Raw genomic sequence first — 72,089 nt, forward strand, 5'->3', positions numbered from 1 at the left:
GAATTTCATTTGAGTTCTGGCTTTAGGCTCACGGTTGGGTTTCCATGAAGTTTTCCCATGTATTCCATTATTGGGTTTTGTTTCGGGATTTATGCCAGAGGAAGGCCAAATGGTTGGGTTACCCGCACTCGCCATTCCTTTCATTTGTAAACTAATTCTTTTAATGAATAGTCGGTTCACGCTTTAAGCGATTGTTGTAACAGAACGTGTTATAAAACACAATGAACCCAGAGATGCTCTTAACGTGGGGATAGCCACCAGAGGTTGGAGGCAACACCTAAATGCTTCAGTGAAGTATCAGACAGCAAAGAGATCGAAGGATCAAGCTGTTGCTGGTGTCTATTGTGTAGAAGACAGAAGAAGGAACTCCAGAGATAGTGCAGAATTCTGAGGGAGTCAGAGAAGCCAAAAGCTCGAGAAGCTCAGAGCACTGACTGAAAGAATTATTCCATAGAAGCCTACATCTGTCTGCAGCTAAAGGACAGCCAGGGGTAAGATGGCATTCTAAGCCCATTGGTTCAGTTGTAAACCTATGGAGTTGAGTCAAAGACTTGTAAAAGAATTCAAGCCATAATCCCAAAGAGGCTAGTCAAGTTGACAAGAGCTCACGAAGACGTAGCCCACGAGAGTTGGGTGAACTCCTAATTATATTGTTGTTATATGTGTTGGTTATTATTTGCATTATTTGTTGTTATACGTTTTTATATCAATTTAAGCAATTCAACTTAAAGCACTTAACAGTTAAAGGCAAACACAAGCATACACATATTTCTAGTTCTTTTAATTCCGCAAATTATCAATCATAAGTATAGATCTTGGAAATGTTTTAAGCTTTGGAGTGGGAGAGGTTCTTGTAAGTTGACAAGAAGCCTTTAGTGCCCCATTTCAGATCAAGGACTTCCAAAAATTGAATATAAGGGTAAAATATATTTCAGAGGAGCATAGGATTGATGTGTTCATAGGGACTTTAAAGGATAACATCCAACATGAGGATCACCTTTTGGAACCTGATTCATTGGAGAAGGCATTCAGGTCTGCACGAAAAATTGAAAGCAAAATTATGGCAACAAGGAAGCCTACCACTCACAACTATAAATATGGAAGTGTTGTTTCCCCTAGCCTTCCACAACCTACAAGGTTGACACCATAATAATTGGAAGAAAAAATAGAAAATTGGATTTGCTATAGTTGTGATAGAAAATACATTAAAGGTCATAAGTGTGCTGAGAAGAAATTATTTTACATAGATTGTGAAGAGGAGGAAGAAAAGGAAGAAGAAACGTCAAAAGAAGATTATATACACCAGGAACACACCCTAGAGAAAGAAGAAATGAATCCAACCATATCTTGTAATATATTGGCAGGAATTACCACTCTTCAAACTCTCAAGATAGAAGGACATACCAAGAAGAAAAACGTAATAGTGTTAATTGATTTAGGTAGTACCCATAATTTTATTCATTGTAAGATAGCCAAGGAATTGAATTGCTACCTATATCCAGCACCAAAGTGTCAAGTGATTGTTGCAAATGGGGGAACCAAAAATTACTCTGGAAAGTGCCATAATATCAAGCGTTCCATGGGAGAATATGTATTGAATAGTCCAATTCTTTCCATTCCAATGGGTGGTGTTGATGTTGTACTAGGAGTCCAATGGCTACAATCTTTTGGGTGCGATAACTTTTAATTTTCAATAAATTTTCTTGAATCTTTTTTGGGAAGTAAAGGGAGTTGAATTAAGGGGTATCATAGGGAAACAGGGAAAGATAATAAGCTCTAATGGCATGACAAAGCTTCTAAAGAAAGAACAAAGGGGTGTAATTGCACAAATATGTTCACTAGAGTTTCCCAAATCGAAATCATCTATTTCTCCAGATCTCAGAAAAGTCTTGGACAATCATTCCAAGGTATTTGAGACTCCCAAAGGCCTCCCACCTATTCGTGATTATGATCATGTTATTCATTTGATCCTAGAAATTGTTCCTCCAAACATCAAGCCTTACAGATATCCATATGCCAAAAAGAGTGAAATTGAACGTATGGTTGCAGAAAAGTTAGAGGGTGGTATAATTCAAACTAGTCAAAGTTCTTTCTCTATCCAATAGTATTGGTGCACAAGAAGGATGGATCATGGTGCATGTGTCTGGATTATAGGGAACTCAATAAGCTCATTATTAAAAATAAATTTCCCATTCCTGTCATTGATGAATTATTGGATGAATTACATGGATAAATTTACTTCACCAAGTTGGATGTTCATTCAGGATATCATCAAACAGAATGAAGATTAAACACACTCTGAAAACAACATTTAGAACTCATGAAGGTCGTTATGAATTTTTGGCCATGCCTTTTTTCCTTACCAATGCAGCTTCTACATTTCAAGCCTTGATGAATTTTTCAAACCCTTCCTTAGAAAATTTGTTTTAGTATTTTTTTATGATATAGTAATCTACAGCAAGTCTTGGAAGGATCATGTTCAAAAAGTTGACAGGGTGCTCAACTATTGGAGGAGAAAAAATTATATGCAAAAACCTCCAAATGTTTCTTTGGAGTACAGGAGATAGAATATCTATGTCATATTGTATCTCATGAAGGTGTTAAGGTAGACCCTAGCAAAATTAAAGCCATTAAGGAATGGAAAATTCCCACATCCATAAAGCATCTGCGAGGATTTCTTGGGTTGACAGGGTATTATCGCAAGTTTGTTAAGAATTATGGGAGAATAACAGTGATGGGCCTCTCAATTAGACATAAATTAAGGCCCATGCCTATAAATTAAACATAAATTAAGGTCCATCTAACCATCCTTTAGCATATTAAACCTCTCTTCTTGCATTAGATAATTTATTTTTAAATTTAATATATTCATTAGGAAGGTTTATGAATAATTGGATATTTGTGCCTAATATTATTTATTTTTATGGAATATTATGAGAATATTGGGCAGATTATGAAGATTTGGAGGAGATAATTTAGGGACTTGTTCTCTACTATAGGAGGATCAATAATAAATAATAAATCAACAAGATATTATGGAATTATGGCACAGATTGTGGAACTCCAATGATTGAGAAAATCTAGGAAAGTGTTCCACTAATCAAGGGACTAGATCCACTAATGAAGGGATTTTGGTGGGGAAAGATTCCTCCATTCATGGGGAATGATTACTAATCATTTTTTATAAGTACCAAGTCGAATTTGTCTCTACGGAGAGATTTTCAGTAGTGTTATTGTGGAGAGAGCTTGTATTTTTGCATCTCCATTGTATTTTCTTGCAGGGATGTAATTGTATTGATGGAATAATGAAGATTTGTGTCATGTTCAGCTTCTAAATATTGTTCTCCTCCATAGGTCTTTGATTTTCCTTGGGCTTGGCCATCCTAGGAACCTCAAAGCCCTGTTGTATCATTTTCTTTCCTTCTTTTCACTGCTTATTCACATGCATCTTTAGTTTTTATTTCTTTCTATTTCTGCATTTAGTATTAATGATTTCTTGTTGTAGGATTGAGTTAAATGGTTGATGTAAGTACTTTTACAGGATCACAAGAATTATTTCATCCTTTGAAAAGCTTTGGAAGTTCATAATAATCAATGAGTTGCTTGGATTAGTCTTCTTATTCCCAAATCTAGATTGTTGGACCTCCTTTTTAGCAAAGAACAGTAAATTTATGCTATTTTTAGAGCATGCTGACAAGCTTCAATCGAGTTGGTTCCACTTTCATTAGATCACAAAAACATTCTATTTCATAACAAAAATTTTCCCATTGCATTTTCACTTGATTTGGTTAGGCATTTTTTAGATTTACTAACTCACTAGTTCTCAAATTTCTAGATTTTCGACTAGTAATGTTTTTTATTTATTTTTACATGGGTTAACAGAGGCCTTTTTTAGTGATTCCACTTGGAATAGGGACCTAAGACATCCTAGTTAATAACAAAATTTGTCCCATCCAATTTGGATTTGATTTTCTTGGTCATTAAACCCTCACCAATTTCATCATTTCACAAGGAAAATTCTCCAAACTTTTTGAGCAAATCCATCCATATCCCAACTTTGGTTTTGAGTTCTGAGTGATCCTAGGCATTTTCTCACTCCATTCCATCTACCAACCACCTTCCCTAAGCTTTCCATCACCTTCAACATCCATCATTTTTCTCTCAGCTGTATCCTCTAGGAAGCTAACAAAGGGTCCCTACTTGTCTCCCAAGCCTTCCAACCATCCACCATCATCTCCAAGCCACCTGCCACATCACCAAAAAGAGATTAGCTTTCACACTCTCACTTGAAAAGAGACAAAAAGAAAAACAAATTTATTTTATTCATTTACATGCATAGCAGTAGATGGTTTGATGGTTTGAATCTGCATTCTTAGGACAATAGGATTGCATACATGTTAACTTAGCATTCTTTTGAAGTAAATCCTCTTAGCAGTTAGTTAGAAAATGGTGTGTTTTAGCATTTGATTTTAGTCTCTTTCCTTGTACTTTCTTTCTTGAAATAGGTTAAGGTTCCATTTCGAACATTTCATTCTTTGCAATTAGTTTAGGATTTGACTTCAATACATGCACTCCATTACATCATGACAACAAAGGAATGACACATTGTATGTCACACATATAGTGTCGATACCTCTTAAGTTTGTACAAACCCCGGGTTGATAAGTAAATTCGGTAGCCTTGGGAGTTGCAGCATTGTTATTGCAATACTGAGGCCCACCAACTTTTGGTGCCGTTTCTAGGGAGGTCTCAAAGTATGCATTGTTTTCTTCCCTAGTTGATTCATTTCTTTTTAATTTTTGCAAAAACAAAAAAATAATTGCTTTAGGCATATTTCATTTCAAAAATAGAAAAGTGCATTACATTAGTGTTTTCATTCAATCATAACAACAACAACAACAAAAATCTCCAACACCAACCCACCCCCCCAGTTGATCACATGGTGCAGTAAGAGCCACATCACCATTCACTTTTGCAGGTAGAAGAAGAAGATGACAAAGAATGTAGAAGATATGGATGGTGATGATGAAAATGAGGAAGATCCTTTCGGATTTCCCATTCAAGATACTGATGGTAGTGTGCACATGAAGAACATCCCTCCCTTCTTTCTTCCAAAATTTCATGGTCTAAGGTCAAAGGATCTGAAAACCTTTCTCTTTGAATTTGAGATTGTTTGTAGATCTTATGGTCACTTATTAAAAACTCAAAAAATGAGATTTCTTCTGACTACTTTGAAGGATAGAGCTCTTAAATGGTTCATGAGTTTAGGGACTAATTCAATAAGATCATGGAATGATATGCAAAAGATATTTATAGAAAAATATAAAGATCATGATCTTAAAGAAGAAATCCTTAGAATGAATCAAAGAGAAGATGGGAGCCTTGAGGTTCTAATAGAGAGGTTCATGTACAATGTTAAGAGAGGAAAACTACATCATTTAGGATCTAACACACTAAAACCTTCTTACTTAGAGCAATTAGGGATGAGTGGATTGATCTCCTTAATCTCATGAGTAGAGGTGATGTATATCAATTATCATTTGAGGAAATTTGTGAAACATGCAAACACATATCAAGAGGGAAAAAAAGAGTAGGTAAATCAGCATCAAGATTGGTAAGTCAAGCCAAACTTAGAAAGTTGTTTGATGATTTTAAAACAGAAATTCTTAGAAATCTAACAAAATGAGTAGAAATTTTAAGAATGAAAGATGAAGGAAAAGAAAACGCTGATATTTGTGTTGCAGAATCACATGATGTTAAACATTGTCCATCATTACCAAGGTTGAAGGAAGTTTACCAAGAGGAAAATGGAGCAAGTCAATTGCCAATGTAGCTATGTTATGTAGCTCCAAGAGGATCATGGTAGCCTATTCAGCCATATATGATGCAAGAGCCTAATTCACAATTTCAAGCTTATGCACATCCACCTCAAAATAATTGGAACACACTCTTTCCTTGGCAACATTGGCCATCTCAACCCCAAAACCAATCTTGGCAACAAGGTTGATGAGGAACTTATGGGAGCCGTCCACAATATTTTCCTCAATATCCTCCATACCCAACTCTATGCTATCCCTGCCATTCACCTCCACCACAACCACAACCCCATCACATCCATATCAAATATACACTCCCACTCAACTACCTGTACCACCATTTCCAAACCCACACATTGAAGTAGCTCAACCCACTTACAATGCTGAAGTACAAAACTTACAAACATCTCCTCTTGAGCTCAATGGTATTCACCATAAATCAGGAAGAGTATTGCAAAAAAGAGATTATCTTGATATCATTTAAGGACCACATCCAAAAGAAGAAGATTCAAATAATAAGACCACAGAACCATGGGCTACGATTGATGAAGAGCAGGCATCAAAATCAGAGATCGAGAGAACTCCCTCATGGTTACCATCAAATACTCCATGTATTCAAGAGAAAAATCAACAAAAAGAGGAATATTTGAAGGTAATGGTAGAAGAAGACATGAAGAATGATCCAGATTAGCAAAAGGACCAAGGACATTACCACTATATTAAAATATGGTTCCAGATAATCACTAAGTTGTAGCATCACTCTCTTCCTCAACTATGCTTGATCCTTTCAAAGTCAAATCATTTGGTCTCTGAAATCCAGGTACATGTCAAAGCATACATTTCAAGCCTCCACATCATTTTGTTTGTCATCTTGATGTGCACATGGCACCATTGGAAGTATTCTTATACTTGAAAGTGATTTTGTTTTTCAAGTAGGGTAGGATAGAAAAAGATAAATAAATGAAAAATAAGAGAAAGAAAATAAAAATCTAAGGTGAAAAACTCCTTGGAGGCGCCTTAGATTGGCTGATTGATTGAAAACCTCCATGAGGCGGTCAATGGGTTAAAAAAGAGAGAAAAAAAAAAAAAGATCCTAGGTGAAAACCTCCTTTGAGGCACCTAGGTATACCTACTAGTTGAAAACCTCATTGAGGTGGCTAGTAGGCCTAGAAGAAAAAAAAAAGAGAAAAAATAAAAGAATCCTTGCTCCATGCATGCATGTACTCTCCAACATCTGCAAGAAACAAGAACAAGTTGGTACCAAAAGGAAAATTGGTCAATCCTAGTCAAAAGAAAACAATTTTGACTTTCTCCTACTTCGCTCAAATGCTCCAACAAGGCCAAAGCCATGCCAATCCATCACCCTCATATATTTTCACCATCCACCCATCATTCTCAAGCTTCTACCAATTATTTTCCTTGTTGTCCTAAAAAACTACAAGATGCTCTATTTTACTACAGGATACAAAAATACATAGAGCAGAATTTTTTTTTTGCCATAACTTGAAAACCATGCATCCATTTGCCAAGCTGCTTCAGGGGGAGATGCATATGGATGATGGTAACATGCTCAAGCAATTTCAACAAATTCCGTTGCACGGTTTCCAATAAATTGGCTTCCATCACCTTCAACCATTTTTGCATTTTCTCAATATCCGTGCATCCATTTAAAACATTGTTTCATGGGGAGATGCATATGGATGATGGTAACATGCCCAAGCAATTTCAGTAAATTCTAGTGCCCGGTTTCCAAGGAATCGACCTCCATCACCTTCAACCATTTTTTTCTCGAGATCTGTGCATCCATTGACCAAAATGTTTCTATGGGGAGGTGCATAATGATGATGGCAACATGCTCAAAAAGTTTAAGGTCAATCCAGTCTACTGTTTGGGAGATATGGACAAAACAAGTCGTTGTCCTGTAAACCTACAAGATTCCCTGAAATCCTACATGATACAGAACATCACCTACAAGGTTCGCAGTGAGCAGTTTTAAAGGGAAAAAAAACAGAGGTTGGCTTCATCAGAGTGTGATAAGGAGGTAGGAGCTGAACTTTCCCTCATTTTTCCAAGTGAAAAGGATAGAAAAAAACCTTCTAGCTTGTTGAAAAAAATTGCAGCATAAAGAAATTGTATACACATAATTTTCATTTAAAATTCCTCATTCATTAAATTTGGTAAGAAGACCTATATGACCCTCCATCCATCAGAGAAAATGACAAGGGGATTTGATAAAATGGAACCCATTAGCACGGTGAGGATTCATCAGCATCACCATCTAGTACCTGCACATCAAGGAACAACATCAGAGAAGAAAGAGGAAAACACATGCAGCAAATACAAGCAAGGATTTCACTCTCCAACAAACAACATCTACAGGAAGGCCATCAAGTAGGTACAGGTATGAAATATTCTTGACTTCTTCTCTTGAGCATATTATAGTTATAAATTTGTTGTCAATGCATGAGAGATGAGGTTTTATAAGCTAAGGATGGGTCAGCAGTCTCAGCCGCCTTCAACTAGTTGATTGCAGCTCACTCCTTCACTCATGCAATGTTGAAAAGTCAAATTATGAAGGGTGATGATTTCAAGGAATGAGGACAATAGTTAAAAGAAGAAATTTTTGCAAAGGCCAAGTCACCACAACACTCCAAGCCCTCCATCCACTTCATATTCACTATCTATTCATCATTCATCCATCCCATTTCATTCTTTAAAAAAAAAACAAATAGAGTATCCTCTCCATTTTCACAAACCTACACTACTCCCTTTGAGCCCTAGCATCATCATACAATCCCTCTTCATCATTTCTCATCACTCTCATACAGTTAGAAGACCCTGAAAGAGGAGGAATGACTAGTATAAGAAGGCAAAATGTTGCTACAAGAAGGAAGAAATGAACAAATTATGATAAACCCCAAGATGGAAAAACTTTTTCAGAGAACTCCAAGGCGATTAAGAACTCACCTAGGACACAAAAGAGAAGAAGAAGGCAACAAAAATAAATAAGGCATCCACCATCAAAATAGAACTCAAATTGAAATTATGAAAAGAGGTGTTCCAAGAGGTCTCCAATCTCTTTCTAGCTTTTGTCCAGGGCCTAAAAATGGGAGAAATGCATGGGAGTCAAGTTGAGGGCCTGCCCTAACCTCAGACTGTCATTTATGCTCAAAACTAGTTTCATGAAGTTTTAACAGGGTTTCCTGTAGTTTTGACAAGAATTACTACAGGATGTCCTAGTTCTCATCTAAAGGTAGTTTGAAGATTTTAGAGGTGACCAAATGGTGGAACAAGGTAGCAGAAGGTTGATAAGAATGTGGAAGACCTTGCCAAACTGAAAAATATTCAAAAACCCATCTTGAATAAAGGGGAGGAAGCAAGTTAATGGTCTCTCAAGAAACAATGATTTTTCTTTGCACAAATATTTTTTGGGCTTGTCCTTGCAGAACATACAACCAATATTCTTAATGCACAAGAGTGAATCCACTAGGGCCATGGATGAGGCACAATGAGGTCACTAAGTTGCTCAGAGGATGAGCAACACTTTCAATAGGGGGTATGATGGGCCTCTAAATTATACATAAATTAAGGCCCATGCCTATAAATTAAACATAAATTAAGGTCCATCTAACCATCCTTCAGCATATTAAACCTCTCTTATTGCATTAGATAATTTATTTTTAACTTTAATATATTCATTAGGAAGGTTTATGAATAATTGGATATTTGTGCCTAATATTATTTATTTTTGTGGAATATTATGAGAATATTGGGTAGATTATGAAGATTTGGAGGAGGAGATAATTTAGGGACTTGTTCCCTACTATAGGAGGATCAATAATAAATAATAAATCAACAAGATATTATGGAATTATGGCACAGATTGTGGAACTCCAATGATTGAGAAAATCTAGGAATGTGTTCCACTAATCAAGGGACTAGATCCACTAATCAAGGGATTTTGGTGGGGAAAGCTTCCTCCATTCATGGGGAATGATTCCTAATCATTTTTTATAAGTACCAAGTCGAATTTTCCTCTAGGGATAGATTTTCATTAGTGTTATTGTGGAGAGAGCTTGTATTTCTGCAGCTCCATTGTATTTTCTTGCAGGGATGTAATCGTATTGATGGAATAATGAAGATTGGTGTCATGTTTAGCTTCTAAATCTTGTTCTCCTCCATAGGTCTCTGAGTTTCCTTGGGCTTGGCCATCCCAGGAACCTTAGAGCCCTTTTGTATCATTTTCTTTCCTTCTTTTCACTGCTTATTCACATGCATCTCTAGTTTTTACTTCTTTCTATTTCTGCATTTAGTATTAATGATTTATTGTTGTAGGATTGAGTTAAATGGCTGATGTAAGCTATTTTGCAGGATCACACGCATCATTTCATCCTTGGAAAATCTTTGGAAGTTCATAATAATCATTGAATTGCTTGGATTAATCTTCTTATTCCCAAATCTAGATTGTTGGACCTCCTTTTTAGCAAAGATCAGTAAATTTCTGCTATTTTTTAGAACATGCTAGCAAGCCTCAATCAAGTTGGTTCCACTTTCATTAGATCAAAAAAACATTCTAGTTCATAAAAAAAAAAAAAAATTCCCCATTGCATTTGCACTTGATTTCGTTAAGCATTTTTTGGATTTACTAGCTCACTAGTTCTCGAATTTCTAGATTTTTGACTAGTAAGGTTTTTTATTTTTTTTAACATGGGTTAACAGAGATCTTTCTGAGTGATTCCAGTTGGAATAGGGACCTAAGACATCTTAGTTAATAACAAAATTTGTCCCATCCAATTTGGATTTGATTTTCTTTGTCATTAAACCCTCACTAATTTCATCATTTCACAAGGAAAATTCTCCAAGCTTTTTGAGCAAATCCATCCATCTCCCAACTTTGATTTTGAGTTCTGAGTGATCCTAGGCATTTTCTCACTCCATTCCATCCCCCAACCACCTTCCCTAAGCTTTCCATCACCTTCAACATCCATCCTTTTGCTCTTGACTGTATCCTGTAGGTTTTTAGTACATCCTGTAGGAAATCACTGTAGCATCCTATAGGAAAGCCTGTTTTGAGGTTGAATTGAGGAAAACTCCTCTAGGAAGCTAGTAAAGGGTCCCTACTTGTCTCCCAAGCCTTCCAACCATCCACCATCATCTCCAAGCCACCTGCCACATCACCAAAAATAGATTAGCTTTCACACTCTCACTTGAAAAAAGACAAAAAGAAAAACAAATTTATTTTATTCATTTACATGCACAGTAGAAGAAGGTTTGATCATTCGAATCTGCATGCTTAGGATAGTAGGATTGCATACATGTTAACTTGGCATTCTTTTGAAGAAAGCCTCTTAGCAGTTAGTTAGAAAATGGCGTGTTTTAGCATTTGATTTCAGTCTCTTTCCTTGTACTTTCTTTCTTGCAATAATAGGTTAAGGTTCCATTTTGAACATTTCATTCTCTGCAACTAGTTTAGGATTTGACTTCAATACATGCACTCCATTACATCATGACAGCAAAGGAGGAACACCTTGTATGTCACACATATAGTGTCGATACCTCTTATGTTTGTACGAACCCCGGGTTGATAAGTAAAGTCGGTAGCCCTGGGAGTTGCAACATTCTTGTTCCAATACGAAGGCTCATCAAGTAGCACCTCTTACAAGATTACTAAAGAAAGATGCATTTTCTTGGACTCCAGAAGCAATGTGCCAAGCACTAGTCCTAGCTATGCCAGACTTCACAAAAACCTTTATCGTGGAATGTAATGCCTTAGGAAATGTAATTGGTGTTGTTTTAATGCAAGAAAGAAGACACATTTCTTTTGAAAGTCATCCAATCAAAGGAAAGTATTTACACAAAGCTATTTATAAGAAGGAAATGTTGGAAATACTACATGCACTTACGAAATGGCAACCTTACCTAATGGGAAGACACTTCAAGGTAAAAATGGATCATGATAGTGTTAAATACTTTTTAGAACAAATATTATCCTTAGAAGAGTAGAAAAAATGGGTCACAAAGATGTTGGGTTATGAGTTTGAATTCATCTACAAAAAATGGAACAAAATGTTGTTGCAGATGCACTCTTAAGAAAGGATGAGGATGTGGAGGCATTGATTTGTGCCATTTCTATTATCTAGTCAGATTGGATAAACGAAGCAAGGGATGAATGGAAGAATGAAGAAGAACTGTGGGCACTCATTCAAAAGCGGCTGCAAGATCCCAATACATCTAATACATTTAGCTGGAAAAATGATTCGTTATGGTACAAATATTTCTTATACCTTTGTAAGAATTCCCAAGTCAAATAAAAGATTCTTCTGGAATTGCACACCTCTCCCTTAGGAGGGAACTTTGGATTTTTATAAACTTACCACAAGGTTAAGAAGGAATTTTTTGTGATGTCCTTAAATCTGGTATTCAAAAATTTGTGGCGGAATGGTGGTTTGCCATCAATATAAAGTTTAGACAATTAAGACCCCAGGTCTGTTACAACCGGCCGTCGGCAATCCCTCCACCCTCCACCACCCTCCCCTAGCTCCACCACCCTCCTTCTCCGCCACCCTCCCCTGGCAATCCTAACATTCGCTAACGAAAAATCCGATCGCAGCTGGAAATCCTGACATCCCCTAACAGATCGGGGACGAGCTGGAATGGCAGCCGCGGAGAGTTATTGTCAGTTCCAATTCGAATTGAGGAATTGCGATCTCACGGGCTGCTCACTCACCTTCCTCCTCGACTCGGCGCCTCCTGCTCTGCAGCTCGCCACCCAGGTACAATTCGGACATGCACCAGATTGTTTGCCTATTGCTTCAACACGATGCATCACCTTGGAATGAGAAACATATGCTATCTCAGTTTGTGATCCAATTCTTGCGTAAATTGGAATAACTTGTGATTTCCTTTGTGAAAAGAAGATGGTAGCCCAAGCTTTTGACAAATTGCATGACAAGATGTGATTATTATGCAAATCAGAGTACATCATGTGTTAAAGGAAGTCCTACTTTCCTGTGTTTTAAATTTTGACCCAGAAACAAACATCTTTTAATCATCTTGAGACCTGTAAACCTTGGTGGATAGCAGTTTCAGGCTTGTAAATCCAAACATACACTTCTGTTGGTATGGAATTCTCACATCCTCTATAGGTCTGTATATCCTGAAAGGGGCAACAATAGATTTCTTTAAGATATTTTTATGCCCGGGACTTGCATCTGGTGTCAATTACTAACCAGCACAAGCATGTCATGTCACTGGTAGGACATAGAACCCTGGTAAAACCATATTAACTACCCCTTCCACCCACCAAGAAAGCCGCACTGGATAATATAATAGAAACGGATACTACATACCTAAAATAGTTGGAAACATCCTCCTTCGTGAAGGTGCTTTCAGCAGGAAATGTCATGTAAATTTGATGGGATCCAGAGTTGACACCACTCAAATAGTAGGGATCTCGTTCACTTGGACTATAAGTTGTGAACCTGTTAGCATCCTCTGCTAAAACAATGGCGTGCTGACCATGAGGCCTATCAATGAGGCTTACTGTATTCTTCAAGCATGCTAGTAGATTTGTCAAGCTGTATCCTGCTTTCCCATGCCTCTGGCTCTCAGTCAAGTATCCCTCGGCTTGTAGGGTTTTCCCAAATCTCTCGTAATAGAGTTGAGGTAGGGAAGCAATGGAAACAGGGGCCCGTCTTCCTCTCAATAATTCTTGAAGTTCTAACTCTAATCTCTCCAATGATTCCACAGAGAAAGCTTCTTCGAAGCGGGGATCCAAGGGAATTGAACTCCAGACGTTGTCAGAGCGTGAATAACTATGAGTAAAACAGCATCTGGAGCCATGCTTGCAATATCCCCTGGCAAAATACAGCCATGGTTTCCAATAAACTGGCTCACAGCTTACAGAAACGTCTGTCATGGAATAAGATCGCCTGTGTTTCAATCCTGTCTTACTTCCATTCAAGAAAGAGAGCATCTCTGTATAGACATGACTATCATTTGGTAGGCTGTAGGAATCAAGATTCTCAGTGGGATAGAAGAGATGATCTTGGAGCTGACAATCATCCCTGAGGTTCAGTAACTAGTCATGATAGTCTGAAAATTTGTGATCACTCGGTAAGCTTTGCTGGCGACTCAAATTGATAAAGTCGCTATGCTCATCAGTTACAAAATGGTTTGGATTCAAGACTTCATGATGGGCGAACAATGTTGAATCCTGCTATTGCTCATGTGGAATGTGAGTTCCCCCATGAAAGCCATTCGGTGCTGGAGAAGAGAATGAGCGAGACAACAAATTAGAAAACTGAGTGTAGCGCAGAGGTGACTGAAGAGGGGACGGAAATGATAAACCAAGCTCTGTCTTGGCCTTGGAAATCATGGACTGTAAGAGTGTATTAGGCCCAAATGCAAGAAAGTGTAAGAGTGTATTAGGCCCATATTACAAATTTGAAATTTTCATAGAACCTGCAACTTTACCAGACACTGCGTTACCAATGTCAAGATTATTGTATTAGGGATTACAGAGCACTATTGCTTCATCAAACAATCAATCCCCTTGCAATTTCTTTATTGGTCTCCAAATGAGTAGTCTCATAAACAGGAAGCTCTTTTTGGTACATGCTCATGTTCATGTCAATTTCTGCCAAATTCTCTAGCTCAAACAGGTCAGAACTTGAACAACTGACATCATCATCGTCTTCCTCCTCTTCGTCTTGTTTTTCAAGACCCTTAATTACCAAAGCTTCCATAATGCTCTTTGCTTTCTGATACTTAATAATTATGTCCTTTGCTTCTGCTGCATGCCAGTCCTCCTCAAGAATATGAAATTGCAATTCTTTGCTGAGTAGTGAAAGCTTGTAGGCATCTATAGATGGATATGTATGTAGATTATTAATAGGATTCGGCTTATGGAGATACTTGTCCCCAGAGGAGTTAGAGTCCTCATCCAAAGTTCCACTTGTTGGATAGAAAGTCACAGATCTTTGACTCATCCCACTACTGTTCTTCATATCCTCTGGATGTTTTACTCAAACATGGCCTAGATTGTACTGAAGAAGAAGATGAGTCAATAGAGGTGGGTTTTTTCTTAGAAGAATCATATGAATTGGAGTCACTTACAGACGAAAATAATGAAATCTTTGGATTCTTGGTATTGCCAGCCATAAACAACGAATTGAGAAAATTTGCGAGCTTCTTGCCTAGAGAAGTTGGCTTCTTGGGCTTCTTGGAATCCTTCCGAGCTTGAGAGTTTGACTTTAAATTAGCCTGATAATCTACAGGGATGAAAGGCTTCTCCGTAGAACAAAAATCCCCATCTCTAACAGATGATTTTCCATGTAAAGCTCGAGTGCATTTTCCACCAACAGCCCATTTCCCTGCTCTGTCTTCAAAACCCACATGATGTAAATTTCTTTCTATTTTAGCAGTAGCAATAGATGAAGTTTTTCTGCAGAGAGATTCCGCATCTGAAGATAAATATGGGTAGCTGGAGGTGGAATCACTTGTATATGTGTTTCTTCTCTATATGCGCATATATTCCATATATATGTGCCTCTTCCGTATAGGTGCATATACAAAAGATATGCACATATACAAAAGTTGTGCATATATGGAAGATATGCAATACATAAGATGCACATATAGAAAATTTATGTGACTTCCGTATATGCACATCTTTCGTACATGCACAAGTTCTATATATGAACATATCTTATGTATACCCATAGACATTTTGACAATAGTATTGAACCTTGTTGCTAATGGGCTCTCTTCTCTTGAAAGTGAGATGAAGTTCTTTGCATAGTGAAATGCCTCCCAGGAGGCTTGCTAGTGATTAGTTTTTGAGAGCAAGATCTGCCTATGAGGCTGAAGAAACCACTGGAAGCTTCTGGTTGATGAACCTATTTGATTTGGGAAGAATCACTCAGGTTCTTATGAGGAATCTTGAACCACCAGGAGGTGCCTTAGAACTCTGGTCCTTCAACAACGATGCCTAGGCATCTCTCCCAATCAACAATAACAAATTTCTTAATGGTATTCTAATCCCTCTATTCTCCTTGGCACTAGTCCCACCTTGATGTTAGAGGTTGGGGTCTAGGCGGGCTTGGAGGTCGGCCCCTTTAATGTTACGAATGTATAAAACATAATCAACATGTTTTTCTTCAATATATTTTTTCTAGACAAACTAATACAACATGTTACAAATATTCATAATTGGTGAAATTGCAAGCATACATATATGTGTTTATATAAATAACAAATTTGTAATTTGTAAAAGAGATATTAATTTATATTTTATTTTTCTTGCCATAAAATTATTAATGTAAAAATCCAGTGATGAATGTTTCTCTTATAAATTTAACGAAAAATTATGTTTTGAGCTACTAGATAGTTACCTTGAGAGATTATATTTTAACTTACTTCATAGTGAGCTTTACATGGTAAAAAATACAAATATTCATTATGTTAATAGTTTTAAATGTTGCACCAATTCTTTACATATAAAGTTTGGTTTTTTCTAATTTTATTATTTTAAAAATAAAAAACAATCAATTTTCTTTGTGAAATTAGCCTCACAATTGTATTCCTTGTCCACAATTTTTGCGTATTTATCCCTCATTTAAATGGAAATATTGTAGCAATACCAACAATTATCTTATACTTTCTTCTTAAAAAATATCATTTAAAAAGAATTCAAATTCCATATAATTATTGAAAAATTAATATATATGTGTACAATTTCCTACATTCCATATTTAATATAGATTTGTTTTATAGATATTTTAAAATATAAAAAATATGAAAAAAAATTAATATGTGAAACAACATACCATGAAATTTTATTAATTTAGATGTAAAATATAAAATCCATCCAATTTTACAAAATATAATATTATAAATTTTCTAAAAACATTATCATTACATTTATTTTAATTCATAATTTATATAATAATAAAAATTATAAAGAAATATAATAAACATAACCATTCCATTTGTCAAAATAAATGCATTTCTCAATTAAAAGAAAAAAGAAAGAAAATGATATATATATATGTGTGTGTGTGTGTGTGTGTGTGTGTGTGTGTGTGTGTGTGTGAGAAAGAGGTGTCCATATCTAATATAATTAAATCTACACCTTTACTTACTTTAATTCATAACTCAGTTGCCTTAAATACTAAGTAAATTATTTATTGATTATTTATAATAAGACATTAAAAAAAGAGAGTAGAAATTGGTTGTCTATGAGCTTCCAAGAAATAATCCACAACTATATTAGCTCAAGGGTGCTTTTTCAAAATCAAGTCATTACAACAATATTCATCAAAATAACAATAATAATAGTTCTAGTGAAGCATGTAAGATAATCCCAATTGAATATTTATTTCTAATAAAATATTAAAAGATATAACATAATTATTATAGGTATTCATGGAATATATCCATTAATTATCATTCCTTATTCCTTATTTTGAACATAATTAAAAATAACGAAATATCTCATTAATCTAAATACAATTTTAAACTATGCTCCTTATTTAAAAATAAATAAAAAACTTTAAATAAATTTTTACATTAATTTTAATTCTTTATATTAAATGTAATTAAAAATAAAAATAACTAAATAACTCTTAACCTCAATATAATTTTATACCATGTTATTTTTTGAAAAAAAAAGGAAAACATGGCCAGAAATTTCATTTAACAAGAAAATAGAATAACTTAATTTTATACCATGCTTTTATTTGAAAAAAAGAAAGGAATAACATGGCCAGAAATTTCATTTAACAAGAAAATGGAATAACTTTTCCAAATCTGTTGCATTAAATCCCTTTGTATATTATAATTCCTTTTTAAATGAGAAAGGCAAAAGGATGGGCAGAGAAAATAATTTTTCAAAAATCACAAATTGGAAATGACTTAAAATGTGTTGACACTTTGTTTTTTCTAAATCAGAATATATATTAATAATCATTGTAGACTTCAAATCAGAAATCACAAATTGGAAATGACTTGGAAATGTGTCTACCCTTTTCTTTTTCTAATTTAGAATATATATAATAATCATTGTATACATTAACTCGACCCTCGGGCTATCCCTAATTTCTAAACGGAACGATCTTCCTCACGCTACGGATTAAAATGACGTAGAAGAACGAAACGAGATGTGTCCACTCTTTTCCGTGAGGTTAGAAGATGCTCACTTCAAATTAGAAATCTTCTTAACATTCTCCCTCGTCAATTAAGATTGAAAGCTTTCAGAAATTCAATTCTCCATCCATTATTCATTCCAAACGTGAAACCATCTGAAAGCTTTAAATTTTAAAATGAAATGAAATTAAAGGTGAATTCAAAATTAAAATTGAAAGCTTTTTAGAAATTAAATTTGTTGGCTCTTATTCCAAACGTGAAACCAAAGAATCAGAAAATACATAGAAAATTTGCACTGTTATTCCTTGAAAGACCAAAATAATATAAATAATTACTGACTTGATCTGCTTTGTGATTTGTGTGTTAGACGTTATTTTCCAAAGCCTCCACAAAGGCAATGGGAATTGGCTCTAAACAGTGTTTGCGATTGCTTGCTCTGGGCAACGAGGACGTCTTTATCTACAACTAATTCCTACTCAAATTTAATTTATATATAAATCTCATTGTAAATATTACTCCTAATTTATAAATTGAATAACTTTTCAAAATCAATATCTCTCATGCTGAGGATCAAAATGATTTTAAAAAGAAAGAAAAAACAAAACTAGATGTGCCCAAGTGCTGCTAGATGCTAACTTCAAATTAAAAAGCTTCTTAACTTTATTGGTGTGGGTATCGATAAAGTAATCCAACAGATCATGGATCGAATAGACATTGCAGTTCGCTACAGGAAATAATTGGTGCCTCTAAAAGATGTCGTAATGAAAATAAAGCCTATTGTTAAGCAGATCTAGAGAGACCGCCAAGCAATAAAGAAGAACAAGAATGATAAGGGCTCTGCTGTGAGTATATGGCTTAAATATTTGGATGCCCTTCTCCAAGAAGCATCATAGGTGGCACGACATAGCACAATACCAGTCATGTGTAATGTTATAAAACCAGCATGAAGATCTATGATTTGATGACGTTGCACAATACCAATCATGTGTAACTTTATCAAACCAGCAGGAAGATCTATGATTTGATTTTACACATCAAAGAGCATCTCAAATTGTCTCGTTCGGTTGAGTTTGCCCAACTTCCAGAGCTATTAGAGGAACAAACTTAGAACCTCCAACAGGAACTTCATCAAATTAAGGAAACATTAGAAGCACAACCTTCGTTCTGCAAGCAGTTCCCATGGTGGTCCTGCTCTAACCAGCTGTGTAGAGATGAAGCTTATTGACGAACCTTTTATAGTGGGACAACATGAAGCCTTTTCATTTCTTGAATATTTGGTTATGGAATATGCAGAGGCTAAGAATATTGGTGTGCTTGGCAAGGGTTGATTTCAGCACCACGTTGGCATCCCCAATAAGTAAACTATTGGTAATATCAAGCTGCACAGGATCCTCTGCAACAATGGCGGTATAATCCAAATAACAACCAATGCTCCTCGTCTGAGTCAATCCACAGAGCTTTAGTTTGATTCCAACTCCTCTGAAGCCCGTTGTAAGGACATGCAGTCCAAGGCATGACCGCCACACGACATATGACTTGTTTGGCAAAGGAGCGAGTTGGAAAACATAAGGAAATGCGAGCTTAACTAAAGGTGCGATGGACTTAGGTGATAATGCACACAAGGGAAGGCTGAACGAAGATGTTTTATAGCGTGGGAGCATGGTTGGTGAGCCCACGGGCCGACCTACGAGTTATGCAAAGGCCAACACACATAATGGACAGAATTGCGATGAGTAGGGGTGTTTTACTACGTGATGGATGAGTCAGCTGGGCAGCCAACTCGCCCAACCATCCATATAAGTAAACAAAGGCGTGGAGCGTTTGGGAATCATTCGATCAAGCTACGAACAAGCTCTTGGGTGATGCAAAGAGACAAGGTGCGAGGTGCAGATTGAGAAGAAGGCACAAATTTGGAGATGCGCCCATTCTTGGGCAGGGCACACAGCACGAGTTCAGTTATTGATTGAGGATGCGGTGAAGGCACCGGGCACCCAGTTGTGCGAAGGTGTGCACAAGATCTTGGGCAGCTTGGGTGAGCTCCCGTCCAGTTGTGCGAAGGCTTAACATGGATGTCTCGGGTAGCTCGGGTGAGCGCCTGCCCGTTGTGCAAGGATAAACGGTGGAGGTTTGGTGGAGTCATCCACCGGTGCAAAGTTGGTGAACGAACCGAGGTGCTGAACAAGTGACCCGAGCAGGGCGTGCCGTGCACGGAGGTGAGTTGGTCGACACGGTAAGGTTGTGCAGACGGGCAGCCGGGTGAGGTTGCGCCGTGCATGACGAAACGATGGAAATAGTGAAGTGTTGAGATTGTGAACGAAGGTGTGACTCATGCAGAGGCGCCCGTGTGTGGCGACTTGGTTATGACGAGGCGTGCCCAAGTTGGGCAAACAACACGATCATGCAATGAGGTGAACGAAGGGTTGGTGAGTCGTGCGATGACTGTGCGGAGGCGCCAACGAGCTGGGCAACCGAGTTTGCTGAAGTTGAAAATTGGCTAAGTGTAAATTTGAGACTTCCCAAGATTTAACTTGTACTTTTAAAAGAAGATTACATATATTGATTCAGGTAGACTCATATTGCATGGAGTTGCCCCTCCCTTTATATTGTTGTGCATTTCTCTTGTATAATGTTGTTTATGTGAATGTTATGGGCTTTCACTTGTATAAAGGAAACATAATAATACTTGGTAACGAAAATAAAACTAAGTATGGAATGGTATGGAATGTTAAGCGTAGTCTACAATCATAAGTATTGGTGAAAAGAAAACGATTGGTAGTACCGCACCTCGCTATAAGCGGTTGAAAGACTACCGCAGGTGTAGGGGCATGACAGTTGGTATCAGAGCTAGTACCGGGGAGCTGGTGTTGGTGTTGAAGCGTTGAAGCTGATACACACCTGCACTTCGTGACAGTTGGTATCAGAGCTGGTGAACTGAATCAAGGAGCTAATTCTATGAAGACCGAAGACTTGGCAGGGAGTTCAAGTTTTGCAGGTGACAGGTGGAATATTAGGGTGATTCAGGTGAATGGTGAAATAGGTTTAGCAGAGGTGAAGCTTAGTGCTTGGGCCAAGCTGAACGACAAGGCATGGCAGGTTTGGAAGAATGTGAAGGGAAGCTCTTGCTTACCTTATACAGGTTGAAGCGGATGAAAGAAGAGAACCCTCGGATTCGAGATAAACTTGAAGTCTTGGAAAGGAATGTTGAAGACGAACTTCTTCAACTTGGTTGGACAATGGAGCAGGATGAAGTTGCAGATTGTGCTAACAAGGAAGAGGAAGCCGTGATGATTGAGGATGTTGCAGATGTGACAATGATGGAGGATGAACTTGAAGTCATTCAAGTTGGACCAGGATCGTGCAGTTTGCAGACATGGATGGATGAGGATACTCATATGGAGGAGCCTCATGATGATGATGTAAGTACAGTTGATACTTGTGTTTCACTTGAGCATTTGGTAGATGAACCGTATGCAGGGAAGGGAAAAATCAGTTTGCCGATGCTAGGGAGGATCTTACCATGGATGACTATGATGAGACCTTGTATGGAGAAGCAAGGATTGTTGACTATTGCAGGACTTGTTGGGGTTGTTTGTGACCTTATGGGAGAAGGTACAAAGGCCCGTGAAAAGGGAGGAACATGATGATCATTGCGGAGGATTGGGTCATGCTTTAGCCACATGGAGAATTGGCTAAGTGCCCAGACTGACTCATGGACAGATTGGAGGAGGGCACACACTTGAGGTATGATGATACTTGGGTGGACTTCTCATGGCCGAGACCAAGAGCAAGTCTTGGTGGAACCTTTAGTGGGGGAGCTATGACGGAAGGGACTCGTGATGATGATGATATGGTTGGGTGACCGAGCTCACTAGACCGAAGATTGTAGACTTGGATGAGGATGACCAATTGTTGTGATGGGTCTACTTGGTTGGACTACATGGGCAACTTAGTCATGGACATCAGGTTGGAGACATGGAGCATTGAATTCTTATGCAGGGACATGATGCAGGAGCAGTTGTAGAGGTGTCGCTTATGGGCATCCAATGAGGAGTGCCAAGGCAAGGATGTTGTGCAGGTGGATTTGTTGATGTGACATGGAGATGTTTTGGTTATGAGCCAATGGAGAGGTTGTGCACTCTTGTACAACAAGGCCATGGGCTTGGATAGAGTTGTGAGCAGACTATGGAGCATTCCTACTACATGGAGAGCTGAGGCATCTTGCAAAGACCTTTGGGCCGAGACTTGTATGCTTGCTAGGATGTTGGTTGGGGATGGGTTATGGAGCTCATGATGACATGAGGTTGTGACTTTTGGGGACTTCATATATGGTGGACTTGGAGGATTTGATGCATTGAGGAGCTGAGGTCAGAGACTTTGATGCAGAATGGGGTGCATACTTTCAAGTACATGTATGGGTGTGGCTTGGAAGAGTGACTTGATGTGGAGGATCGATATGAGACACTTTGGAGTGATAGAGTTACAATGATGATGATGCCTTGGTGGCAACACTTGGGCATGGGTTGAGCCGAGACTTAACCACTTTTGACACATGGGAGCTGATTGATCTATGATCATGGGCAGCACATGGATAGATGAGACAAGTTACTATAACAGACTTGAGGGATGGCACATCGAAGATATGATGGAGGTAGCTTCATGGACCTGGATGTGGCACATCGAGAGTCGAAGTTTGATGAGATGATCTCTTCACTTTGAGGAGATGGATGTTTTGCAAATGGATGATGATGTTGGGGTAGATGTGGCTAATTTCATACAACACATTAGTACCAAACATCATGGACAACATGTTGCAGATGAGATGAGGACTACTTCATGGACCTGAGCATGGCTTACACTTATATGGAGATGGATTCTTAATCGAGTTGAGGATGTGATGGGATGTTTTGAGAAATGACTGATGATGGCATGAGGATGTTCACTCTCATGGTTTGAGCATGACGGTTGGATTAGCTACCCAACCAGTTCAAACATGGGGTCGCGAAGTGTGCAGAGATGTGTTAGCATTATGTTGGAGTATCATGGCAGCAGTTCACACAAGGATGACACATGATGAGGTCAACACGAGAGGTTGCAGGAAGCATGTAGCTTGAGATGGAGGGACCAGCCTTCCACGATGGGGAGCAGCATGTGGAGTTTGCGATGAGATGTTCGATGGTCATGGATTGAGATGATTTCCGATGTATGACATACCGATGGGGTGTATACTTTGGTATGGTAATCTTGGTGACAGATGGTTGCCGGGACGAGATATTGTCAAGGACGACAATGATTTCAAGTGGGGGAGGATGTAAGGACCTGCGATCCAAGGCATGATCGCCACGCGACATACGATTCATTTGGCAAAGGAGCGAGTTGGAAAACATAAGGAAATGCGAGCTTAGTCGAAGGTGCGATGGACTTAGGTGATAATGTGCATAAGGGAAGGCTGAACGAAGATGTTTTATAGCGTGGGAGCATGGTTGGTGAGCCCACGGGCTGACCTATCAATTATGCAAAGGCCGACACACACAATGGATGGAATTGCGATGAGTAGGGGCATTTTACTACGTGGTGGACAAGTCGGCTGGGCAGCCAACTCGCCCAACCATCCATATAAGTAAACAAAGGCGTGGAGAATTTGGGAATCATTTAATCAAGCTACGAACAAGCTCTTGGGTGATGCAAAGAGACAAGGTGCGATGTGCAGATTGAGAAGAAGGCACAGATTTGGAGATGCGCCCATTCTTGGGAAAGGCACATGGCACGAGTTCGATTATTGATTGAGGATGCGGTGAAGGCACCGGGTGCCCAGTTGTGCGAAGGTGTGCACGAGATCTTGGGCAGCTTGGGTGAGCGCCTGTCCGGTTGTGTGAAGGCTTGACACAGGTGTCTCAGGTAGCTCGGGTGAGCGCCCGCCCGTTGTGTAAGGATAAACGGATGAGGTTTGGTGGAGTTGTCCGCTGGTGCAAAGTTGGTGAACAAACTGAGGTGCTGAACAGGTGACCCGGGCAGGGCGCGTCGTGGGTGAGGTCAGGCCGTGCATGACGAAACGGTGGAAATGGTGAAGTTTTGAGATTGTGAACGAAGGTGTGACTCGTGCGGAGGCGCCCGTGTGTGGCGACTTCGTTACGACGAGGTGCACCCAAGTTGGGCAAACAACACGATCGTGCGACGAGGTGAACGAAGGGTTGGTGAGTCGTGCGACGACCATGCAGAGGCGCCAACGAGCTGGGCAATCGAGTTTGCTGAAGTTGAAAATTGGCTAAGTGTAAATTTGGGGTTTCCTAAGATTTAACTTGTACTTGTAAAAGAAGATTACATGTATTGATTCGGGCAGACTCATATTGCAGGGAGTTGCCCCTCCCTTTATACTGTTGTGCATTTCTCTTGTATAATGTTGTTTATGTGAATGTTATGGGCTTTCACTTGTATAAAGGAAACATAATAATACTTGTTAATGAAAATAAAACTAAGTATGGAATGTTAGGCGTAGTCTACAATCGTAAGTATTGGTGAAAAGAAAACGATTGGTAGTGCCGTACCTCGCTATAAGCGGTTGAAAGACTACCACAGGTCTAGGGGCGTGACACCCATGGCCTTGTTATAACAGTGAACTCCTATGAGGATATTGGCTTGACCTGTCACTACAATCCCCACAGCAGCTGAAAATATGACAACGTCCGTTACAACATTGTCATTGCCCATGAGGCTTATGCCCACACCACTGAATTTCTTCTCGTCAGGGCTTCCACCAGCGGTAATGCACTGCCCCAGGAAGGAATTCCGGATATATGTCTCGGGCCCGCCCTGAACCATGATGCCAGATGACTTGAAATGTGAGATATAGCAATTATCGATGTTCAAATTTTGAATTTGGGCGGGGTGGGTTCACCAGTTCAAATTTCGAATTTGAATTTGAATTGTTCGGTTAACATGGAGTAACATGCATGCTCATCGTCACATCTCAGATGCGCGTCCAGATGCATAGCATAGCATGGTAAGGTTTCATGTATTGTACATGGCGGTTATCCATGGTATGGTTTTACCAGAAAGTGCTTATCTAGAAATATTCAGGTGTGTCAGCATGATTGTACTACCGTTTATGCCCATGGAATGATAGTAATGTAAGGGAGCATTTATGGATCAATAGAGGTGGAAATAGCTCTTGCTATCATCAATGGCAAAGTCGCGAAAACCATCGTAATCGCGACCATAACCATCGTAATCACCATTATTATAAATGACACTTGTGTTGATGTCATTGTCATCAATGGCAAAGTCATGAAAACCATCGTAAGGGCCGTTATCATAAATGGCACAGCCGGCGTGTTCGAAGCTTCTCGTGTTGAGTCTTTCAGATGGCACGCGGAATTAAAGTTCCTCCTCCTCATCGTGAGATGACTCACACTTTTAAAATGGCGCGCGAATTAAAAGTTAAATATAAATTAAATATTTCGATGTCGAATATAAACAAAAATTTTTAATGGTAATTTATGTAAAAAAAAGTTAATTGAAAACACAGATTTCTTATTAAGTTGATAAAATATTTTTACAATACAATAGGATGGGATTACTAGTTCCTTTGATGCTTAACATGATAGTTATTATTTAAAATGTAAATTAACAATAAATCATATATATATATATATATATATATATATATATATATATATATTAATTAAATGTTTATATGGGGTAGTTGAAGTGGCTATGGTTGTGGAATGAAATTTCACAAACCAAAGATCTTGGGTTGTGCTACCCTCCCTAGTAGGGGATAAATAATAGACATGGCAACTCAAAAATCGATGAATCCTACCCAACTTTTATATATATATATATATATATATATATATATATATATATATATTGTTTATATATGTTTTTTTTTGTGTTAATTGGGTTTAATTCAAATGATTTTGATTGAGATAAATTTTGTTATCTTTCTCATTATTGCTCAATTCAATTTAATTGTTGCTTATAATATGATAGATATTTTTTATATGTATTTTTTTTGTATTTTTTTTTTTTTAATTTAACTATAAATCTTAAAGATATGATTTTCTAGATACTTGAAAGATATAGATTTAAGATAAATTTATACATCTATAAGTAAAAATAAATAAAAAATATATATGAATAAGCTAGTGTGAATTTATTTTAACCATATATTTAATAAAATTTCATACATGTAAACATATAGTTTTCCAAAATATTTGAAGATTCTAATAGTCTAACCATATAAATTAAACAATTGGTAAACAATGATAGCTATCAATCCATGATAAACATCAAAACACTTACTTCATCATACATCTCACATTGTCAAGATAAAAAAAAAAAAACATAAAAATTAAATAAATTATAACTATACTTTAATTTATTATTATTAATAGTAAAAAAAATTAATATATAAGTTAAAAATATATACTTAAAAGAAATAAATAAATAAATTAGTCATGGAGATTCATCTCCATTTTCCCTATAAATAGAATTTGTTAAATACCATGGATCAATATCATGGCTTATCAATACCACACTTCTTAAAAAACATAATATGACATTTTTTTAATTAATTAATTTAATTCAAGGGGAAGAAAAGACATAACAACAATCTCAACTTTTCTATGGATATTAAATCCCTACCATCACGCTAATAACTATTCCTAACTAAAATAAAACTCTTGAATCCTTATTCCAAATTATACACACTTGCCAATGTCATAAAATAATTACACATTAATATTTTTTACATTTAATAAATTAAAATTTTAAATAAATTTTAATAGTTATTTATTTTATTTAAAAAAATTATAATAAAAATATATTTTGATAATAAAATGAAAATATTTATAATTATAATAATTAATCATGTGAATGGTGACTTTATTTTTTATTTTTAATTAAATTATTATTTATGATAACCACTCTCAATTCCAATTTATGAATAAACTATTGGAACAAAATGCTTCTTCTTCACACCATTTTTTGTGAAGTGATCAAGATATTTTCCCATTAATATAAAAGATTGTACATTGATATCTAGTATATAAGCATTGAAAGAGATAGTGGCATGAAGCCCATAAAGATCATCAACATGCAGGGCATAAGATCATCAACATGCAAGGCATAGAGCATTGGCTCTTCCGCAAACTAGATCATAATAACTTAAGTGTCGAACACAACATAGGTCAGGCATGTAATTGAGAACCAAAAAGACCAACACCACAAGTTAGTAATTCCAAAAAAAAAAAACAAGAAACTTGTAGATGAGAGTACCATCAATGAGCCAACTAGACTTTACATGAAACCGAAAAAAAGAAGAAGGGATAAAGCAGTTTTTCCAAGTCGTTTCCCATAACCAGCGAGTGTCACGCAATAACCATGAATCAAAACCATTGTGAGAAGAGAGGCGATGAGGACCAACTAGAAAAATCCACGAGCAAGAGGCATTGAAGGCCAACCAGGTATTAGCCCATAGTACAATCACTGTAATTCTTGAACATAAACATTAAGAACAACTAATACTATAAATACTCCTAAAGAGAAGACAAAAAACTTCAAAAGCATTCATCATGGTTTATCTAAAGAGATAACTGTAAAATTTTTAGGATTAACAATAGGAGGATCGATAGTGCCTCCAGAAGGGTTTGATAGGTCCCCTGAAGCCGAGTCCAATACTGCATAACCTTCCACCCTACTAAGACAAGCATCAATATCGTTAAGGCAATAATGGATATTTCTTATAAGTCGTTTAATATCCTCTAGCTCAACAAAGAGTTTATAATTGTCCACTTCCTTGTCTCATAAAACCATGTGAATAAGAGTATCCAATTGCTAGTGAACTAAGAGGGAATGTAGAAAATACAATATCCTCTTCCTGAATATTCCTGAGTCTGGGAGCCATTGTAAACCCTTGCCTCCAATTTCCAAATCAGAAAAGGAAGGATGTTCTCTAAACTCCTGCGATTCTAGTTGACGAATTTTCTTTCGTATTTCTGGAGGGACAGAGTCAAAATATGATGCAATAAATTCCCAAGTGAAGGGTCCCCAATTTTGAGCACCAACATGGCTAGCTCGCCCTCATCAATTTGTATGCCTTTGATGAGGAGGCATGGTAGCTGACGCTAGAGGGTAATTCCAACCACCCAAAACAGGCCCGAGGACAATTAAAAGAAGATAGAGATTACACATTAAATCAGGAGTGACAATGTAGAATACTAACAAGTTATCCCCCCAACACCCCAAATAGAGTTTAATATTAAATGAAATGGATACTTCACAATATAGTAAGAGCATAACCACGATGACATTTTTAAAACCACACTCACGATGCACAATGCTTAAATTTCACAGACTCCACCTATATAGTAAACAACGGTAAAAGAAAATAACCAACATAAGTTGTGGCCTAGTATATCGAAATGAAAACAAATGGAAGGAAGTCCTAATTGAGATTGCAAAAACCCAATTCCTCAGAACAATAAATAACCTAGACTTATAGAAGGGAACGTAGCTCAATACCTAGAACTAATTGAACACCTCAGAGCATAACAGTAAAACCCTCAAACTAGTATGTTACGGTCTGATTCTAAGCCCTTTATTAATGTGATAAGCCCATGAGGCATCATAAGGGTCATGATTAGTTAGTTTAACAAATAAACTCCATAAGCATTGTAAGTGATCGACCTGCATTATAATAAAATGACCACAATTAGTTATAACAAGCCATAGTTAATAAATAAATTGCTTGGCCCACAATATGTAAAGGACCATGAGTAGTTAGAGTTTTGGGTCTCAAGAAACTATATAATGTCGAAGATAGTAAGGAAAGTCTTGTCTTGTGTTGTGTAATTGAGTTATGCTCTACTAGAGGTTGCCCCCTCGAAGAGGCAAGTGAACAATATTTTTGCAGATCTTAATAAAATATTTATGTTGTTCTCATCTCATTATGTTATTTTTCTATGGTATCACTGGCATATTCTCTCTTTTGATATTTTCTACAAAGAAAGCATATTACAAGTGGTATCAGAGTACTTTCTCGAGCCACCCACACAACGAATTTTAACAAAGAAAAACTTAGGCTAGAAACTTGTTCTGGTGTCTTTAAACTATAGAGATCTATTGTTATGCGCATCAACCCACGGTTGGGGAGTCATACACGCAGGAACTACAAGAGGTATTCAAGTCTATTGGACTCTCGTGTAACCCTTGTTAGTACCCTTTTGAGTAACAATGCATCATAAAACACCTATACATGGACTACACTTCCACGTACCTCTGGTATATCAGAATCCCCCAAGGTTACCCTAAAAACAAACCCTAGATAAGGTGTTGATTGTCCTGTTGCTACACTACACCAAGAACAACACTCAGGGATATTACTCGCATGTACTTGGGGTAGTTAGGTAATACGACTAAGGAAAGGGTCGATACTCATTAGTTAGCACCATGAAAGATTGGGTTGTGTACTATTGTTGGACCCCTGGTGTATATCACAATCTATAGCACCTCAAACTCCTTTGTTTCTCTATTTCCCTCTATTTTGCTGATTGGAAATCCCATCTTATAGTATCTAGAAGTTGGGGTTTCTGTTGTAGCGATACAGATTAGATCTTGTTGTATCCTGTCATTGGGGTTTATGTCATCACAATACCAATCATACCTTGTCGTATCCAGCATTTAGGGTTTATTTCGTGCAATTTTTGCAATTTTTAGACATTGGGGTTTCCACTGTCATAGTACAGACAAGTGGGACGATAAAAATTGTTTGATTATATGACAATTGTTGTGTGAGTGTGTAGAGAGGCAAAAATATTAAGCATCAACTAAATAATTGATTTATTATTTTTAATTCTTAGTGTCAATCTATAAAAAAATGTTTTTAAATCTTAGTTTCAATAAAATAAAAGATAATCATTTAAAAATAATTGAAAATAATTATATTTTATTAACAATAATCAATACAATATATGAATGAATTTAAATGTTGTTGGAATAAGATAATAAATTCTCATCCATATTTTTTAGGTAACAATATGTACATAAAGTGGGGTGGCAGGGAGGGGAGAGGTTCTCATTAATCCCGAAGGAATCATTGAATTCAGATATGCTTGGGGGCTTGGTCGGAAGACAAATAAACAAGAAAAAGTGTATGGTATGCTCCTAGGACTAATCCTGGCACAAAGAAATGTTATAAAAAAGATTCAGGTGTTAGGCAATTCCATGATCATTATAAGGCATATGATCAACACTTCAAAGGAAAAGATCACTAACCTGAACCAAATCATTAAGAGAGCTTAGAACTTTCTCCCTGCTTTCGAATCGGTGTCCTTCTACCATGTCTTGAGGGGAAATAACCAAGAAGCTGATAGGCAAGCTAATAAGGCATGCCATCTGGAGGAGGAAAAATGTGTATTAAACGATGTTGTGGGCACGACAAATATTCCTTAAGAAAATGAAGAGAGAAATTTGTAGGTTGTTGTTAAAGTCTCGAAGGAATGCTAAGAAAGTTGAAAAGCCTAAATTATCATATCATATAGTTATGATATCCCTCCATAATCCCCCTATCTCTCCCCTTGCCGCTTCCTCCCACCCCCTCTCCTCTGCTTTCCCTCACCCCCTCCCCCCCACTTTCCTACCATTATATCCCATTCCCCCTCCCCTTCCTCTTTGCACTCCCCTCCCCCCTCACCTGTGGCCCCATTTCCTACACCACTCCACGAAATATTCATCACCCTGGTATCCTACTCCCCCTGTCGCATCATCCTCTGCAAGTTACAAACATTTATGAAGACTCGTGGCAAGCCAGACAATCTCACTTAAATGAGGCATGGCGTCATATGTCATTTTAGTACCACACCTGTTCCTGTTTGAAGTCACAGTGTGCCGATTCATTGTTCTTGCCCTGGTTCTTGAAGAATTGGTCTACGCATCACCTCGTGCATCTGTAGAGAATTGAGAATTACGGAGAAGAAATTAATTCAGGCTCTCAATGAAGGCGGGCTCGGTCATGGGAGAATAGTTGGGATGGCTGAAAGCGATCAGGAGCTTGGTGGGAATTTAATGGAGGATGGTAGAGTTATTATGGAGTACTCTTGGGATCTTGATTACATCATTCTCCTTGCTCATCTCTGCATCACCTCTTGGTCAGGCAACAATTATAAAAGGAAAAATGGTATGTGGAATTTGTATGTTTTAACATTTGGGTTTGAGATGGTGGCCTCTGCAAAAGTTTGGTGGCTAGAGCTGAGGCTGCTGATTATTAGTTCCTGTGTCACAGAGGCAGGGATTTATGTTGTTAAATGTCAACACGAGAGGCTGATGGTCTATCCATCTAAGGTTTTAAAGGAAATTAATGAGATTTTGAGAATAATTGAGGGGTATTGGGCTTTGGAAGGTCTGGGTGTGTCTGAGTGTTTGTAAGCATTTTGGCTCTGGGACATTGGGTGGTTTCTTAAAACTCTCTTGAAGTGGGAGGAGAATTGGAGTTGGAGTGAGGTTGGGCGGCACATATTAGTCAAGGATCAGGGCATTCTCCGGAGGATTAGCAAGGGTGCCTGGCTGCAGGAGAACATGGAAAACAGTGACAAAAACTACTGGAACATGTTAAAAAGTGAAATTCTGGAAGCCAACATGCAGGGTACAAACACCAGTCCTTGGTCAGGCATGTGAGGAAGCCACAGGCTGAGGTCTGGAGGGAGGAGGGTCAATTTCTCGGGTCAGGATGGTAGAAATGGACCTTCCTGTATCACTTGTGTGTAGGATCATTGGGATCTGAGAGAGGCTTTGACCGAACTCCAACTTAGCATGCACCAACAAATTCACGAGAACATGGCTATGCAGGAACGGGAGCTCGAGAAACAGGAACACAATAGGAAATTGGAGGACAAGGTGGATGCACTGCGACATCACCTGGAACATCTGAAGATTAAAGTGGAAACCATGGAGGAAGGCATGGAGGAAAACATGGAGGGCATGACAGATCAATCTTAATTTCAAAGGCTCAGAAGATGCTTCTCCTGGCCCGGATCTATATTACCCAGCTCCAATGGACATATGATCCCCTCTGTTTTGTTTTTATCTTTTTATCATCGGGACGAATTGTAAATGTATATACCTTCTATCTCAATTTTTTCAAAGCTATAGCTGTAAATACCCTAGAATGGAAAACTTTTGTAGGAGGGATAGCCATATCTACTGCAATAGACTAGATCGACAAAGAAATCATTACCATCGTGTAGAAGCATGGATAAATTGTTGTAAATCCCCGATTTTGTTGGGAAAGGGCGTGACTTTTTTATACATAGCTATACACATTCTACTTAAAAAAAAAAATATGTACATAAATATTATATTAATGACTATATTAATTGAGATTATATCCAAATTAAATACTCTGTAAATGATGATCCTCACATTTAAAATTACCGCAATGGATTTTATCTTATTTCCTATTTTTTATCATACTTTGCTTCACCTGCCCATGGGAAAGGTGAATAATTTGTTGAAATTAATGTAGAAATGTATTCTTGGAAAGAGTTTGTTCATTAGTTGAGTGTGAGCCTTAGATTAGGATTTAGTTCCTACATATTAGGAGTTTGTTCTAACTCTCCTACTTGCTTGTAAACTTTATATTCCTGATTGTTAATGAGAAGAGGGTGGAGTGTTCTGCCAGAGCAGTCTCGAGGTGAAGCCCTCACCTGAGCGCTGCTCAGTTTGTTGAATATATTCTTTGTCTTCAGTTTCTAACATGGCATCAAAGCTTCATGGTTGAGTGTGGTAAAGCCAGAGTGCTTTGGTGATTGGGTGAGTGCCTAGAGCGGGATTGTGGCCCTAAGTGGTGCAAAGAAGGCCTGGTGAGGAGGCGTATCAAGGAGAAAGTTTGGAGAAAAAGTTTTTATCTGCTTGATTAGCGCCCATTTTGGCTCAAAAAGAGCGCTGGTCAAACTCAGTCAGAAGAGGAGGCAACGCGCCTGTGACCCAAGGAAAAACACATTGTTCGATCATTTCTTTGAGCGTTTTCTCTCAGCACGGGCCATCAACACTGATTTTCATTGAAAAAACACGTTGTTGGAGTTTGACCAGATTTGTTGTGTTATGCGGGGGTCAGAAGTCGTGGATCTCGCACCGGAAGTGTGGCCCGAAGGCTGCAGGGTAGCTACTGGTGATCGAAGAAGCCAGTCGGAGAGAAGCAACTTGAATGTTAGCATTGTGAGTGGCGATTGATGGACCGATTATGCCCGATCTTGGTAGATCTAGGTGTTGTGTGCTGAGATCTGCTGCAGTGGTGGATCATCAATGTCGATCAATGAGCGTGGAGGTTGCATCTCTACCAATGGTGAAATTCATTGCTACCTCAATTTAAATCGGTGTTGTCCAGGTAGAATTCATGCTGGATGTGGAGAGCTTTCAGCCTGTGTGTTGGGTCGAGTGTGACTGTTTTCACGCAACCCATTTCCATGTCAGCAAAATTGATCTGTGACAGCGGTGTAAGGTTTATTGTGTGTACTTTCCTTGTAGCCGTTGAGATACAGTAAAGAGACATCGGAGGGAGACATGAGGGTCTTAAAAGGGACAACGTCTTGGCACAAATTTCATCAAAAGAAGTTGCCAACCTCCAGCAGGTTGATGGTGGTTCCCTTGTCCCCACTGTCTCGCTTCAAGGCACCTGTGGGGAGGAGCGACTGCAAGTGGTAATATTTCTCCTTTGAATATTGTTAAAGGGGTTTTAATATTATTCTTGAGAATAAAAGTATTTGTGGCGGATTCAAAAAGGGGTCACATTTTTTAAAGCAAGTTCTAGGGTTGTATTTTAAAAAAGAGGGAGAGGGGTTGTATTTTTTTTAATTATATTTTTCAATAGAGGGCGCCCATATATTTTTTTGAGAGATCCCTTCTCTAGAGATAGATCCATTTTTTTAAGTCAATTGCTAGAGGACAAAGTTTCCTTTGAGGTAGACTTGTCAAGATGAATAACCGGATTGTAGAGGCATATCTGAACGAGAGAAATAAGCTTGACGGATCCAATTACTCTAATTGGAAATTTAAGTTGCAGAACCTGTTGGAGGGGCAAAATGCATGGGCGATTGCAAGCGGTGATGAGTTGAAGTCAACCCTAGCTACAGGCGGAACATCAACAGCAATCCAAGACTGGGAAAAAAAGGAGAAGAAAGAAAAAATGTTGTTAAAATTGTCAATGAAAGATTGTATTATCCCTCACATCCGTGAATGTAAATCAACGAACAACATCTAGAAAACCCTTAAGGACCTATACGAGATCAAAAACACAAATCGCCTGTTGTTTTTGAAAAGAAAGATTCTCTCCATTAAAATGGAGGAGAATAAATCAATAACTGCATTCATCTATAGAATCAGAAAACTCATAAATAAGTTGGGCAACATAAAAAAGACAGTGATAAATTAAACATTTGAAAACAAATTATGACACACTAAATTTATAAAGTAAATAACTTAAAATTATGATTTTTAAAAATTTATTAACTAAAATTCTCACACAAAAAAAATTACATATAAACAACTATTTCACTAATAATTTAAAAACTTATTTTTTTTATAATAATATATAGCTATATATATAATGATTTCTAATCATTTTGATACCAATTCCAATATATGAATGAACTACCCTAAACTAAATACTTTTCTTTGCAACATGAGAGCCACTCAAAGTACAATTTTTGGTTTTTCACATGTAGATTTCAATAATGGAATATTTTCTAATAATAATTCAAACATCTTTTCTAATTATAACATGCATAAAGCAGAGTCCTTCGCGCTACAGGCTACGTCGACCTTTCCAGTGTTGGCTTTTCTCAACCCCGCGTACTGGCAGTCCTGTCAGCTGTGACTCAGAGAACCTTCCACGCAACCCGACGAAAATCTGTAACATCCCTGTGAAAATGTATGCTCACCTCACCGGAAAATGCATGGGGTGATTGACTTGTTGATGATTGAATGTTTGACACGGCACCTTTTGCATGTTTGTATGAAGTTCATGGTCTATAATGTTACTGGCTGAAGTTACAACCGTTTATTTTATCGTTACCGTTGAATTTTTTTATCAAAATTTTTAAAAATTAAATAAATGTTAATAAAAATATATTTAAACATTAAATACATAATAACTAAACGATGAAAAATAAATATTTATTAAATTAAAAAAATTATTATTATTATTTGAAAATAATAACATCATTTATAATAGATATTAATTATATTTAAACAAATATTTTTTTCTAAATGTTAGAAGTTCAAATCCAAAAGGTTTTTTTTCAGCAAGAAATTTTTTTTTATGATTATATTATATGCGTTCATCAAAATATACAACATTCATATGGTGACCATGAATCATGGCTAAGTATAGTGGTTCATAAGCACATGGAGAGAAACAGGATTTATGAAGTCATATCAGATCATGAAAAGATAGGACGTATAGAGATAATACTACTAGCTTCTATGTCCAAAATGACCGTTTCTTGGTGGTCCCATAAGCCAAGATATTTATAGATCAAAATCAATCAAAGGAGTCAAAAGTTGTGGAAAAAAGAAAGAACATACCAGATGAGGATCTCATTTGCAAAATTATGTACCTGGAATAGAGAAGTCTTGGATCTGATGAGAAATATTGTCCACTGTTATTTGCATCCTCCATATTCCCTGTGGAGATGATAGACCCTATTTCGATAGAGCATCTGCCCTCCCATTTTTATCACTGGTGATGTGAGAAATGGTGTAGTCCTTCCTGGTACTCCACATGGCTTCCACCTTGTTCAGCCATCCTGTGAGGTGTATGTTCCTTATGGTATGTTTAGACAGAACATGCTCAATGATCACTTTCGAGTTCCCAAATATATGAAGCTTTTGTAAACCAAGGAAGTTACTTATCGATAGGAGTCCAACCAGAGCCATGATTTCTGCTTTATTGTTTGTTCCAGCTCCTCCATTCCAATGGATATCATAAACTTGACCTTCCTCAATGATAATGAAAACTCCACAAGCACATGTGCCGTGTTGAGCAGCACCGTCGAAATAGGCACAAGGATAAACAGTGTCGTCCTTGGTCTGCGTCAGTCTACCGTGCCTGACTTTGGATTGACATGGTCGTCCAATCTCTTTATACAAGCGGAGGATATATTCAAAAACTGTTGATTGCGCCACTTCCATATGGCCCAGATAGTTAAAAGTGGAACATGCCTCTTCTCGATTTGCAAATTACTCCATCCTGTGAATGCTTCAGTGATTGAGGGAGCATTGACGAATGCAAAACCAAAATGATTAGCAATGTTCTGCCAAATTAACTGAGTTTGTGGACATTGCAAAAAAATGTGCAAATTGTTTTCAGAATTCGATCTACATATGGGGAATATGGCTAGACCATGCCATTTCCGCTTTTGGGGATTCTCCCAGGTTGTAAGAATTTACAGGGTAAGTTCCGCAGAAAGAATACCAAAAGGACACCACTCACAACCAGATCTCAAATCAATACACCAGTATTTTTGACGTGGTTAAAACCCTCAGAGTGCAAGGAGGGAAACAGTCCACGGCCTGTCCCAACGTGGGTACTACAGGCAATTTATTAATCAAAGAATGAAAATTTACATAAGCTTCTCTCATGCACGGATTTCTCGAACAATGACCCTCCATGCGCTTTAAATAGAACTCATGGACCAATCGGGTGTCAAGCCACGGATCAAGTGTCGGTAATACCGAGGTGAGAGTGAACCGTCGGATCACTACATATCGTGACCGTCGGATTGTAAGTTACAAAATGTACAATGGTAAAGAAACACACTTTACCTAACTCTAACCTAACTCTATACTAGACCAAGTTGAACTTAACTATATCCTATGTGTCGGAATATCCTAACATCCCCCCTTAAGAACAACTTGGGATAGGATTGAAGGATTTACAAATATGACACAATAGGAGAAGGAAGGAGGCACTAAAGCCTATCCCCCCTTAGTGACAACTTCCTGAACTCCAAGCATATATCGAAGTTTAGTGAACTTCGCCTCTGTGAGAGCCTTTGTGAAGATGTCTGCAACATGATCATCTGTTGGACAATATTGCACTTCAAGAACATGGTCATGAATGAGCTTTCTGATGAAGTGCATGTGTAGTTCAATGTGTTTGCTGCGCTGATGCTGGACTGGATCTTTGCATAGCTGAATGGCACTTTGATTATCACACCAAAGTGTGGTTGGATGCTGCTGCTCAAAGCCAAACTCTGATAGGATCTGACGAAGCCACAAGGCTTCCTTACTAGCTTCCACGGCACCACGATACTCTGCTTCTGCTGACGAAAGAGAAATGGCAGCCTGTTTCTTACAATCCCATGTAATAGGTCCTGAACCAAGAGTGAAGACATAACCGGCAGTAGACTTCCGATCATCAAGGTCACCAGCCCAATCAGAATCAGTGAAACCAACTAACAGAGGAGCTGCTTTGGCACTGTAATGAATCCCAAACTGTATTGTACCTCGAACATAACGAAGTATTCTTTTAGCTGCTTTCCAATGACTTTCACGGGGGTTTTGCATAAAACGAGCAACAAGGCCAACAGCAAAGGAAAGATCAGGACGAGTATGGGTTAAATACAAGAGTTTTCCAACAAGTTGACGGTATAAGGTAGCATCAACTTCAGGAGAAGTACAAGAGACTGAAAGTTTGACTCCAGACTGAAAGGGAGAAGGGGCTGGCTTACAGTCTTCCATGTGAAAATGACGAAGAATATCACAAGCATACTTGGACTGGGAAAGGAAAATACCCTCTTGGGATTGCAAGACTTGAAGACCGAGAAAATAGTGTAAGTGTCCTAAGTCTGTCATTTCAAATTTCTTTTTAAGGCTAGACTTCACATGGTTTATAAGGTTGGGATCACTACCAGTAAGAATAAGATCATCAACATAAAGAACAAGGATGATAAGAGAGTTGCCCACTTTCTTGGTGTAGACAGTATTGTCAGAATGACACCTAGAAAAGCCAGATTCTAAAAGAAAGCTATCCATTTTGGCATACCAAGCCCGAGGAGCTTGCTTGAGGCCATAAAGGGATTTCTTAAGTCGACAAACGAGGCTGGAGTCTGTTTGTATGAAGCCAATGGGTTGTTCCATATAGATTTCTTCCTGCAAGTCCCCATGCAAGAAGGCAGATTTAACATCCATTTGATGGACTTCCCATTTTAAAGAGGAAGCAAGGGAAAGAACAAGGCGGATAGAGTTCATTTTGGCAACTGGAGAGAAGGTTTCAGTGTAGTCAATGCCTTCAACCTGTGAAAAGCCCTTAGCAACTAGACGAGCTTTATGTTTATCAACTTTCCCATCTGGTCCATACTTGGTTCTGTAAACCCATTTGCATCTAACAAGTTTGCGTCCCTTTGGTAGAGGAACAAGATCCCATGTATCATTTGTCATCAATGAATGATATTCTTCATTCATAGCTGCTTCCCAATGTGGATGGCCTGAAGCTTCTGCAAAAGTGTCAGGATCATGATTTACTGGAGCTTGAGCCAGTAAAGAAGAGGCTCTTTCAAACTGAGAACGTGTACGTCGCTGATCTGTAGGATCACCGGCAAGATCACCTGCTGCATCCCGAGTAGCACGGACCCATCTTGGAAGTTGAGGATCCTGAGAAGGTGGGGGAGGATTATCATCCTCGCTTTCATCATCAGAAGAAGAAATGTTTTCAAAGATAGAAGAGATAGGAAGAGGTGGCACATCCGCCGGACTAGGCTCGCAGGCCGATTTATTTTCATCAAATTTTACATCTCTTCTAATGATAACATTTTTGGACTTAAATGGAATAAGTCTATAACCTTTTACATCTTCAGAATATCCAACAAAAGTACATTTCTCACTCTTAGGTTCTAAAGCTTTATGCTTTTCATCTGGAATATGGGCCCATGCTTCACTTCCAAACACACGAAAGTGACTTACATCTGGTTTAATGGAACTCCAAGCTTCTTCTGGAGTGATATTCTCTAGAACCTTAGTAGGAGTGCGATTGATTATATAATTTGCACAATTAATTGCTTCGGCCCAAAAACTAAGACTGAGTCCTTTAGATTGCAGCATACAATTAGCCATTTCCTTTAAGGTGCGATTTTTCCTTTCAGCTACACCATTTTGTTGTGGAGTGTATGGAACAGTATGTTGCATTTGAATTCCATTTTCGGTGCAAAAGTTGATGAATGCGTTTTTAACATATTCTCCACCATTATCAGTTCTTAGCTTAAGAATTTGATGTCCAGATTGTTTTTCAACAAATGCTTTGAAGGCCAAAAAAGTGCTAAATACTTCGCTCTTGAGTTTTAAGAAGTATACCCAAGTGCGTCTAGAGAAATCATCAATGAAAGTTAAGAAGTACTTGCAGCCAGAGAATGAAGCAACAGGAAGAGGACCACATAAATCACTGTGCACAAGCTGTAAAGGGGCTGAGGCGTGCCAAGAGGCACGTTTTTCAAAACTGTCCCGATGATGTTTTCCGAGTACACATCCGGAACAAACACCATCTTTGCAAGATACCATAGGAAGACCTGTCACCATATTTTCTTTACATAGATGCTGAAGGGAGCGATAGTTTAAGTGACCATACCGCTCATGCCAAAGTTTGCTCACTTCATCATTATGAGCAACAAATACTGAGGGAAGATGGGATGACCCAAAGTTGTGAAACTTATACAACCTTTTGGAATCATCAGCAAGACCAGTAGCTAGAATCTGTTTAGGATCTTTTAGATCCTTGATTACAACATCATGAGGTGAAAATTCAACAATTTTACCTTCACCTGAATGAGTTATCTGATAGACAGATAGAAGGTTGCAGGATAAGTTTGGAACACATAATACATCATTGAACTGACCATTGTCTAGATGAACAGTTCCAGTCCCTACAACATTAAGAGATCTATCATCACCAATATATATATTTTTGGTGTTACAATCATTTAAAGAAGAAAACATGGCTTGGTTTTTGGCCATGTGACAAGAGGCTCCAGAATCAATGAGCCACTCATGAGAATGAGAAGAAGAAGAAGATACATTTAATGCATAACCAGACTGAGATGATTGACGATGACATGCAGAAAGTGCCGTTCCGGATGTTGAATTTGAAGTAGGCTCCAGATGAATGTTATGTTTCTTCATTGCGGCTTCCAAGGCTTCCATCTTCTTAAAGCATTTAGATTCTAAGTGGCCATCTCGATTACAAAAGTTACAATGTCTATCAGTCTTCTTCCATTTGTTTTTATTGGGCTTATCATTTTGCTGAAATGATCTTTCATTTTGAGGCTGAAATGGTTTAGGACCATTCTTTTGAGGATATGACTTCTTAGGATTCTTTGAATTTGGTTGCTGCTGGGCGGCTAACGCTTTTGTGGAAGAGTTTCCAAGATTAAGAAGACCAAGGTGTAAGAGTTTTTCTTGTTCTCTTATTAAGGAATCACAAAAGGAGTCAAAGGAAGGGGCCTTGTATTCTTGTCCTTGACAAATGAAAGCTTCCCTTGTAGAATGGAAAGTGGAAACAAATACAGAGTAGGCTGGTCCTAACTTAGTAAGGATGGAATAAATAAGGTTACCATCTTCTTTCTTAACTTTAACACCTTCCAAGAGATATCTAAGGGTCTTGAATTTGGACAAGAAATCTTCAATGCAAGAAAAATTATTAGGATCCAAAGTAAGCAGCTCATTTTCAAGTTGATGGGATCTAATTTCATTTTTAATCCCAAAAACTTTAGCAAGTTTTTCTAATGCTTCATGAGGAGTCTCAAGTCCTGCAATGTGGAATCTAAGATCAGGAGAAATAGACATCCCTATCAAACCACGTGCTTGATCTTGTCTATTTTCCCATTTTGCCGCCTTGTCTTCATCTGTTGGTTTCTTCTCTTGGTTTGTGGCTATTCTGAAGAGACCTTTACTTCTAAGTAAATCTTCCATGTATTCTACCCATTGGAAGTAGTTAGTGCTATCAAGAATGACTTGGCATGGACTTTCCATTTTAAAAAAAAAAACTGAAGCTGAAGATGCTGAAATTAAGTGTACCAACGGATAGATCTCGAAAAAATAGGCGGTTTAAAAAAAACGGCTCTGAAAAAGGCTTCCGGATGAAGAATTTATGGCTTTTTGAAAAAAAAAACTTGTTGACGTTGCCGGCAAAGTGCGCGAATGTGCGGGAATGAAAAAATCCGCCCCCACAAAATGGAGACTTGAACCCAAGACCTCTACTCTCTAAAAATAGCTTTGAACCAATTGATCTATACAAAATATTTGAGAGAGAGAGAGAGAGAGAGAGAGAGAGAGAGAGGGGGGGGGGGGGGGCTCGATTTGCGTGCTTGCCTTGAGAAAGCTCTTTTTCCCTACAAAATACAAAACACAAAACCCAACACGAATATGCAAAGAAAAACGAACCTTGCGGCTCGAAGTTAGCTTTAGCCAAAAACTAGAAATTTAAAAAAAAAAATCTCAAGGTTAGCTTTAGCCGAAAAACTAAATATTTTTCTCAATGTTTCTGATTTTCCAAGATCACACTAAGGTGCAAGGAAAAGAGCATACGCATGAGAAAAATCCTTCCTTTCTGTTTCTGATTTGCCCAGATCGCACAGAGTCGCAGGGCAAAGAGCATACGCAGAAATGAAAGGTATAGATCCGGTTAAAAAAAAAGGCTAAATAAACTAAGACTGAAATAAGCAGAGAGAAATTAACAGTAAACTGCAAAAAAAACACTGTATACCTTCCGATCTGAAAAATGACGCAGCTAGGGCTACCGAAAACCTTTTCGCATGAAACGAAAGGGGTTCCTCACTGGAACAGATGCTCCGAACGCAACAGAGCAGTCCTCTCGGCCTGAAAGCAGTCAGATACAACAGATCTAGGAAATGACAGCCGCATGCAGTTCTACCGGCTTCAGATTTGGATCACCAACGGACGCGGCCCTCAAATAGCTCTGATACCATGTAAGAATTTACAGGGTAAGTTCCACAGAAAGAATACCAAAAGGACACCGCTCACAACCAGATCTCAAATCAATACACCAGTATTTTTGACGTGGTTAAAACCCTCAGAGTGCAAGGAGGGAAACAGTCCACGGCCTGTCCCAACGTGGGTACTACAGGCAATTTATTAATCAAAGAATGAAAATTTACATAAGCTTCTCTCATGCACGGATTTCTCGAACAATGACCCTCCATGCGCTTTAAATAGAACTCATGGACCAATCGGGTGTCAAGCCACGGATCAAGTGTCGGTAATACCGAGGTGAGAGTGAACCGTCGGATCACTACATATCGTGACCGTCGGATTGTAAGTTACAAAATGTACAACGGTAAAGAAACACACTTTACCTAACTCTAACCTAACTCTATACTAGACCAAGTTGAACTTAACTATATCCTATGTGTCGGAATATCCTAACACAGGTGAGGTTCCTGTCATAAAAAACCAGCCATGCAAAAATAATGATTTTTATGGAACATCGTGTTTTCCAAAAAACAGCTGGAAATATATTATCAGGTGGATCAGATGTTGTATAAAGTATTTGTAAATATATTTTCTTTGCTTGAACAGCTATTGTGCCACCGAGACCTTTCCATATGAGGAAATTCCTGTCCGTTGAACAAAATATGCCCCTCGCTTGCATAGACGTAATGATGGAATTCCATTGAGATGCCAGTGCGCCATTGAAGAAGAAGAAGAAGGTGGTTTTAATCTTACAAAGGAACCAATCGTATATACTAATTTGATGCGACAAGTTTATCCATTAACAATTTTTTCCTCCTTAACCAAAAATACGATATTTACAATTATAATATTTAACAAAATTAACAACAATAATTATAACCAAATATCTTTAATGTTTATTGAAAATTTAGTTCCATGAAATATATCAAAAAAACATATGCTAATAAAAAATTAAAAGAGAGTTGTATATTATAATTCAAAATCGAAATCAATCATTAGTGGAGTTACCAATATCTTACATGACAAAACACTTAATTTTTAATACATGGCATAATGCTAAAATTAAAAAATCATAAAAATTAACTAAATTATTATTATTATTTAAAAAGAAAATTGATATACAAAGTTAAACATATCTACATTTCAAAAAAACATGTAAAATGATTTTTAATCATGAAGATTCATCCCCACTTTACCATGGAAATTGTTAGTTGTTAATTTGTAAATCATAACTTATCAATACCACATTCTGAAAAACACTTATTCATATAATTTTCTTTTTAATTAATGAGCTAAATTAAAAAAAAAAAAAAAAGAACATAACTACTTCGAAAATATATCTAAATCTTTAATCCATGAATATTATTATGAATATTGTATAATATTTCATAAAGCTTAAATCCAAACCATTTACATTATAATGGTTAATAATAAATTAAAATTCTATAAGACCTATTCCAAAATAAAGATACATGATTGCTTTTTATAATAAAGATAGAAAATTGTTAGTTGTTAATTTATAAATCATAACTTATCAATACGACATTTTAAAAACAATAGTTCATATAATTTTCTTTTTAATTAATTAACTAAATTAAAAGGAAAAAAAAAAGAACATAACTACTTTGAAAATATATCTAAATTTTTAATCCATAAATATTCTAATGAATATTGTATAATATTCCATACAACTTAAATCCCAACCATTTACATTATAATAGTTAATAATAAGATTAAAATTCTATAAAACCTATTCCGAAATAAAAACACATGATTTGCTATTTATGATAGATTATAATTAAATATTCAAAAATATAATTATTCCACAATACACACATCATTCTTATTTATAATATACTATAATTAACTATTCAAAAATATCATTACAATACAACATATATGCAAAACCTATTTTTTTTGCTGTTCATTTTTCTATATAAACTGCTTTTCTTTTTTCTATATAAGTTGTGCATCACTGCTGTTAAAATAAATCTTTTTTTCTTTTTTCTTTCTTTCTCTTTGTTGTTTTTCTTTTTTATATAACCCTACTTCTTTCCTTTTTTAATACAAACTGAGCCTAGGTCAAGACCAGCACTAATATTGCATGAAAGAACAATGTGTCCATCAAGACAATACTTCAGCCCTAATATTAAATGAAAAAACATATATCCACCAATAAAATCCTCTCACCAAATTTGTGCTAAAATATCGAAAGCCTACCTCTTTTCAGTGATTATGACTTCAGTGTAGCAAACATTGTAATCGAAGAATTTTCAGTGATTACGACTTCAATTATTTACTCAATTAAACTCAGCAGGATGTAAAATTCAGAGAAGCTGGGAGATCCATGGCTTTTCCGGCAGATTTCCGAACCTGGTAGCTGACAAACTAAGGACGAATAGATAAGGCAGTTGTCTATAACGCGACTTTTTGAAAGCTTTTCCAGCGGGTTTTTCCGGTGGGCAGGAATTTATTAGAATGGTAAGTTTGATAGCTAGTTTCTGCACAATGAAAGCGTCCCAGGGGTTTTCGAGGGTGCTGAATCCAAATATGCAGCTAAAAAACCATTTTAACTGCAACAAATCTTGATTTAACCTCAATTTCTTCCGCCGGACTCCGTCACCAGAATCTCCAAAAAGTCGCATTATAGACAACTCCATAAAATAGACAACTCCATAAAGCAGTATGTACGGCAAGGAGGAGTGTGGGAAATATACGTACTGGAATAGAGATATCCTTCTTATAGGCACCGTAGGCAAAGCGAGATGAAACTTTACAAGCATGCGTGTTCGAAGCTGCTCGTGTTGAGTCTTTCAGATGGCACGCGGATTCAAAGTTCCTCGTCCTCGTCGTGAGACGACCCATACTTTTAAAATGGCACGCGGATTCAAAGTCTAATGTGGGAGAAGTGTACCCTATAATTTTTTTTATTTTTTTTTAATCAATATAAATAAAACTAGCAATTGCACCAAATGTTGCAATGGAAACGCCGTAAGGCAATAGCATATAACATTAATTAATGTTTCTCTGACAATTTTTGAAAGGCAGAAAAATATCTAGAAAAGGCAAGGACCATGCTATAGTAAAAACTTACATCTTGCTACCTTAGAGTAGGACCAAGCTCTAATCCTTGAACTCTATTGGAAAATTTCAGTGAGCACAGAGTTTCTCCCATGTCATTTTCATGGGGACTAATTTGTACAAATAAAGTCTTTGTGCATCCTCCTGAGTGAACATGCATCAAATTGGTGTTAGATGTTGTGCAAAGACTCTGAGACAAGACAATATCATACCATCTCTATATGAGCTCATTCCTTCTACCATCAGCTGCCAAAACATGGCTCCTCCACCTACTCTTCCCATGCTAGCAGAAGAATATATACAGTGAAAACTTACATCTTGCTACCTCCGAGTAGGACCAAGCTCTAATCCTTGAACTCTATTGGAAAATTTCAGTGAGCACAAAGTTTTTCCCATGTCATTTTCATGGGGACTAATTTGTACAAATAAAGTCTTTGTGCATCCTCCTGAGTGAACATGCATCATATTGGTGTTAGATGTTGTGGAAGGACTCTGAGACAAGACAATATCATACCATCTTTATACATTCCTTCTGCCATTAGCTGCCAAAACATGGCTCCTCCACCTGCTCTTTCCATGCTAGAAGAAGCATATATTTGTTTATAAACCATATCAAATAAATTGTCACTCTAGTCAATGCCGAATCTTGGGTATTTAGAGGATTTCTCAAAATCTACAAACAGAACTAGTTTCTTCAATATTCTACTTCCATCTTCTAGATGGTTCTTTATCCAACCTAACCGAATAGTTAATAAATAAGGGCAAACTTCTCTTTGTATTCAGACTGATGCCCTTCCAAACGAACTTTATTTATGTACAGACATATGCAGTGAATAATTAGGAATATGTTAATAAACCCCAATTATTCTCCAGAGTGATAAGAAAATAAGGGAAAACTCATTTCAAAAATTCTTAATGCTACCGTTCCATCTTCACTTAGATTGTGGTGGAAATAGGAAGCTTTCCCGAAGGATTACAGGAAGAAAATGAGACAACATTAAGAAATTCAGTTGAATTTGGAGGAGATGAATGTGATGGCAAGGCAAATCTATTAAACTTTAATAATCAAATATGTTGAATAAATCTGCCACCATTGGAAGAGGAACATTTAATCCCATGAAGCCACTGATGCGTTGGGCTGAAGGTCCCTCACCAATTTGAAGAATATACGGCTCTCTAATGATATTTCTCAAAGGAAAACAAGAAAACAATGTTCTGACACCATAGGGCGTTTATTATTAGCTCCATATTTGCTAAAATTTGCATTTTCTGTCTTACAAACATTCTAAAGCTAAGTTGTCTTCTTGCATAGACGCAGACGAACAATGATGAGGAGAATTAGGGATTTAAAAATATAAATTTGCATGCCTGCTAGTTCCTAAAGAATATCCCAATAACTCTAGCACATATAAAGAGAAAATTATTTCTAGGAAAAGAAAAGGCAAATCTGTTAAACTTAAATGATCAAACATGTTGCATAAATCTGCCACCAACGACGTTGAAACAGTACATTTACATTAGTCTCACGAAGAAGCATGAACATGCCAAGTTCCAACACTAAAATATTTTTTAAAACATATATATGGAAATGTGTTCATCTCTTCATTGGATGCATTGTGCATTTGATATTCATAAGTTTTCTTCCTGGGCGCACTTACTCTTTCTTGGCACACACTTGTGTTTGATTCTTGGTGACATGCTTGGTTTTTCAACACATGGATATTTGCTTGTTGGCACTCTCAGTCTGCTGCTGAGATTTGAAAAGTGGAATGACAAAAACCAAAAGTGGAATTGCGTGGGGGTGGTTCCCTAGTGGTGAGCTTCACCAATTCAAATATGCACCTAGTTGACTTAAAACCCAAATAAACCATACGCCAAATTGACTTGAACAAAATTTCATATTTCTTGCACACTTATGATCCTCTTAGGTTAGCCATTTTCTTGGCTATTTTCGAACTTAGTTTTTACTTGTCTCTTCCAGTTTTATCTGCAAACCATTGCACAAACCACTACCATTATTTTCATTATTGGTTTGATCAAATATCACTGGTGATATGTTTCTCCCACTGTCATTGTTCATTGTAAGCAGATTTATTGCATCTGCATTCAAATATTTCAAGGTAATGTCCTAGTTTATTGTAGAATCCATTGACATAAAAGAGACACTTGCAGTCACTATAGGAAAAGCGTATCATCATTTGATATATTGATTTATCTAGATTCTATAGGAAGGGGAAGCTGGGTAGAATGTACCATATATGTGAGCTCTAGCTTGAATTTCACAGCCCCAGTATCTCAATGCAGCATTAACATATATACAATTACTAAGGTCCATGGGTCTGCAAATGCTCTTGATCCTTTCTATAACATATTGTCAAGCTTCTCAAAATTAAGCAAGTTGAGACAAACAAATAACAAATGTGTCATCCTTTGAACCTTGCAATGTACATAAGCTTGTAGTCGGAATCATGATTGGCCTTTGGAAAATGTCCTTTCGACCAGTGAATTCAACACCAAAACTAAGGATTGTAAGAAGATACATCCTTGAGTTCTCTCCACTGGTGAATGACTAATTAATTAGAAGTATAGAATATCTACTTCTATTTGGCAATTAAACATATTCCTAAGGGATCTTTGATATGACCAATGAGGAAGTTTAATCTAGTTGCCACCGACAATATCACAATCATAAAACGAAGTCCAAATAGAAAATTGCTTGCCCATCCATTCACTATTCCATCTCATTGCTATGAACATATATGCCTCACATTCATTACAGAGCCCTGGCATTCTTATGACTACACTTCAATGACTTTTGTTGATGCAATTAAAAACATTGTGTGATAGATGCAACAAAAGGTGATAATTCCCATGTCATAGTACTCACACTAAGGTATCCCATTGATAATCATTGAGTAATACAACCCTATAATATCTTGAATACAACTCGACTATGATGCAAAGAATACAGTGAAAAAATCTTTGGGCCATATACCAATTGTTATGAGAATAAGAACACCCAATAAAGCTGGTGGATTTCTGGAAAAGCTCAAAAAAGTTTAACTGTATTATTTTTCCAAGAAAATGTTACAACATCCCCAATCCAATAAATCATTCATGGGAGTTTAAACACCCTAAGTAGATAGAAGCTTCCATCTTTGACCTACTTCTCCAATCCATGAATGCCTTGATAAGAATTTCTTCTAGGGCTTCATCTTCCTCAACTTCTTTGGGGAAACTCTATGTTCTGCTCCTTATTACTTACATAATGAATATATGTTGCATCACCAATTCCCTATATCCAGAAGCTTCTTTCAATGGTGCATATAGAATTGCTACCAAAGGACAGACTAGATATGTGTTCAACAAAATAGCAACAAATTCTTCTTTGGCATGTATGCACAGGATCTTTAGTACAGATAATGAGGAAGACGAATCCTTCATTATGGCCTTCTCCTTAAGAATGTGTATGTCTAAGCTACGTTGTCTTTTGATTTGGAAACCTTTTCAAGCGCATGACATTCTCACAATAAATACCATCTAGAGGATTACTACACATTCAAAGTCATTATAGCCATCCACTCATCCTCCATAGCTTATGTCTTTATGGGGAAAAGAAAAGATGATACCTCCCAGAAACGAAATCAAGAGTTGTTCCAGCCTTGTACATTAAGAGCAGCTACTAGATCTTCAACATTGTTGCCCAATACAACAGAATTATTACACTGACCATCATCGATAACAACTTCATGACTTCCCACAACCGCATTCAATCTGAAGAAACAAAGTTGAATATCTCGAACAATTGCATTAAATCGTCAAACTGGGTGTAAAAATGGTTCCATTATGACATAAATTAAATTGTGTAATTTGTAGGGATTAAAGACTAATTTCCAATTAGCATGAGGCCTTATTATGAATGTAAGATCAGCAATTTTCAAGCATAAATTTCTATGATAAAATAGTCACTGCCATTCAGGGTACAAATAGGTCTCCTAGGAAACTTGACCAAAAATCACTATTAGCAAATTTCACATGAGTGTTGTGCATAAGAAAACTATTAAGTATCTTAACAACACGATTAAAAATAGCACGGGAAGGTAAGGAATACATCAGCTGAATAAGATATTTCCCTTGATATCATGCAAACAACATATCCATACTCTGCCATTGCAGAAACAAGTGTTCAATTTTTCTTTCTTTTCTAAAAATGCAAAGAATGTTACCTCATTTTTAAGAGCTGAGTCACATTTTGTAAATGCTAGACCTGGGATCGATAGCACTCCAAAGAACTCTGTTGAAAGCAGTGATCACAAATGTATCAATGACATTCCTTTCTTCTGCCTACAAAAATAAGAACCCCCAATCACACCTGTATAAGCCACTAATGTGTTGGGTTAAAGGTCCCTCACCAATATACAGCTCTCTAATGCTATTGCTCAAAAGAAACCCAAGAAAACATTGTTCTGACACGACAAGGCATTTATTGTTACCCCCATATTTGCTCAAATTTTCATTTTCTATCTTACAAACGTTCTGAAGCTAAGTTGTCTTCTCTAAGCATAGATGCAGATGAACAATTTGCAAATGATGAGGAGAAATAGGGATTTAAAAATATAAATTTTCATGCCTGCTTGTTCCTAAATAATATCCCAATAACTCCAGCACATATAAAGAGCAAATTCTTTGTAGGAAAAGAAAAGGCAAATATGTTAAACTTAAATGATCAAATATGTTGCATAAATCTGCTACCAATGACGTTGAAATAGTACATTTATATTGGTCTCGCGAATAAGCATGAACCTGCCAAGTTCCAACACTAATTGCTACCAAAGGAAAGGCTATATATGTGTTCAACAAAATAGCAACAAATTCTTTATTGGCATGTATGCAGAGGATCTTTAGTACAGATAATGAGGAAGACGAACCCTTCATTATGGCCTTCTCCTTAAGAATGTGTATGTCTAAGCTACGTTGTATTTTGATTTGGAAACCTTTTCAAGCGCATGACATTCTCACAATAAATACCATCTAGAGGATTACTACACATTCAAAGTCATTATAGCCATCCACTCATCCTCCATAGCTTATGTCTTTATGGGGAAAAGAAAAGATGATACCTCCCAGAAACGAAATCAAGAGTTGTTCCAGCCTTGTACATTAAGAGCAGCTACTAGATCTTCAACATTGTTGCCCAATACAATAGAATTATTACACTGACCATCATCGATAACAACTTCATGACTTCCCACAACCGCATTCAATCTGAAGAAACAAAGTTGAATATCTCGAACAATTGCATTAAATCGTCAAACTGGGTGTAAAAATGGTTCCATTATGACATAAATTAAATTGTGTAATTTGTAGGGATTAAAGACTAATTTCCAATTAGCATGAGGCCTTATTATGAATGTAAGATCAGCAATTTTCAAGCATAAATTTCTATGATAAAATAGTCACCGCCATTCAGGGTACAAATAGGTCTGCTAGGAAACTTGACCAGAAATCACTATTAGCAAATGTCACACGAGTGTTGTGCATAAGAAAACTATTAATTATCTTAACAACATGATTACAAATAGCACGGGAAGGTAAGGAATACATCAGCTGAATAAGATATTTCCCTTGATATCATGCAAACAACATATCCATACTCTGCCATTGCAGAAACAAGTGTTTAATTTTTCTTTCTTCTCTAAAAATGCAAAGAATGTTACCTCATTTTTAAGAGCTGAGTCACATTTTGTAAATGCCAACCTGGGATCAATAACACTCTAGAGAGCTCTGTTGAAAGCAATAATCACAAATGTATCAATGACATTCTTTTCTTCTGCCTACAAAGATGAGCACCCCCAATCACACCTGTATGAAGCCACTGATGCGTTGGGTTAAAGGTCCCTCACAAATATACTGCTCTCTAATGCTATTGCTCAAAAGAAACCCAAGAAAACATTGTTCATACACCACAAGGCGTTTATTATTACCTCCATATTTGCTAAAATTTTCATTTTCTGTTTTACAAACCTTCTGAAGCTAAGTTGCCTCTTTGAGCATAGATGCAAATGAACAATTTTCAAATGATGAGGAGAATTAGAGATTTAAAAATATAAATTTGCATGCCTGCTAGTTCCTAAAGAATATCCCAATAACTCCAACAAGTATAAAGAGCAAATTCTGTAGGAAAAGAAAAGGCAAATCTGTTAAACTTAAATGATCAAATATGTTGCATAAATTTGCCACCAACGACGTTGAAACAATACATTTATATTGGTCTCACGAAGAAGCATGAACCTGCCAAGTTCCAACACTAAAATATTTCTTAAAATGTATATATGGAAATGTATTCATCTCTTTATTGGATGCGTTGTGCATTTGATATTCATGAATTCTCTTCGTGGGCGCACTTCTTTCTTGGTTCGCACTTAATGTTTGATTCTTGGTGACATGCTTGGATTTTTCAACACCTGGATATTTGCTTGTTGGCTCTCTCGATGTGCTAGGTGAGATTTGAAAAGTGGAATGACAAAAACCAAAAGTGGAATTGCGTGGGGGTGGTTCCCTGGCGGTGAGCTTCAACAATGCACAATATACACCTAGTAGACTTGAAACCCAAATAAACCATACGCCAAATTGACTTGAACAAAATTTCATATTTCTGGCACATTTATGATCTTCTTAGATTATCCATTTTCTTGGCTATTTTCGAAATTAGTTTTTACTTGTGTCTCTTCCAGTTTTCTCTAGAAATCATTGCAAAAACGACTGCCATTTAATGGCCCCTCAAACAGTAGATTTGATGAACCTTTTACCAAGCGAAATCATACCAATTTCCATGGCTAATTCGTGCTAAAATTTACTGTGTTTTGGTTGTTGCTTCCCCAGCGAAATCGTGCCTCTGTCATTGGCATTTTGTGGCCCTTCAATACAACGATTTTATGGGTGCCTTACCGCCTAAAAATGTGGTCCCTTTTGTTGTGACTTGGTTGGTAAATTCTTAGCAAAATCATGGGTCCAATCCTAGTGAATTTGTCCTCTTTTTACACTGCATTTTGGTGACCAAAACACCCAGCAAAAACGACCCCCTTGGCTCTGTCAACCATGTCTACAATTATAAATTTGTGATATTACCTCTCTGACTTTGCATATTACACTTTTTTTCAACCTTCACTAATTTCATCTTACTGGACCCTGGTTGTCCACACATCTGCCTCTGCTCACAACTTAGCCATATTTTCATTCTTGGTTTGATCAAATATCATTGGTGATATGTTTCTCCCACTGTCATTGTTCATTGTAAGCTGCTTTTTTTCATCTGCATTCAAATCTTTCAAGGCAATGTCCCAGTTTATTGCAGAATCCATTGACAGAAAAGAGGCAGTTATAGTCACTATAGGAAAAACGTATCATCATTTGATATATTGATTGATCTAGATTCTACGGGAAAGGGATGTTGGGTAGAATGTACCAGATATGTGAGCTCCATCTTGAATTTCCCAGCCCTAATATCTCAATGCAGCATTAACATATATGCAATTACTAAGGTCTGTTACAAGGTAACATAAACTTTAGCGGGCCTGCAAATGCTCTTGATGCTTTCTATAACATGTTGTCAAGCTTCTCAAAATTAAGCAAGTTGAGACAAACAAATAACAAATGCGTCATCCTTTGGTCCTTGCAATGTAACTAAGTTTGCAGTCGGAATCATGATTGCCCTCTAGAAAATGGCCTTTCAATAGTGAATTCAATACCAAAACTAAGGATTGTAAGAAGATACATCCTTGAGTTCTCTCCACTAGTGAATGACTAATTAATTAGAAGTATAGAATATCTACTTCTATTTGGCAATAAAACATATTCCTAAGAGATCTTTGATATGACCAATGAGGAACTTTAATCTAGTTGCCACCGACAATATCACAATCATAAAACAAAGTCTAAGTTAGACGGCTCAAAAACCATTCTTTACTCAATGGAGTAACTTGAATCTCTTCTTCTGCAGTTTCCTTTAATAGGGGATCTGATAAATCCTTAGTGTTGATGAAGGTATGGCATCTAACAGCTTTGATAGCACAACAAAGTAGAAGAAAACAGTTTACCCATGTAGTAATATCTAGGATTGTTTTAGCTGAGAATGTTTCAGTTGAGAAAACTTTTGCTATAGAGGAAAGGGCTAATAGTGATCCTAAAACAAATGCGATGGTCCACCAGGTAATGGCAACAATGGCTGGTAGTTTCTTGAGATTTAGCTTTAACGAAATAGCTAACACAAACAAACCATGTAAAAGCTTCTACAGTGATATCCAAGATGCAGCTGCAATCCCATGACATGATCTCACGTGGAGGTTCAAGTGGAAGCACTATGTCTCCATTTCGAATCCCACTACGATGCCCTTGACCGCGCAGCAAGGAACGATGTGCTGCAAGTTCTGACGCCCGCCTGGAAAACACCTCTGGAGAAACCCTACCTCTGGATTGGGGATTGGCACCCCGCACTCTTCTTCAATCTCTTACACGGCCTCGTCGTGCATTACCTTTGGACCGCCTCCGTCTCGAACCTGCGACGTCGGAGAAGAATTAGTACCGCAGGGGTGGGCTGGGTAGACCAAGAAAATGTTATACGATCTCTGCCAGAGCTTCTGAAAAATGTAACAGAAATCCACACTCCCAACGATGAAGATAAGATTTGTTGGTGGTGGTGTATCCATCGCCCAAAAAAGAATATCAGCAATCATCATTTTCTCCATTTCGTACCTCTGGCCTATGATTCATGTTACACATAATTATTCCTGAGTTAAAATTTAGGAACCATTAGTCATACTTAAACCATTATTCATACTTGCAACTAATTTACCATTATTCATAGTTCAGCTAATTTAGCAGAGTTATAATCAGTGAAGTGAAATTAAATGGTTGATAAATGTTTACGGCCATAAAAATAAGTATATGTTATTTGTAATTCAGAGTATTTATAAATCCAAGACAAAAGTGGAGGTTTGTAATCGAGATAATTTGTAAAGCCACGACCAAAGTGGAGGTTTGTAATCCAGATAATTTGTAATTTGTAATCCAGAAATTTGTAATTCCGAGTATTTGTAAAGCCAAGACAAAAGTGGAGGTTTGTAATCCAAATAATTTGTAATTTGTAACCCAGATAATTTATAAAGCAGGTAATGTGTATGTACTCCAAAAGAAAGTTCATATCTAACTAGATCCACATGTGTGAATAATGTGAATTGGCATGGCATCAATATAGTATCATGGTGGTCAATAAGATAAACTAACTTACATGAGGCAAAACTTCCATATATAAACTCCAATTGAGGTGATTTTTGCATTGCTGGAAAAGGTACTCTTGATGAGTAGAAGAACATTAATATGTTGGGAACTTTTTTCTTGGATTTTTTACCCCGAAAATGACTATTTCGAGCCTCAAATTGGATTTAGAGTTTTTGGACCTTAAGTCACTAAAGTAAGACATACCCTCATAATGAATCCTACAATCCAATGCTTCTAGTTTTCCACCTAAAAAATACCCAAAATAATTAAAAAATTATATAATAATGAAAGTTTTCAATTCAAAATGTTTCCTAAACTTTTTTTAACCCAAACCATAATAATGAGCCTAAGTGGAATTTGAACCCAAAAAAAATTCATATAATAATATCATTTAAGTGTATCCCATATACTAACTCATTCATTAAACCAAAAGAAATTTAACTCATTAATTAAACCAAAAAAAATTAAAATAATAATATTATTTAAGTGTATCACATATACTAACTCATTCATCCAAAGGAAGTTACATAGAGATTTTATCGAGTGGAATATCATTACTTGAAGGAGTACTTCAAATACAAACTTGCTTGATCCTTTCAACGAAATCGTGCTCGTAGTCACCTCCCTTTTCAATTTTTAAAAACCAAGTTAGTAAAATCAACCTCAATTTGATAAATAATCATTATAAAAATTTAATGTCGTTATGAAATGTGTATAAAGCTTCGTAAAGCCACTAAACACTAAAATGAATATCAAATAATTAAGGGAAACTATACATATAGATCCATCTCTAATCAATAATCTATTTGCATGCAAACTTTATTATTGCTTCTCTATCAAAAGAATTTGACTTTATGCTAAATCTTTAATGTAAGTATAGGCTAGCTCCTTCACAAAAATAAGGGACGACTTATAGTGCTCCATATTAGTATAGGGAAGTGGTGTTAATTAAATGTAAAGCTATATAGATGAGACAAACAATGTCACTTATAAGTTAAGATATGACAGGATTAGTAATGATTGTAAAATAATATATTAGGGAGTATTGAAGGTAGACACACACTAGTTTATCATCCACGGACCAAGCACATAAAGCTTCAATAACACTCCATTAAAAAAAAGTGTAATGACAAGATTTGAGCATTAAGCAATAGTAGATAACATATATTTTAACAAGATTAGAGCATCAAGTTTAGTGTTATGATTACTGTGTTAATGTTTACTTGAAACTTTTTCTACTCATATGACATTATTAAGTGATTTTGCATACTTAGTATTGATGATGGAGAATACTTTTTGCTTTTAATAAAAAATATTTTCCCTTTCTTAATGAGAACAGTTGAAGTGTCTTTTCACTCTTCGAAAATATATTTTTAACTGTGTCTTAAATTCAATTAAGAAGGAAACCAACTTATCAACAAAGTCGACAATTAACCCTACTCTACAGCTGGGCACTCCAGGAACCTAAATTTATAATTAAGTTGCGCTCACGACAATGAGACTTTACAAAATAGCGATGCTTGTGCCTCCCCATCTCATTGACTTCCGTACTACCCTTCAAATGAATTTTTCAATAATCCAAAGCAACTTTGGATAGGGAAAGGTTTCTAGGTTAGTGCAATACGAATCATTGTTACAGAGACTTGATAAATTGAATTACAGCAGTTACAACGTTTTGGCTAGCCAGCCCAGAAAAGACAGCAACCTCATTAGGTTCAGAAGTTTCCCCTCCAGCCAAATCAGAAAGAGATCTTATTGTATGAATGGTAGTCTTTGTTGAAGGCAGAACAGTGCTACAACTGCACTTTCCATGTCCATGGGACTTATATTGAACTTGGTATAGAGGATGTTTATGTACGCTGCATTGTCCACAAACACGTTTGCACTCGCTCCTCTTTCTACTAGAACAACCTTGGGAGTATATGACAGACAAGTTGTTGAGTTCAAACATCCTTCCAACTCCAGAGTCTGAATAAACACAATCAGAACTATCAACAAATTTTATTATAAAAACACAGATAGTGTAGAGTGTTTTTTTTTGGAAATTAAGATAAATCTAAACAATACTTGTATGAGATTAGATCTGATAGAGGCTTGCTTGATTACAAAGAAATATATACATACATACATTTCCTGAAAGAACTAGTAAATACCTCAAGGCTCTTTGCAGTCTGATAGTAGTGCTCATCCACAGGCACCCAAAAAGCATGTTGCCTGACCTCTGGAGTTCCATTTACTGGAAAAACTTCCTCAGGTTGATACCACACATTATTAAGGAGGTTGCTTGAATTCTGATTTGATGGAGTTGTGGAGTTTGCAAAGTGAAGGTACCCGTATTGTCGTGTGTAATCTCCATTTGATTCCAGAGGAAGTTCATCATTGGGTCCATCTCCATATCTCTAAACCAACACATACAAATTCAATCACAAGATAGTTTTCAATCACAACTTAATAAGTAAATTTTTTTTTCTAAATCTTTGTTTTCACAACCCAATTATATGGCACAGTCCAAAGATGCATAATTCTATGATTTTTTTTCTTGTACTTTTTACCGAGATAAGTTCAAATCAAAGTTTCAGGTATTCGAACTTCTCCACAAACTCAAAAAAAATAAACTATCAAAAAGATCGAAACGTGAAGGGATCTAAGCTTTTTACCTTTTTAACAGGAAATTTTCACTTCAGAGACCTCTGATTAAACTTGAATATCTGAAAAATAGAGCAGTTCGTGAAAACTTAACCGATACCAAATTTGACAATTGAATAACCATGAAAAAAAACCAGAAAACATACCCAAAATTCATATTGATGTTCGCACCATAACAGTAAGAGCTATACAGATGCCCTTTATTGTAGGCACTACTGAGATTACATTGAAAACACAAATTCTACCGTTGTAAAAAATGCTCTGAATCGATAAAAGAGAAACAGATGACGTGAAAAAGTCTACAAAAATAACCCAAACTCATTACCACTGCCATCTCTAGCCCTCTTTGAAGCAGGAAAATTGAAGTCTACCCTCTTCACGAAAACAAGATCAAAAGGAAGTCTAAAAGAGAAAATAAAAGGGATTTTGTAAACCCTCCTTAACATTAAAAGATTTCTTTAAGATCTGCAGCAATACGAGCATATAAAATCTGCAACAAAAGGTCTAGGGCTTCATGAATGATGAATAGCTTCAAAGATATAAAGATATAAACAACTCTATGTAGAAGAATTATAGAAGAGATAAACTGTGGGTGGAGGGTTTCTGGAATTCTCGCAAAGATTGTTAAATCCATTGGATATGAATTTCCCAACTTGCAAAGAACACAAAACTCAATGACGAGAAAATGAAATTGCAAAAATAAATTAAAAAGTTGTTGACAAAGTCCAAAGAAGAGGTAAATGGAGCAAATTAAAGGTCGGATTCCCTCACAGCAAAACGCTGGAACCCCACCTGCAAATGACAAGGCTTCCAGACATTTCAAAAGGAAGTATTAAAATACAAAATAAAAGGGATTTTGTAAACCATTCTTAACGTTAAGAGATTTCTTTAGGATCTACAGCAATACGAGCATATAAATAAATCGTAATTTTAGAAGGAGAAAAATAATTATTTTAGAACCGGAAAAAAATTACAGAAACCCTAGTATACATACCCGAAAATAATAGCATCCCAGATCCTAATATTTTCCTCTCGCGGACATCCGCTAAGACCTGCAGGGGCGTCATCTTCCAGCTTCTTCAGATCAGCCATCAGCCTCTTCAGGCACGTAGTAGACTTACTGCCTCCCGCCATCGTGGTTCGCGAGATACCATAATTACTATGACGCAAGCGAAGAAAAGCGCACAGTTACGCAGCGTTGGAATGTTCAAGAAGAATAAGAAAAGAGCTTCCATGGATGTCCGTGATAATAACCAAAAATGAACCGTTGCATATTGTCTTCCAGCAACTGCAGATTTATATTTCTGCTCACATTTATTCTCTGTTGATGTCGCCGCTGCCGATTTGGGTTCCTTACCTGCGGCGGATGAAATCCTCGCCGCTGCCGATTTGGGTTCCTTACCTGCCGCGGATGCAATCCTCGCCAGTTATGATACCGTTGTCGATGTTTCAACCAGTGCTGATTAAAATTCGAAGATATGATCCAACGACACAATTTCTTTTAATCGTCTAACACATCATGGTCGAAAATAGGACACGGTGGCATATAAGGGAGTTCTTCCCAGAGGGAAACGCCTTACGGCGTAATTAAAATTAAAAAGGAGTTGTCTTATTTTTTTATTTTTCCGTGTCGGGGCAGAAAAAATTGAGGTGAAATCTTTATTTGTGTTATTTAAACTGGTTTTTAGACTGTATATATGGATTCACCACCCTCAAAAACCCTTAGGGCACTTAGATTGTGCACGGATTACTACGAAACTTGTGATTTCAATAATTTCTTGCCAGACCCACGGGAAAAGTTCCAAAAAGTGGCACTAAAGACAACTAAAATTAAAAATAGATGAATAAGCTAGTGTAAATTCATTTTAACCATAAATTGATTAAAAATAAAATTAAAAATATATGAATAAGCTAGTGTAAATTCATTTTAAGTATAAATTTATTAAAATTCTACACGTGAAGATATAGTTTTCCAAAATAATAGCTGTCCAATCATATAAATTAAATAATTGGTAAATATTGATAGGTATCAATCCATGACAAACATCAAAACACTTAGTTTATTACACATCTCAAATTGTCAAGATTTAAGGGAAAAAAACACATGAAAATTAAGTAAATTATAACTTTACTTTAATTTATTATTATTAACTATAAAAAAATTAATATATAAGTTAAACATATGTACTTTAACAAAAATCTTAGTCATGGAGATTCATCTCCACTTTGTAAATAGAATTTGTTAAATACCATTGACCAATATCTAATCTCAACTTTTTAGATGTGACTATCACTAAAAATATTCTAAAATATTGCATAGAGATTAAATCCCTACTATTATGCTAATCACTATTCCTAATTAAATAGAAATCATGGCATCTTATTCCAATATATACACACTCACCACTATAATAAAATAATTACAAATTAATATCTTTATACATTTAATAAATTAAAAATTTAAATAAATTTAAATGTTATTTATTTATTTTTAAAAAATTATAATTTGATAATAAAATGATAATATTTATAATTATAATAATTAATCATTTGAATAGTGGTTTTATTTTTTATTTTTAATTAAATTATTATTCATGATAACAACTCCAATTCCAACTTCTGAATAAACTTTTGGAACAAAATACTTCTTCCCATTAATATAAAATATTGTACATTGATAACTAGTATACAAACCTCGTAAGAGATAGTGGCATCAAGCCCCTAATGATCATCAACATGCATGGCATAGGACATTGGCTCTTCCGCAAACTAGATCGTAATAACTTAAGCGTCGAACAAAACATAAGTCAGGTGTATAAGTGAGAACCAAAAAGACCAACACCGTAAGTTAGTAATTCCAAAACCCAAACAAGAAACTTGTAGACGAGAGCAGTGTGAATCAACCCACTAGACTTTACTTGAAACCAACAAAAAGAAGGGATAAAGAAGTGTATCCAAGTCGTTGCATGTAACCAGCGAGTGTCACGCAATAATCATGAATCAAAACCATTGTGAGAAGAGAGGCAATGAGGATCAACGAGAAAAATCCACGAGCAAGAGCAATTATGGCTAGATAGGCATTGAAGACCAACCAAGTATTATCCCACAATACCATCATTGTATTTCTTGACCATAAACATAAAGAACAAATGATACTTTAAATACTCCTGGAGAGAAGATAAAAAATTTCAAAAGCATTCATTATGGTTTATCTAAAGAGATAACTGTAAAATTTTGAGGATTATCAATAGGAGGATCAATAGTGCCTCTATGAGGGTCTGATAGGTCCCCTAAAGCCGAGTCCAACACCACATAACCTTCCACCCTACTCAGAAAAGCATCAATATCATCAAGGAAATAATGGATATTTCTTAGAAGTCATTTAATATCCTCCAACCCGACAGAGAGTTTATAATTGTCCATTTGTTTGTCTCTTAAAATCATGCAAAGAAGAGTATCCAATTGCTAGTAAACTGGGAGGGAATGTAGAAAATACAATCTCCTCTTCCTGAACCTTCCTAAGTTTGGGAGCCACTGTAAACCCTTGCCTCCCATTTCCAAATTAGAAAAGTAATGATGTTCTATAAAGTCCTACGATTCTAGTTGATGAATTTCCTTTCATATTTCTGGAGGGACGGAGTCAAAATATGATGCAACAAATTCCCAAGCGAAGAGTCTCCAATGTTGAGGACCAGCATGGCATCTCCCCCTCTTTGATTTGTTTGCCTTTTGATGAGGAGGCGTGGTAGCTAAAGCTAGAGGGTAATTCCAACCACCCAAGATAGGTTCGGGGCCAACTAAAATAGCATAGAGATTACACACTAAATCAGGATTGACAAGGCAACATAGTAACAAGTCATCCCCCCAGCACCCCAAACAAAGTTTAATACTAAAAGAAATGGAGACTTTACAATATAATAAGGGCATAACCATGGTGACGTTTTTAAAACCACACTCATGATGCACAATGCTTAAAGTCCACAGACTCCACCTATCTAGTAAACAACACTCAGAGAAATTAACCAACATAAGCGGTGACCCAGTATATCGAAATGAAAACAAATGGAAGGAAATCCTAATTGAGATTGCAAAAACCCAATCCCTCAGAACAATAAATAACCTAGACTTATAGAAGGGGACATAGCTCAATACCCAGAATTGATTGAACACCTTAAAGCATAACAATAAAACCCTCGCACTAGTATGTTAGGGTCCAATCCTAGCCCTTTTGTTAATGGAATAAACCCAGTGTTGATTTGTTGTAGCATCATATGTGATCTAGCCACAGAATTTGGTGAAGAGGCTAGGGCACATGATATCTCCAATACCCAGAAAGGGTTTGGGAAGATTCTAAACAGTTCAGGAGATATTAAAATAATTAATATTTTTAATGGAGTCCCTAAGTCTAAACTTAGGGAAATTAAAATATTAATGTGGATTAATATAAAATTGTGTTAGAATGGTCCAAAAGACATGGATCAAGCCACATCTAATCTTAGCCATGGCTTAGAGACTTAATCTCAGCCATTGATATGTCAACGAGAAAAGTATAAGAGGAGGCTTGAGGGTCACTTGGAGAGCACACTAGATAATGAGTCATTCTATTCTCTAGAGCGGGGTTTGCTAAGAGAGATAGAATTAGTGATCAGAGTTGTAGCTAAGGGACATTGAGTACAGAGAGACAGGGAGGCAGAGATAGTGTTGAAAGATCAACGCAGGAGCCAGAGAAAGTGACACACTAGCAGCTAGGGCTCACGCAGGGCCACGCAGAGGCAGCTAGGAGCTACGCAGTGCTTCAGAATGGCGAGTGTTGTTGACGCTGAGGGCCGGAAGGCTAACGCAGGGCCCCTTGAGGCTAACACAAGACCATTCAGGGTGACACAGGGCCAGTGCTGGGTAGAGAGACGCTGACGTAGTCCAAAAAGGCAGACGTTGGGGTTTCTGGGGCAGATTGGAGCTGAGGAGCTACCGGAAGGTTTATCTAGGATTTCAGTCGGGACATTTGTCTTAAACTGAGAGGTACTACTGCCAAGCAAATTCTCTATTGGGTAAGCTAGATTTGGCACCCAGATTGTACTCTGAAATTTCTTAATAAGAAAACCCTCAGATAACTACATCGGTTTTCTCGCATTAGATTTTTCCGGGGACATTGGTAAAAAAATAACGGTTTCATTTTGTGTGCTTGTTTCTATTTCCTTCAGTTGATGATTTGTAATATGTTGAGCATGCATTAGTGTTTATTTTCAGTATTTACATTGTCAATAACTTGTTAAGTAATAGAACAAGTAGGTAGGAATAAATCAGTAAAGTGCATGGAGGGTTTCTAACTGGTAGACTTAGAAACTTCAAAACGATGGTGACATTTTTAAAACCACACTCATGATGCACAATGCTTAAAGTCCATAGACTCCACCTATCATGTAAAAAATGCTAAGAGTAATTAACCAACATAAGCGATGACCCAATATATCGAAATGAAAACAAATTGAAGGAAATCCTAATTGAGATTGCAAAAACCCAATTCCTCAGAACAATAAATAACCTAGACTTATAGAAGGGGACGTAGCTCAATACCCAGAATTGATTGAAAACCTTAAAGCATAACAATAAAACCCTTGTGCTAGTATGTTAGGGTTCAATCCTAACCCCTTTGTTAATGTAATAAACCCAAGAGGCATTGTAAGAGTCATGATTAGTTAGTTTAATAAATAAAGCTTGTAAGTATTATAAGTGGTTGACCTGCATTAAAAACAATACCATGATTAGTTGTAACAGGTTATAGTTAATAAATAAAGTGGTTAACTCGCAATATGTAAGGGACCATGAGTAGTTAGGGTTTTAGGTCTCAAGAAATTATATATTGTTGAAGATTGTAAGGAAAGTCTTGTCGTCTCTTGTCTTCTGTAATTTAGCTCTACTCTATTGGACGTTCCCCACTCGAAGAGGCAAGTGAATAGTAATTCTGTAGATATTAATAAAATATTTATGGTGTTCTCATCTCATTATGTTATTTTTCTATGGTATCACTAGCATATTAGCTTTTTTGATATTTTCTACCGGACAAGCATGTTACAAGTGGTATCATAGCACTTTCTTGGGCCAACCGCACAATTTTTTTTATAAAAAACAAATTTATGCTATAGACATGTTCCAATGTCTTTAAACTACAGATATCTATTATTTTTTGCATCAACCCACAGTCAGGGAGTCATACACAGAGGAAAGAAAAGAGGTGGTCACGTCTATTGGACTCCCTTGTAACCCTTGTTGGTACCCTTTCGAGTAGTAGCACATCAGATAACACCTATACATGGATTGCACTTCCACGTACCTATAGTATATCGGAAGCCCCCAAGGTTACCCTGAAACTAAATCCTAGATATTTTTTTAGTCGCCTTGTTGCTCCACTACACCAAGAACAACACTTGGGGAGATTACTCGGATGTGCCTAGGGTAGTTCAGTGGTACGGCTAAGGTCACGGTCGATCCTCCTTAGTTAACACCCTAAAATATTAGGCTGAGTACTATTTTGGACCCTTGACATATATCAGAATCTCTAGCACCTGAAAGTTTTTTGTTTCTCTATTTCCCTCTCTTTTCCTAATTGGTCATCAGATCTTGTAGTATCCAAAAATTGGGGTCTCTGTTGTAGCAATACATATTAGATCGTGTTGTATCCTATCATTTGGGTTTATGTTGCCACAATACTAATCACGCCTTGTCGTATCCAATAGTTGGGGTTTCTATCGTGCAATTTTTGCAACTTTTAGATGTTGGGGTTTCCGTCATTGTAGTACAGACCAATGGGACAACAAAATTCCTACACATTTTACAGTATCAAGATTTTGGGATTTCGATCGCTGCAATATTGATCGAATGTGAGTAAAACTCCTATTAGAGTGAAAAAAGGAATAAAAAAAAGGTTTGGTGGTCCCAAAATTCCTCTTGCAAGAGACCTATCCCATGAGATTTAGGACAAAAGGTTGATCCTAGTGATACCATTCGCTATTAAGCGTTTTTTTCTTATGGTCCCAAATTTTTCAGTAGTGCTTGCAAGTGACCGACATTAAAAGACTCCATCACACCTATTAAAACCATACAAATTTAAAGTAAACCAAAACTTTTACTCGAGCTAGTGTATGGTAAAGATGAGCTCTGGACAACCTCTAGAAAAAAGTGGATGACATCGAAGCAAACCTTACCACCAAAAGCCAAGAGGCAGTTGCACAAGCCCTGGTTAACTTCATATCACAAATCAAGGAGAAAGACCCAATGGGGGAGGGGGGCAAGGTTGATGCCCACCTGGAAGGATAATCTAGCCACCACGTTGATGCTGGAGCATCTAGCACCCTTAGTCAAAGGGAGGAATCCAAAGCAGAGCGAAGAGGAAGACGTGGACCAGGGGACCAAAACAGGGAAAAATCTATTTTAAAACAGATTTAAAGATGGAATGGATAAAGTCTTGAGGGGACTTATTAATGTAATCTGCCATGTGCTCATATGCATGTATGCATATGAGAGCTTTAGGGCTTTTGTTGGAGGATTGATCAGATCCTTCCGTGATCCGATCCAACACTTCTTATATATATATATATATATATATATATATATATATATATATATATATATATATATATATATATATATATATATATATATATATATATATATATATATATATATATATATATATGTTGATGAACCTGCATGTTCAAGAGAGATCATGAGATAGATACAATGTAGTCGAAAGGAGAGTTTTTCCTAAGGCTGAAATGCCTTAGCTGTAATCGTGCTGTGTTAATATAATATATGTGTGTTTGTGTTGAAACTGTGCATTTATGTGTTTGTCGTGTGGATAGTTTGAATGTTTCCGTGTGGAGGTTTGGTCAACCATTGATTCCTGTAGGATTGATAGCGATCCTATGATATCAAATTATTGTTATATATATGCATGTCACGTGTGAATTCGTATATGGCAGAGAACTGTGTTTTAACACAGAAATCCATCAACTGTTAGCTGATGAGTGACCACCAATGAAACAAGAACCGTTGGATCGAAAGAGGATCAATGGTGGAGATGCGATCGGTGATCGCATATCGGAAAGGTCAAGGAACGGTGGTATGTGGAATGGCGATACGCCGATGGCCAATATTGAGATATCGTTGATAAACCGATCGACGATCGGGTAATCGGAGTTTCGGAGAATGTAGAGATCGACACAGAGGAGAGTCCAGCGATGATTGGAACCACCGATAGTTATGAATGCAGGTTTAAGGAATTTGAGGTCTGGTTCATACGGTTCGGCCGTGTAATTCCCGTTGTTTCAATGCGTTCCGATAATTTGAAGACCGGGGTTTTTTTAAAGGAAATCCTGATAGACTTGTGGGCTCCGATAGTTGAATGGTTCATTATTTTAAAGGCTTAAGGCCTAAGAAACGCTTCCGATAAGGCTTGTGGCCATAACCCATAGGCCTCGGAATCGATTTTTTTTGCGAAAGGGATTTTGATTAGCCCCCAAAATTCCTCTTCCCATCATTTGGTATCAGAGTAGGGAAAGTTTTCCTATGAGAAGGAAGAAGGAGTGCAAGCAAAAGGAGAGGAGGTACAATTGTTTAAAGCTGGAGAGTTTTTGGTATTACTGTTGCAGATAGTGGTAGTCGAAGGTGAGAAGATTGTAACAAACCTAGAGCATGGAGTGCTCATATGGTTCCAGAGGAGAGAACTTGAAGGATGCCAAAAGACTGAGTGAGGAGAGCTCGGTGAGGTATCATGTCGCAGAAGGAGACTGTTACTGCAGAGGCTTGGTTGCAGCTCACAATGTTAGGTCCCTATAATACTAGTGATTACCCCATTACTATTGTAGTTGTATCCGTTATTAATATTGTTGTGCCCCTATTGTCCCCATATTGTTATTACTGTGCCCCATAGAATCCCTCTATTGTTATTTTTGTGCCTTTATATTATTATTGTTAGGTCGGCTGGGTTATATTGTGACTCCTTAGACTCCTATATATAGAAAGAAGGTTTTGTCATTTGAATCATCAAAGAATCATTCATTTGTGTAATGTAAAGGAGGTTGCCCCCTCGAAGAGGCTGAATTATAGGGTGTTGATCTATATATTCTATCTTTTTGTGAGTTGGTTTCATAACATTTGGTATCAGAGCTTTGGATTCTAGGGTTTCGCTGCTCCAAATAGGTCATCATGGCATTTTCACTATAACATTTTTTCTGCGACATTTTAGAAGCGAAAAAAAAAAACCCATTTGAGACGAAATCGCACTGAACCTCGGATATGAATTTCAGAGCTTTTCGGGCTATATTTGCAGAGATATGATTTGAGGAAGTTTGTCTTTTTGTAGACTCCTGAATTACATTCCAAACAGGTGAGCTGGGGAAAATCGTCATAACTTTCTCTCTGAGCATCGGATTGAAATTGTTTATGAAGGTACAGAAAGAGGACAGACTGTATTTTGTTGTATATATTTTTCAGAGCCAAAGGTCAAAACAGGGACGCGTGGCACGTCGTACAAGTTCGCTCTACTGAACTAGTCTATAATCAGGTCACTTTGGGAGATCTGGCATAACGCTTCCTTGGAGAATCCAATTTGGATAAGACTGGTGGAATTGGAAAGAGGACACAGAGGGCTACTGCAGGTTGCAATTTCAGAACTAGATGATCCGAAATTATAGAGATACATCAGAGGCAATATTGAGCTCCTACAAAGTGAAAAAAGGTGTGTAGATTTTTTAAAATTTTTGCTTAAGCTTGGTTTGAAAAATTATTTTGAAGGAATTCAAAGGGCATAGTAGAGAATTATTATCGGTAACTGATGCCCTGAGGAAATAAAATGCAAACACCTAATAAGCAACTTGAAAGCTCTAGCATGACTTATGAAGAAGAGGAAGAAATGCAATATGATATATCAAAATTACGAGACCAAGTGCAACAAATGTCACTCGCACAAAAAGTAACAGAATCTAAGATGGATGGTTTAAAGAAAGATGTAGAAGCTAAGATGGATGATTTGAAGATAGATTTGAAGACATATTTGAAGACAGGCATGGTAGATTTGAAGATAGATTTGACAAATTTTCTACAAGAAATACTTACTAATGGTGAAAGGTTAGTAAAGGAAACTCATGATGCGAACAAAAGAAATGTTAATCATGATTTCATAGACTCTAATGTTGGATCAAAGACCCACCATATTCCAAAAATCAATATGAGGAAGTTTGATGGCAAGAATCCCGCAACATGGATATTACAGATGGAGCAATTTTTCGATCTCAATAATGTGCAAAATACACAAATGGTACGTATTGCAACTTTATATTTGGAGCCAAATCAGTTTGTATGGTATCAATGGCTTTGCTCTCGTAAACAAATTATCACTTGGGCAATTTTTACAGAAGAATTGACAACATATTATGAGGATACAAAAAGAAACACTTTTTTTAGCCAATTGATAAGTCTCAAACAAAAGGGTTCAATAATGGAGCACATTGAGGAGTTCCAAAAATTGAACATAAGGGTAAAAAATATTCCTGAGGAGCATAGGATTGATGTGTTCATAGGGACTTTAAAGGTTAATATCCAACATGATGTTCGCCTTTGGGAACCTGATTCATTAGAGAAGGCATTCAGGTTAGTAAGAAAAATGGAAAGCAAAATTATGGCAACCAGGAAGCATACCACTCACAACTATAAAGATGGAAGTGTTGTTGCCCCTAGTCTTCCACAACCTATAAGGTTGACACCACAACAATTTGAAGAAAAAAGAGCAAAAGGGATTTGTTATAGTTGTGATAGCAAATACACTAAAGGTCATAAGTGTGCTGAGAAGAAATTATTCTACATAGATTGTGAAGAGGACGAAGAAAAGGAGCAAGAAAGGTCAAAAGAAGAGGATATACTCCAGGAACAAAGCCTAGATAAAGAAGAAGTGAATCCGACCATATCTTGTAATGCATTGGCTAGAATTACCACTCCTAAACCATCAATATAAATGGACAAATCAAGAAGAAAAAGGTAATAGTGTTGATTGATTCAGGAAGTACCCACAATTTTATTCATTGTAAGATAGCAAAAGAATTGAATTGCTTCCTATATCCAGCACTGGAGTGTCAAGTGATGGTTGCAAAAAGAGGAACAATAAATTGCTCTAGAAAGTGCCATAATACCAAGCTATCCATGGGAGAATATGTATTGACTAGCCCAATGCTTTCCATTCCAATGGGAGGTGCTGATGTTGTACTAGGAGTCCAATGGCTACAATCCTTGGGTACAACAGCTTTTAATTTTCAAGAACTTTTCATGAAATTTTCTGTGGAAGGAAAGGAAGTTGAATTAATGGGTATTGCAGGGAAACCAGGAAAGATAATCATCTCTAATGGTATGACAAAGCTTCTAAAAAAGGAACAAAGAGGTGTAATTGCACAATTATGTTTGCTAGATGTTTCCACACCGAAATCATCTATTTCTCTAGATCTCCATAAAGTCTTGGACAATCATTCCAAAGTATTTGAGACTCCCAAAGGTCTCCCACCTATTCATGATCATGATTATGCTATTCATCTGATTCTAGGAAGTGTTCCTCCAAACATCAAGCCGTGTAGATATCCCTATGCCCAAAAGAGTGAAATTGAATGTATGGTTGCAGAAATGCTAGAGGCTAGTATAATTCAACCTAGTCAAACTTCTTTCTCTGCTCCAGTAGTATTGGTGCACAAGAAGGATGGATCATGGCGTATGTGTCCAGATTATAGGGAGCTCAACAAGCTCACTATTAAAGATAAACTTCCCATTCTTGTCATTAATGAATTACTGGATGAATTGCATGGATCAATTTACTTCACCAAGTTGGATCTACATTCAGGATATCATCAAATCAGAATGAAGACTGAAGACATTCTGAAAACAACATTTAGAACTCATGAGGGTCATTATGAATTTTTGGTCATGCCTTTTGGCCTTACCAATGCACCTTCTACATTTCAAGGTTTGATGAATTCCATTTTCAAACCCTTCCTTAGAAAATTTGTGTTAGTATTTTTTGATGATGTACTAATCTACAACAAGTCTTGGAAGGATCATGTTGAACATGTTGACCGAGTGCTACAACTATTGGAGGAGAAACAATTATATGCAAAAAGATCCAAATGTTTCTTTGGAGTACAGGAGGTGGAATATCTGGGTCATATTGTATCTCATGAAGGAGTTAAGGTAGACCCTAGCAAAATTAAAGCCATTAAGGAATGGAAAATCCCCACATCCATAAAGCATCTGCGAGGATTTCTTGGGTTGACAGGGTATTATCGCAAGTTTGTTAAGAATTATGGGAGAATAGCAGCACCTCTAACAACATTATTGAAGAAAGATGCATTTTCATGGACTCCAGAAGCAACAAAGGCCTTCGAACATCTTAAAGAGGCAATGTGCCAAGCACCGGTCTTAGCTACACTGGACTTCACAAAAACCTTTATTATGGAATGTGATGCTTCAGGAAATGGAATTGATGTTGTTTTAATGCAAGATGAAAGACTCGTTGCTTTTGAAAGTCGTCCAATCAAGGGAAAGTTTTCACACAAAGCTATTTATGAGAAGGAAATGTTGGCAATAGTACATGCACTTAAGAAATGGTGACCCTACCTAATGGGAAGACACTTCAAGGTAAAAACAGATCATGATAGCCTTAAATACTTTTTAGAACAAATATTATCCTCTAAAGAGCAACAAAAGTGGGTCACAAAGATGTTGGGTTACGACTTTGAAATCATCTACAAAAAGGGGAAGCAAAATGTGGTGGCAGATGCACTCTCAAGAAAACGTGAGGATGTGGAAGCATTGTTGTGCGCCATTTCTATTATCCAACCAGATTGGATAAATGAAGCAAGGGAGGAATGGAAGAATGATGAAGAAGTGTAGGCACTTATTCGAAAGTTACAACAATATTCCAGTACATCTGATACATTTAGCTGGAAAAATGATTTGTTATGGTACACACATCACTTATACCTCTGTAAGAATTCCCAACTCAAACAAAAGATTCTTATGGAATTGCACACTTCTCCCTTAGGAGGGCACTCGGGATTTTTAAAAACTTACCACAGGGTTAAGAAGGAATTTTCTTGGGATGGCCTTAAATTGGATATTCAAAAGTTTGTGGCGGAATATTTGGTTTACCAACAAAATAAAGTTGAAACAATTAAGACCCGGGTCTATTACAACCTTTATCCATTCCAAGCCAATGTTGGGAGGAGGTTTCAATTGATTTTATCACAGGTTTACCCAAGTCTGAGGGAAAGAGTGTCATCATGGTGGTAGTTGACAGACTTACCAAGTATGCACACTTTTGTGCATTATCACATCCGTTTAAATCCAGTACAATTTCTACTGCATTTATGGAAACAATTCAAAAGCTACATGGAAACCCAAAGATTATTGTAAGTGATAGAGATCCCATTTTAACTGGAAATTTTTGGACAGAATTATTTTCTTGTCTTGGTACTTAGTTAGCTCATAGCTCATCTTATCATCCTCAATCTGATGGGAAAAATGAGATAGTAAACAAATGTTTGGAAGGATATCTTCGTTGCTTTGTATCTGATAATCAGACACAATGAGTTAAATGGTTGCCTCTGGCTGAATGGTGGTATAACACTTCCTTCCATACAACAACAAAAATGACCCCATTTATGGCACTTTATGGATATCATCTACCATCCATCACATCATATTTAAGAGAAAATTCTAAGGTTCAAGTAGTATAACATCACATCAAGCATCAACAACCAGTCCTCCAACTCTTAAAGGATAACCTCGTGTTGGCGTAGAATAGAATGAAACAACAGGCAGATCAACATCACAGTGAAAGAAGTTTTGATGTAGGTGATTGGGTATTCCTACGACTACAACCATATAAACAAATGTCCCTCAAGCAAGCTAAGAAGGATAATAAATTATCACCAAAGTATTATGGTCCACACAAGGTGTTGCAAAAGATTAGTACTATGGCATACAAATTGGAGCTTCCTGCAGCTTCTCGAGTGCACCCAGTTTTCCATGTTTCATGTTTAAAGAAGTTTATAGGCAACAAGCTCCCAGTTCAAACAATATTGCCAGAACTTGACGAGGAAGGAAAAATTATATTGGAACCGGAAGCAGTCATAGAAACAAGAACTCGACAACTACGAAATCGATCAATTTCAGAGTGTCTCATCAAGTGGAAGAATTATCCGCTAAAGATTCCACATGGGAGGATGAGAATTTTATACAGAAGCATCCAGAACTACTCAAGCGTTGAGGACAACAGTTTTTTGAAGGAGAGGGGCATGTTAGGTCCCTATAATACTAGCGATTACCCCATTACTATTGTAGTTGTATCCCTTATTAATATTGTTGTGCCCCTATTGTCCCCATATTGTTATTACTGTGCCCCATAGAATCCCTCTATTGTTATTTTTGTGCCTTTATATTATTATTGTTAGGTCGGCTGGGTTATATTGTGACTCCTTAGACTTCTATATATAGAAAGGAGGTTTTGTCATTTGAATCATCAAAGAATCATTCATTTGTGTAATGTAAAGGAGGTTTTCCCCTCAAAGAGATTGAATTCTAAGGCGTTGATCTATTTGTTCTATCTTTTTGTGAGTTGGTTTCATAACACACAAAGATCATAAAAGCAGTTCCACTGAAACAATGGGTAGAATTGATAAGGATAAGGAGAAGCATATGACTAGGAGGTCATAAACTTTTTTTGCCTCGAGATTCTGATGCAGGAGAATCCAGCACCCTTAGTCAAAGGGAGGAATCCAAAGCAGAGCGAAGAGGAAGACGTGGACTAGGGGAGCAAAACAGGGAAAAATCTATTTTAAAACAAATTTAAAGATGGAATGGATAAAGTCTCGAAGAGACTTATTAATGTAATCTGCCATGTATTCATATGCATGTATGCGTATGAGACCTTTAGGGCTTTTGTTGGAGGATTGATCGGATCCTTCCGTGATCGAATCCAACACTTCTATATATATATATATATATATATATATATATATATATATATATATAGATGTTGATGAACCTGCGTGTTCAAGAGAGATCGTGAGATAGATACAATGTAGTCGAAAGGAGAGTTTGTCCTAAGGCTAA

The 72,089-nt window shown here is 36.9% G+C and overlaps 2 protein-coding genes and 2 pseudogenes across 2 annotated transcripts; all 4 read right to left on the minus strand.

The window, feature by feature from the left end:
* Positions 1 to 13,098: 13,098 nt before the first annotated feature.
* On the minus strand, positions 13,099 to 13,791 carry LOC149200054 (zinc finger CCCH domain-containing protein 18 pseudogene; annotated as a pseudogene).
* A 562-nt stretch (positions 13,792 to 14,353) lies between these two features.
* LOC149200055 (protein BIG GRAIN 1-like B) lies at positions 14,354 to 14,824 on the minus strand. Its single transcript, XM_089400826.1, has one exon. The coding sequence runs from the start codon at positions 14,822 to 14,824 to the stop codon at positions 14,354 to 14,356; it is 471 nt and encodes a 156-aa protein (XP_089256952.1).
* A 20,833-nt stretch (positions 14,825 to 35,657) lies between these two features.
* On the minus strand, positions 35,658 to 36,146 carry LOC149200056 (uncharacterized). The gene has a single exon (XM_089400827.1). It carries the CDS (start codon positions 36,144 to 36,146, stop codon positions 35,658 to 35,660), a length of 489 nt encoding a protein of 162 aa, XP_089256953.1.
* Positions 36,147 to 55,802: 19,656 nt separating this feature from the next.
* On the minus strand, positions 55,803 to 58,073 carry LOC149200057 (bark storage protein B-like; annotated as a pseudogene).
* Between the last annotated feature and the right edge of the window lie 14,016 nt (positions 58,074 to 72,089).

This window comes from Pinus tabuliformis, chromosome 2_1 (genome assembly GCF_031772625.1).
Source record: "Pinus tabuliformis cultivar Carrire ecotype Pingquan chromosome 2_1, CPIR1, whole genome shotgun sequence".
NCBI classification, from domain to species: Eukaryota; Viridiplantae; Streptophyta; class Pinopsida; order Pinales; family Pinaceae; genus Pinus; species Pinus tabuliformis.

Bases quoted from the DNA above. Each gene is read 5' to 3' on its own strand.
- LOC149200055 (XM_089400826.1), bottom strand. From the start codon at position 14,824: ATGAAGAACAGTAGTGGGATGAGTCAAAGATCTGTGACTTTCTATCCA.
- LOC149200056 (XM_089400827.1), bottom strand. From the start codon at position 36,146: ATGGAAGTGGCGCAATCAACAGTTTTTGAATATATCCTCCGCTTGTAT.